General features: G+C 38.2%; 4 protein-coding genes across 5 annotated transcripts in view; 1 reads left to right on the forward strand and 3 right to left on the reverse strand.

The window, feature by feature from the left end:
• gja4 (gap junction protein alpha 4) overlaps nucleotides 1-7,227 on the forward strand; it is a 7,746-nt gene extending 519 nt beyond the window's left edge. The window contains exon 2 of the mRNA XM_036566370.1: nucleotides 5,403-7,227. Coding sequence (XP_036422263.1) covers nucleotides 5,412-6,476 — 1,065 coding nt within the window. The 5' untranslated portion in view covers nucleotides 5,403-5,411 and the 3' untranslated portion in view covers nucleotides 6,477-7,227. The remainder of the gene's footprint in view (nucleotides 1-5,402) is intronic.
• Nucleotides 7,228-22,812: 15,585 nt separating this feature from the next.
• Nucleotides 22,813-24,632, reverse strand: smim12 (small integral membrane protein 12). Of its 2 annotated transcripts, none has more exons than XM_036566373.1 (2): nucleotides 24,518-24,632; nucleotides 22,813-24,068 (listed from the first exon to the last, which is right to left on the reverse strand). In XM_036566373.1, exon 2 carries the CDS (start codon nucleotides 24,040-24,042, stop codon nucleotides 23,767-23,769), a length of 276 nt encoding a protein of 91 aa, XP_036422266.1. In that variant the 5' UTR covers nucleotides 24,043-24,068; nucleotides 24,518-24,632; the 3' UTR covers nucleotides 22,813-23,766. The 2 variants fall into 2 exon arrangements, with proteins under 2 accessions (XP_036422266.1, XP_036422265.1); XM_036566372.1 differs by having other exon boundaries at nucleotides 24,514-24,601.
• Nucleotides 24,633-25,609: 977 nt separating this feature from the next.
• Nucleotides 25,610-31,218, reverse strand: pef1 (penta-EF-hand domain containing 1). Its single transcript, XM_036566371.1, has 5 exons — nucleotides 31,160-31,218; nucleotides 29,580-29,910; nucleotides 28,437-28,592; nucleotides 28,099-28,242; nucleotides 25,610-26,622 (listed from the first exon to the last, which is right to left on the reverse strand). The coding sequence occupies exons 1-5, from the start codon at nucleotides 31,175-31,177 to the stop codon at nucleotides 26,393-26,395; spliced, it is 879 nt and encodes a 292-aa protein (XP_036422264.1). The 5' UTR covers nucleotides 31,178-31,218; the 3' UTR covers nucleotides 25,610-26,392.
• Nucleotides 31,219-33,278: 2,060 nt separating this feature from the next.
• gjb9b (gap junction protein beta 9b) lies at nucleotides 33,279-38,756 on the reverse strand. Its single transcript, XM_036565657.1, has 2 exons — nucleotides 38,624-38,756; nucleotides 33,279-34,356 (listed from the first exon to the last, which is right to left on the reverse strand). The coding sequence occupies exon 2, from the start codon at nucleotides 34,309-34,311 to the stop codon at nucleotides 33,511-33,513; it is 801 nt and encodes a 266-aa protein (XP_036421550.1). The 5' UTR covers nucleotides 34,312-34,356; nucleotides 38,624-38,756; the 3' UTR covers nucleotides 33,279-33,510.
• Between the last annotated feature and the right edge of the window lie 33,333 nt (nucleotides 38,757-72,089).

Here is a 72,089-nt window from a genome sequence, read left to right on the forward strand (position 1 = left end):
AATGGTTGTAACTGGCACTGTTCACTGCATCTCGTGTTGTTCCCCTATTTGGACATTTCTGTGTTCTCTCAGCCACTCAGTCAATCAAGATATATATATATGTATATATATATATATATATATATATATATATATATATATATTGTGAGAATAGTGAATTGTGAACCCATTACATTGTGAGTAAAATGTAAACCGAAAACTATATATATATATATATATATATATATATATATATATATATATATATATATATGTGTGTGTGTGTAATAGAATAAATACAAATAAGTACTGTGGTACTGAGGAAGTACATTATTTACAGCTACCATCCAATACATAGTTTATCTAATCAATCCTTTATTAAATTAAACCAGATGTGCTGTTGATCTAATTTAACAAATTCTTGCTACTGAACTTGTAACTGAAGTGCAGAAATCAGGAATCAAACCTGTTTTCCATCTGTATTCTTCTAACTGAGATATTAATAACTTTTATAAAAAAGAAAACCTTGTTATGTTTTACTGTATTCATGTTTGTTTGTGTATATTCGAATGTTATATAATGTTTTTACTGGCGAAAAAAGTTGCAGTCACACGCTGATGAGTAGATGACTGATGTAGTTTGCTTCAGAGTTGCGTGTGGTTTGCGTAAACAACATACTCCCTCCGGCCACAAAGAGGAAAAAAAAGCCCTCTCCATCCAGATAAGGGCAGAGGGGTAAGAACTCAGAGCAGAGGATGTTTACCCACATGTAGAGCAGTTTGTCATCCAGGGACTGCTCTAACAGAGAAGCACTTACAGTGCTGGAGATGCTACTAGCATTTATACATGTCTACAATGAATAGCTGTTAGATCAGCCAGTATTAGGCTAATAAAACTAGTTTATTTCTGTCTAATTGAGTCAACTCATAAGAACCACACCACAGCGGCCCAAATTTAGTAAAAACAGTGAACTGAACCTCTAATGTGCAGTGATCATGCAGTTTGATCAATAAAAGCTCATCATTGTTTGTTTCTTTGGGATCTAAACTTCAGTTATTTGTGGAAAATATCACGCTGCAGGTTTATGTTGCTGAAGAATTAGGGGGACAAGGCTCATAAAGCTGATACCTACTGTGACACGGTTGAAAAAACAAACAAACAAATAACCAGCTTGGGAATCATATCTAGACATCTGGAGAGTCTGAGCTGTGACAGAACTTCATCATAAAGACTCTTTCTCTTGATGTAGCAAGTGTCTGTGTGATTCAGCCACAGCTGTTGTACACATATTTTGTGGGCTATAGAAATGAGAAAGTGCACTGTTTATTTAAGTGGTTTCACCGAAATGTCAAAGTGTCACAGGCTTGACATTTGCCAGCTGTCTGTTTGTGCTGACGTGATTGTCGATTCCCATTTCCTGTGTCTGTTAATAAAGGGCTCCCCCGTATTTTCAGTTTGTGGCTTTGAAGCTGTCCCATGATTGTCCCATAAATATCAAACATCAAATTAGCAAACAGCAGAGGTAGAATTCTAGACATCAATTATGTTTAGATAGTAGAGGAATCTCTACTGATGACACAACAAGTTTTACCCTAAAAGTGGGTTGACTATGAAGGATTGAGAATCACCTCAAATGCAGACTAGATTTATTAGACTGGGTCTTCAAAGTTGTTATACATAGCATGATCAAAATGCTTCTGTGGAAGTTCAGTGATGTATTTGTTGTATTATTATATGTAAGAGTCATATTGTTTGTTAATCACTGGCACTTTCCGTGAATAGAGTTCTAGAATTCTCTTCAAAATTTTTACTTTTTTATTTGGCATTTTTGACAAAGTATTAATTAAAGTAAATGACTAACCTTCAGAAAATGTAATTTTGTAATTTTCCCACCTCAGGCTGTCAAATCAGAAACTATATGAGCTGTTTGAATTAATTATTTTCAGAAATAAATAAATAAATAAATAACTTGCTAGAAAATAATGAATTCAGTTCACACATAGTGCCATTTTTCTTGCATTAGTAATTTGAACTAATGATTCTCATTACCAAACTGACACTTCTGGTAACATAACATACTAAATTAAATGTTTTCTGACTATTTTCAAATGACTGAATAACATGGTTGAAACTTAGTGACAATGTTGAAGCGAGTAACAGCGTTGAACAGATAGATCATATTCCTCATCAGGCTGTGTTATTAATGAATATATGGAACATAGAGCAGAAGGAAAAATTGTTTTAATCAATTTTTTGTCATTAAAATATTTGTTTCAGGACATTTTCATTTATATATATATATATATAAATTAAGTTACAGGGTTGCAAGTACATGTTTGAATTTAGCTTAAAATAAGCAGATATCAGCAGTGTATGTTGCATGCTAATATATGAATAGTCATATTGTTTACATACATTTCAAAAAATATAAATATATATTCTTTTTTCTAACAATAATTTTGGTAACACGGTTGAACAGTTAAGCTTTACTCACACAGCTGAATCAATTTTTTGTGTGCAAATTAAGAAAATAGAATAAGAATACTCACTGATAGTCTGATAGTCAGTCTGCAGAAAACAACAAGATGATGCAAATTCCTGTATATATCATAATAAATGGAATGTTCCATTTTTGTACAAGGGGGAGCAGGTTTGGGCAACAGGGTTGTACATAAAATATGGAACACGGGTTAAAATGACTTGTTCTGTTAAATAAATTAATAAGGAAAACAATTCTTTTCACATTAAATTGCATGCTAATTAAATAATATTGTAATGATGATGTCACTGGAAGATTTAATGAATATACGTCATAGAGAAGTTTAATAACAGTGAGGTAGAACAGCCCAAAGTTACTATTTTAAAAGTAAATACAGACATTTTATGTGTTTTTGTGATCATTAAATGCTAATTTTAGTGATTTTATTTTAAGTATGGATCTCTTTACTTTGCACAGAAATAATAAACAACAACAACAACAACAAGGTAATGGGACATAAATTGAGCTCTATTCGTGAAAAATGCCATTAATGTCACTGTGGATGTTGGCTTTTGCAACATGCAAATGAGCCCATTAACTCATGTGTCATGTGTCATTGCACATGTTAATGTTTATTGAGTGTTTCTGTGAGAATCATAAATATGTTTCAAAGGATTTACATGACCATAAATTGCTAAATCATTTTTTTGTCAAACTAATGCAGACTGTTAACTTTGTTATATGGATGTGTTTTATTGTGTAATAGGGCAGTCAAAATTACTCACTTCAAACTGGATGTTTGATTTAAAAAAAGTGAATTGCAAATAAAATGTAGATGAAATAAAATTAAAGGCTTTCTGCTACAAATTCCTTATGAAGTAAAAGGTTTTGTTTAACTGGGTCTAGGCTGAATAGTTGAGCAGACAGCTAACACGCTCATCTGATAATATCCAAGATTATCAAAGGTTGTAAAACTGTAATACTACAGTGTACAAAGTAAATAATATGCAACTTAAGTGTATGTTACAAAGTTCAAATGCTGCAAGTGGGCTTAAATAAGCCTATTAAATGCAGTGGGAAGTGAATATATACCTCTGTTAGCATTGAACTTAACAATGAAATTCCTATAGAAGCATTAGTAGAAATTAGTGTTATTGTTTCAGTGGTAGTGGGGGTCATTGTAAAGTAAAAGTTTCTGCAATAAAGTCTGCTATATAATAATATGCACAGCCATGGGCTATTACAGTGCAAAGCCCTCAGCTAGTGGCCTAGTCAAACTCCGCAATCATGACGCAAGTCTCCAGCTAGGGGCCTAGTCAAACTCCGCTATCAAGATGTAAAATCCTTGGCTAGTGGCCTAGTCTATCACCACTATCACAATGCAAAGCCCTCGGTTAGTGGCCTTGTCAAACTCTCCTATCACAATGCAAAGCCCTCGGCTAGTGGTCTAAACTAGTCAGACTCTGCTATCAAGATGTAAAACCCTTGGCTGGTGGCCTAGTCAGACTCTGCTATCAAGATGCAAAAGCCTTGGCTAGTGACCTAGTCAGACTCTGCTATCAAGATGCAAAAGCCTTGGCTAGTGACCTAGTCAGACTCTGCTATCAAGATGCAAAAGCCTTGGCTCATGGCCTAGTCAGACTCTGCTATCAAGATGTAAAACCCTTGGCTCATGGCCTAGTCAGACTCTGCTATCAAGATGCAAAAGCCTTGGCTAGTGACCTAGTCAGACTCTGCTATCAAGATGCAAAAGCCTTGGCTAGTGACCTAGTCAGACTCTGCTATCAAGATGCAAAAGCCTTGGCTCATGGCCTAGTCAGACTCTGCTATCAAGATGCAAAAGCCTTGGCTAGTGACCTAGTCAGACTCTGCTATCAAGATGCAAAAGCCTTGGCTAGTGACCTAGTCAGACTCTGCTATCAAGATGCAAAAGCCTTGGCTAGTGACCTAGTCAGACTCCGCTATCAAGATGTAAAACTCTTGGCTAGCGGCCTAGTCAGACTCCGCTATCAAGATGTAAAACCCTTGGCTAGCGGCCTAGTCAGACTCCGCTATCAAGATGTAAAACCCTTGGCTAGCGGCCTAGTCAGACTCCGCTATCAAGATGTAAAACCCTTGGCTAGCGGCCTAGTCAGACTCCGCTATCAAGATGTAAAACCCCTGGCTAGTGACCTAGTCAGACTCCGCTATCAAGATGTAAAACCCGTGGCTAGCGGCCTAGTCAGACTCCGCTATCAAGATGTAAAACCCGTGGCTAGCGGCCTAGTCAGACTCCGCTATCAAGATGTAAAACCCGTGGCTAGCGGCCTAGTCAAACTGTGTTGTAATATAGAGGCGTCCCCAACTCATGGCCTAGTCAAACTCTGCTTTCAAGTTCTTGGCTCATGGCCTACTCAAGCTCCACTATTGCGTCGCAAAGTCCTCGACTTGTAACCTAGTCACACTCCACTGTCATAGTGCAAATTCCCCACTTCGAAGCTTAATCAAACTCCGCTATCTTGGTGCAAAGTCCTCGGCTTGTGTCCTAGCCAGACTCCGCTACTGTGATGAAATGTGATCCGACTTGTCAAACTCCACAATGAAAAATCTCTCAGCCAGTTCTCAGTTGACGGTGGAAAAAAATCTCCTGAGCCAGTGAGGTCATTAAAAACAAATCACAAACATGCCACGAACAATGCAAGACAAACAAAGAAGCAGCTCTGATGTAAAGCAGCATCCAAAAATCTGCACATCATTTTTATACTGGACTCATACAGGCATGGATGAGATTTTAAGACATTTTTATTGTTTGGCCTTTAAAAAACAATCATTTGATTATTTAATTGATAATGACAGCGCTATATTGCAAGGCATATGTAGCAATACAATCACAATATGATATTTTGTCCATATCATGCAGCCCTACTAAAAATATCCTTGTTCATATGTGTGTGTGTGTTTGCAGGTGCAGAGGATGTCCAGAGCTGACTGGGGTTTTCTGGAGCACCTGCTAGTGGAAGGTCAGGAGTACTCGACGAACGTGGGACGTGTGTGGCTCACTGTACTCTTTCTCTTTCGCTTGCTTGTCTTGGGCACGGCAGCCGAGTCCGCCTGGGATGACGAGCAGTCCGACTTTGTCTGCAACACCAAACAGCCCGGTTGCGAGGCCGTCTGTTATGATAAGGCTTTTCCTGTCTCCCACTTCCGCTACTTTGTTCTGCAGGTCATCTTCGTCTCCACGCCCACCATTTTTTATTTTGGCTATGTGGCTCTGAAGACACGTGAGGACCAGAAGCCAGCAGAGGAGATCGTAGAGGAGCAGCGTGGGCGGCAGAGGAATGGAAAAGCCAATCAGAGTAAGCTAGATGTAATAAAGGAAGAGGATGAGGAAGATGAGAAGCAGCTGGAAAAGAGGAAGAAAGAGGGAGAGCCTCCTAAGCTCAAAGGGAAGCTGTTAGGTGCCTACGCTGCTAGCATAGTACTAAAGGTTGTGCTCGAGGTGGGCTTCATTGTTGGTCTTTGGTTCCTCTACGGATTTGTAGTTGCAGCAAAGTATGAATGCAAGCGTGATCCCTGCCCTCACACTGTGGACTGCTTTGTCTCGCGGCCAACCGAGAAGACCATTTTTACTATCTACACTCAGGTCATTGCTGCAATTTCTGCATTCCTGAACATTCTGGAGTTGTTCCATCTCCTTAAGCTGGCCATCACCCATAGTCTGGAGAAGAGATACCAGTACCAGGAGCTTGGGAGGCAGATAGAGAGGACGCCTACGAAACTGGAGCTGGCAGAGGTTCATGCTCTTTCATACGAGGAGAAGGGACATCTTTTTCTCCCTGTAGACAACAACAGCTATACCCAGTCTAGCCTTGACTGGACTGAGAGGGAGCACCACCTAGCTGAGGACATGCTCCCTAGCTACTCAAACTGTGTTAGAAGCAGCAATCACAGGCATCACTCAAAAAAACACATCCACTCCAAAAAACACAGTAAAAGTGACCATAAAGAGAAGCGCTCCAAAGACAAACACTATGTATGAGGCCAAAATGGACAAATGAAACACATTAGCCGGGTCCAGTTTAATGGAACCTGTTTTGGAACATCAGAGTGAGGATGAAATTCCCTTGCTTTGGTCCCAGTGCGTAATTGTGAGGCAAAGGCCATTTCCCTTGTTTGGAATGTACTGTGCTCCAGGCTGAACTGCCTTCCTCCGAAAGCATTTAAAGGTGTTAACAGTTGAGGTAGCAGCCAGCCAAACCCATTAATGTCTGTACTTCAGCAATGCTGATGCTCAGCGCACAGAGGAATTATGGTTCTAGAGAGCCAGGTGACGGTGGACAGTGCAAAGCCAAAGTGGCAGTTTGAGATGAACTGCTCAGTGGTTAAGGTACAGCAAAAAGTAGCAATTAAATGAATGTTCCATTAAAAAAGATTTAAGGTTTTCACTCACGCCTCACGCCTATTAGTAAGCCAGTGTTTATGTTTTTGTCTATACTTTCTATATATAGAAAAGTGCTTTTAATAGTTTATCTCAGGAAGTTGAAGTCTGATGCAGCCAAACTCACAGCTACCTAAAAAGTGTATAACAAAAGTTGATAATCTGTTCAACTGTAACTTTTCTTTAGAGCAGATTATTTCTGTAACAGTTAGTAAAAAACACTGATCCAATGTACCAGCCAAATATGTGAATTAAGAACAATATATTTAACAATAGTTATTTTTTAATTTTATACTGAATTTTATATTTATTCTGTTTAGTTCTAATAAAGTTATTCTTTAGTTTTCATTCATGTGTTTGTCATATTTAAGGCTTTTTTGTCAGAAAAGGTAAGTGCCTATTCAATGTAACATTACTTGTGCTCGCCTTTTCTTTTCAAGCCTACATCATACGTAACCATGCATCACACTTGGTGACTTAATACTGATTGCCAGTACACATAAGGAGAGCACAACTTGAAGAATTGTGCAAAATTGAGCAAAAGTGGTTTAGGATATGAATGTCTAACAAGGCATTCAATTCAATCAATTTGTTAGCTTCTTATTCAAATTAACTGTTCCACCCTAAATGGTGCTGCAATTACAATTTAGTGCCTGATAGATGAATGTGGAATGTAGCTGCTGCAACATTTAGGGTGGAACGGAATTGAAAAAAGAAGCTGGCGAATGTCTAAGCTTACAATGTGAAAGCATGCACAAACTAAAGGTCTTCATGCGAAATAATTGCATGGCATTGCTTGGATTCACTGAAAGAAACTTGCTTTTCATTTGCATACCAAATAAGCATAAAGGGAATTTGAAGTGTACATTTTTGAATGAGAATGAAAATCTCGAAAATGTTGCCGAAAGTCATTTCAGTCTGAAAGCAGTTCAGCGTTAGAAGACGTTTTCCAGCTAAAACCTGTTCATCAAATGTTTGTTTGGAGTTGTTAGTTCTAATCCAAGACATGGAGACAATTTTCAGCAAACATTGCTTTGATAGTCTTTGGGCTGGTTTGAAATGGAATAAGCCTAGTCTAGGACTAAACTGCAGTGCCAATTGTGCATCACCCTTGGAGATTCTCTGTAGTCTAAGATTAGGCTTAATCTCAGTTCGTTAAACCAGCCTAACCATTGTATTTTTTGTAAATGCTTCAGAATTCTGTGATATAAAACATTGTAAATGACTGGTAATGCTCAGACACAGTGGTTGTTATACAATAATCAACATTCTTTCCCAAAGTAAACTGTTCTCATCATACATTCATATAGTGTACATGATTACTTCACTGGTTAATTTGACAGAGAGATTTTTATTAGACTGTGATGCATTTTATTAATGATAGCCAGAAGGCAATAAGTTCAAAATATGTCAGGTTGCATTAATTGCATTAATTGAGATAGTAATAAGCTAAATATATACAAAATCATCATTTATAGGGTTTTTTCTGTTGGAAGGTGGCTGTCCCAAACCCTAACCCCCAAATTTCAACTCATGAAAATATTACTTACATTACTTAGATCTTTTTTTATTTCTTTAAAGTTGAAAGATTTTGATTTTTCATGAGTTTAATTTTTAAATAAAAAACTTTTAAATATAAAAAACTCATAAATAATAATTCTCCATGTTTTCATATCACTGTTGAAACTCTAAGAGTTTTAGTCCATAGGTGGAGCTTTATTTTAGCCACACCTCTGCATTTTACAGCAGGAGATGAGACTTCATCCCTGTTCCTCATGGCCACATGGTGAGCAGTTAGATCGCATTGTTTTAAAGTAAATGTGTCACCAAAATCTAAAAAAATCAGTGTAGAACATTGAGAATTGTCACTAGAATTGTCATTGAAATTTATTTTCTGCAAATAAGAAAAACTTTTTGTGTTTTAATAAATAAAATTAGCTACAATTCTCATTATTAAACAGCTGGTGAAGTTTTAGTAGTGATGACTGTTTTTTTAGTAACAGAATTGAATGTTCTATCACTTGTTTAAAAAAAAACAGAATTAAGTCATATGGTCACTCAAAGCAAAGGGATTTTAGTCTAATGTCGATTCAAGTGAATTGAATCGACTTTAGACTAAAACTGAATTGAATTTGAAACAATTCAGTAGAATGATCCGTGTATGTTTGTAAACAGAAACAATGAAAATAGTGAATATAATCTAATATCCATATGCTTGCATGATGTGCATGCACACAAAGAGGAACTGAATTCTGTGGGGGAGTAAGAATTTGTCATAAAACCTGTCTAAAATGGCTGACCACAAAGCTACACAGGGACATTTTGCTCATTGTCATGGTTCACAGTAAGTCAGATTGTGTAGTAGGGGTGCGGGAAAAAATTGATTCTTAGATGCATCGCGATGCAGACGTGGACGATTCTGAATCGATTTTCTAAATATTTAATTTATAACGTAATGTTGACGGAACGCAAAAGGCGGAACTTGGAAGTGGGTAAGTGCAGCGCCTAGACAGTGTGTGACATAACAGTCACATAACAAAAACACTACTGGGTGAGTGAGAAATCCGACCAGCTCCCTCTGCATTAAAAGCCAGGTTAGATCAGGAGTCTTAATCACACCATTTTGTCCTTTCAACAAAAATTAAACCAGCTTGGGAGCCACAACATTTAATGTCCAGTATGTGATAATGTGCTAGTTTAGGCTAAAAAATCTAAACGAAAACGAGACTTACTTTGCTCTGCTTTAAGCTTTAGCTCAGCTACAGCCACTTTTCTTCCAAATCTGCCAGAAAACTTTTCCTCAAAAGTTGAATAGTTTCTTGTAAAATGTCTCTCAGCGTTCCGCTGTTTTACGAGACTGAAGTCGCTTCTCGCCGAATGTAAAAGTGGGACCATTTAAGGTGGAACGGGCAAATTAGAGAAGCGACTTCATCTTTGCAACTTTTTAGTTAGTGTGTGACAGTCTCTCGTTGCAGATTTAACGTACCAGAAAACCAACTGTGCTGCTTATAAATGCAAATAAGTCCGTTCGTCTCCAAATGTTCGTCTGTCTTTCTCTTTTCCTTTTTCTTACGCTACTAGCTTGGCGAAACCTCATTGCTAGGTGACCTGCAGTCTTATCACAGATGAGTGGCAGCAGCGCCTCCAAACAAGAGCAGTGAATGAGAGCCTTCCAGTTCACTTACCACATCATTTCCATTTGTTTTATTAATAAAAGATATTGGACGTAAATGCATTATGGATCATTACAAATACTTTGTTTTAAAACTACAAAGTCTTCAGACAGTAAGAGAATAGAAATCATGTATAGAAAAAAAAGATGCATCGAGATTATAATCGCATCGCAGCCCTCTGAATTGTAATCGAATCGAATCGTGAGGTGCCTAGAGATTCCCACCCCTACTGTGTAGTAAAACAAACTGACAAGTCTGTTTGACCTTGAAGACCTGGGTGCAGTTTGAGGGGTTTCAGGGAAGTTTTGGGACGTATTTATGGAAAAAATTATGCTAACTATTGATTTTGTGTTAGCAACATTAGCCTTTCGGGTCCAGCACTAAACGAAGGCACCAAAATTTGGACACCAAGTATGTCTTGGCTGATCAACAACATTTAGAATGAGTGTAAAATTGTGTAAATTAGGGTTTTTCCCTGAAACATTAGTAGACATGTAGTAAAATCTATTCTTTCATATGCCAACCAGCCATTACATTAAATTTTATTGTAATTAATTTTATTGTAATAAAGGAAGCTAACAAGGTACTAAATCTATTACGCTTAGCAAAATATAGAAAAATCACTTGTCAGAAATGTCAAGTATTTCAAACTGTCTGAAGAAAGCAGTTTGGGGGCTGGTATCTGTCCACTGTTTTCAACAAAACCCAGAGCTTTGCAGATCCCTCAAGTTTTGTTATGATGTTCCTTCCAGTGTAGTCATTTCCAGCAATTTACTGAACTGTCTCTGCAGTGATAAGCTGTTATCTTTAGCGGGAAAGGGAAATGATGGGTAATTTACTAGGTGGGACAGCTTCTTAGAAACCTTCAGTTTACAATGTGACCACCAGGATAAAATCAAAAGAATAATCAGCAAATAGAAAGGGGAGGGAAGAAAACAGAACATATTGACATCGTTCAGAAAGGTGCCCTTCAACAAAAGCAGGCTCTTCTGTTGAAAAGTATGAATTTTGCTGGCAAGCAGAATGTGTTTTATTAGGGGGTGTAGCCGGCATTGCTGGGTTCCTCTCTTTGAGAGATTAATGAGCTGTGTGCTGTGATGCTGCCAAACATAACCTGGAGTCTTTGCCCAGTGCATGGTGAATTCTGCAGCGGTTGTCCTCGATCTGAGTTTAGCGTGTCATCTGTGGCCAAAACAGAGCTTCAGAGGTGCCCTGCAAGATGTGCAGGTCAGCAAGCAGCTGGTGAAGGCCAAACCTTTTAGTTTCCCTATGCTGCCAAGCAAAGAGATGGACAGTGCCTGGGAGAGCTGCCTGCTGCTCCAATACCCAGCTCTCTGTTTCAGAGAAGTGCAGTATCAGCCTTTCTCTTTTGTTTTCATAAAACCAGCGATTAACCTTCCTGTACCAAATAGTGAAGCCGTTCCATTTGAGCTACAGAAAGCTAACCTAGTTTCTTTGCTTGCATATGTGCCAGAAATGTCAATGAACATCTTTTTCTTGCACTTGAACAGATTCTAACAAATGCTTGAATGAGATATTGTGTTGAAGGTTTTCAGACAAGTGCTGAAAAGCCTACAATCAGTTCAGTTCAGAACTCCTCAATGGCAAAAAAACGGTGTGTGAAATGTAAATAAAAAGATGGCAGTGATAAACAAATTCTGAATATGTATAATCAATTTTTGATGTTTTTCCTGGTATTTATTTTTTTTTTGTAATTTTACACAAATTCCAAACTTAATGCCTGCAGCATGTCCTAAAAATGTTGGTACAGGGGCATGTTTACCATTGTGTTACATCACCTTTCCTTTTAACATCATTTTCTAACTGAAGACACCAACTGAATTTTGAAAGCAGAAATGTTGTCATTCTTGTTGTACAGATGTATCTGTTAAATAAAATTCAAAGTGGATTAACAAATCATTTTATAAAATGATAAAATCTAAAATAATATTGCATAATTCATTTACACAAAGCCAATCTATGAAGAGAACCCATCATGGCCTCTTCCTCTCTTTCTGTAATTTGTATAGTCAATGCAGGAGAGTGAGCTACCCTTGTGTCATGTCATTTCCTGTATCCTGACTTTGTCCCACTCACTGATGATGCATTTCCTTCTTTACCTTTTAAATACACACTCATGTGCAGTGCCCTCCACAAATGTTGGCGCCCCTGGTAATCATGAGAAAAATGAGCCATAAAAAACATTCTTTATCACTTATCCTTTTGATTCTTCATTCAAAATATTAACAAAAAAATCTAGCCTTTGTTGAAGTACAATGGTTAAAAAACCTAAATCTTATCAGGAATGTTTTTTTTTCACAATTACTGGCACCCCTTCATTTAATTATTTGTGCAGCCCCCCCCCCTTTGCAAAGATAACAGCTCCAAGTCTCTTTTGAGTCTCCTATAATGCTTAATGAGACTGGATAACACATGGCCAAGGATCTGAGATCATTTTTCCATACAGAGCCTCTTCAGAACCTTCAGATTCCAAAGTCCAGTCTGTGGACTCTCTTCTTCAGCTCATTCCACAAGTTTTCTATAAGGTTTAGGTCAGGGGGCTGGGGAGGCTATGGCAAAACCTTAATTGAGTGGTCAGTAAACCATTTTTGTGTTGATTTTGAGGTGTGCTTTGGATCATTATCCCAAACTATGGCCCAGTTTAAACTTCTAGGCTGAAATAGTCAGGGTTTGATTTTACTTCTGCTCGTACTTGATGGAGTTTGTGATTTTGTGTTTCACAGATCCACAGCCATACTTCACAGTGGGGATGAGGTACTTTTCTGTATGGCTATCTTTGTGTCCACACCAAACTCACCTCTGTTTGTTGCCAAAAACCTTTATTTTGGTTTCAACTGACAGGAGAACATGGTTTCAACCACTGAAAGTTACAGTAATGTTTGGCAAATGTACGTGCTTGAGTTTGTTGGTCCTTGACAGCAAAAGCTTTCTTCTGGCAGCCCATCAAACAACTTGTGGTTATATAAGTGTTGTTAAATTGTAGTTTGGAAGACATTGTGATCCCAAGGCTTAACTAATGTCTGCACGTCCCCATCTGTGGTCCTTGGAGATTCTTTGTCCCCTCGAACCATCTTCCTCACTGTGTGTGGGGTCAGAAAAGACATCCTGTTCCCAGCAGATTCTTAACATCTCCAGTTGTTTGAAACTTCTTAATTACTGACCTGATAGTGTAAATAAACATTTTTGACTGTTTAGCTATTTTCTTGCCACTTCCTGATTCGTGCAGCTCAACAACCATTTGTGGCACATCATTGCTGGTTTATCTGGTCTTTCTTATAACGATGGATGACTAGGGACATTTGGCCTGTGTTTAATCTCTTTTATATACTCCCCAGTAAATCAGGAAGTCATGACTGACCATTTAAGTGTTTCTAATTGTTCAGGTGAACTTAAAATGTAAAATATGAATGCGAATACACTTGAATTAGATTTCACTCTTAAGAATTTCTAGGGGTGCCAGTAATTGTGGCACACATAAATGTAAGAAATCTTTTTTTTTTTTCATAACAAGATTTATTTTTTTCTTTCCATCATTACAACTTAAATCAAGGTTAGATTTTTGCTTGAATGAAAGATCAAAAGGAATAAGTAATAAAGAATATTTTTTACAGCTCATTTTGCTCATAATTACCAGGAGTGTCAGTATTGGTGGAGGGCACTGTAAGATTTAATGAAACCCTTACATTGTGTTGGTTCTTTAAACTTTTAAAAGGTTCTTCACACTCATCTCATTTACAGAAATGGTTCTTTCAAAGTCTTTTGGGAAATAAAAGTTTTTCTATGGCACCACTCCACAGAGCCCCAAATCTCTATTTTTAAGAGGGAAGCTGGCATTTGTGTCAAAGGTGGCAGTGTCCACTGGGCAGAACACTCAAACTTCCTGCCAGCTTATGTGATGAAAACATCTCCTTCCCCAGCTATAGCCATAACAAGGCACAGAACACACAATGCCATCACAGAGTCCTCTTTATTTTTGGCAGAAACCTAAAAATAGAGATGTTTGCTCTTAGCATGAACATTCTCTGATGTTTAATCAGTGAGACAGTGTTATCTGATCAGATGTTCCCCACTAATGGCAGCACACAGTCAATATGTATATAGGAAAGCAAAATCCAAGATGGGGTCTTTTTATCTCATATATCTTCCTATATTTTCTATATGAGATTTAGGACCTTTCCCATATCCCCCACATCTCCTGAGAAATGAGGAAAAAGGGGAACTCCACCAATTTTTCCATTCCAATGTTCCATTCTAGAGCAACGTACTGTATCAGAATTGTTCATATTGGTGGTGATAGGAACCAGATGACCTCTAAAAGCTCCATCACAGAAAGGCTAGTACACAACATTGTTAGAAATATGCTGTTTGACGGCCAAGACACTGTTTTGTGATAGTTGTTGACAAAGTTTTGGCCTAAAACATCTTGTTAATCCGTTTATTTTAATCCATTCATGGCGAAGGACTACATGCAGGACATTGTGAGGCAAAATAGTTCCCAAAGAAAACGTATTCTTTACAGAGTTTCTACTTATTTACTTATTATTCAGCATTACATATAAAAACTCAGAAGACACGTGAAGATTCACTGGCAGTTTGGGATAGTAAATACAGTGGCTAAATTTGTGTTGTTTCCCTTAAAAATGATAGATATTTTAAAAAATATATATATATGTCTCAAAAATATGCTCAATTCCCAAATGTTGCTAAAATGATCATCTCAGGTGTGACAAACACCTTTCAGAATTTAATCTCTTCTTCATCTCTTTATTGCTCCTAAAAAGCTCTTTGAGATATAAACAAGTCTTAAATGAACCCTGGATGATCCTAAAATGAAGCCCCTGTTGGGCTCATGAGATCAGAGAGATATTATATTGAGCACTAAATGTCTCCTAAGGGAAGGTTTCCTGACAAGCACGCAGATCACGAGTCAGTTACGCAGAACACAACAAAACTCTTATTCTTTGCTCAAGATGGCTGCAGTACATTAACTACAGCATCTATACCAAATATATGAGTTCTTAGTTCATGGGCCATTTCCATTTGTCTGTGACTGACAAAAGTACGTGGCCAAGTCCTTAATTTAGACAGCTAGGAGGAAATGGGTTTGTATCTGCTTCCTGATTCCACTGTTGCTATCTCCAGGGATTGGTCCAGAGGATTGTTCACCCTGACAATGGAGCAGTGGTGGGCATTGTTACATTGTTTATGGTGAAGTCCACCAAAGTGCTGCTCAAATGTCATGGCCACTTCATCAAAGAGGTTTGATGGATGAGGTGGCGAGAAAAGAGGAAAATACCTTGTAAATAAAATGCAATAAAGAAATATGCAAATTTAGCTCTCTAAAGTTGTTTTGCTTTGCATGATGTGATCCAATAAACTTGTTGCATGTTTGTAGAGCATCAGGGTCACATGCTTATTTCCAGTTAAAAGAGCAATTAGATACAAACTGTTCATTTTGTCAGGTGATATTTCTGATAAGATTACATATGATGCATTACCTGCATAAGAAAAGGAAAGTCAAAGGAAAATGGAGTTTCCAAAACTGGAATTCTAAAAATTATTAAAAGATATAGAGAGGATGGGGCTCCTAACAACCGTGAAAGACCAAAACTGTGAGCATCAGATAAACAGTACTTAAAACTTTTATCTTTGAGAGAGAGGAGAAAATCAAGCTCCACTATTGAGCCAGATTGGAAAAAGCCTCAGGAGTTTCTGTCCATCCTTCCACTGTGAGAAGACAGCTCAACGCTATGAGTCTGAAAGGATGTGTAGCTGTCAAGAAGCTCTTACTGAGAAATGAAAAAAGCAAATTTGCCAGTCATATGAATTTGCTAATATTTTCACAACAATAGTATGACCACCCCAGAGTCCAGACCTCAACATCATTGAATGTGCTTAAAAGGTAAGAAGCAGAAAAGGACTTCTAAGACTGAACTTTGGAGGTATAGAAAAATATCCCAGCAGATTTCTTTGAAAAACTAAAAGCAAGTTACCTGAAAAGAAGCCATAAAAGCTGGAGCAAAGGCAAAGTGTGGACACACTAGACACTGAAAAAAAAATATATGAAATTCCTGGAAATTACACAAATTAAGAATGGTCTCTGATGTTCACACAGTACTGTACAGTTTTATACAACATGCTGTCATAAATCTGTTTTTGGACTTCAACAGTAATTGACTCAATGTCTAAAACTTAACTCTAGTAAAGTGTAAGTGATCACATCAACAGTTTTCCAGTATGAAGGTGTCAAAAAGGGTTCTTTGGAGCGATGCTGCAGAAGAACCACTTTTGGTTCCCTGTACTCTCTCAGAAAAAAGTTATGAAACTGTGACTGGTGCAGTGCCCCTCTTGTCACTGGGGTGGTACCTTTAGTCAGGGAACATAATTGTACCATAATCCATTGAAATTATGTTTTCTAAGTTGTATTGACTCCACACACCCCGTCTCGTCTCCAGGCTTTTTATTTTCTTGTTCTGTTTTAAAACATTAGGTTATGAAAAAATATAAATATGAACTTTTCACTGAAAATGCTTATTTAAGGTACCCAACTGGACCTTAAAACCACTGTTGTACCTTTGAGGGAACTTTTACACTGTGTTCCTTGATGAATAAAAAATGTACCTGCACAGAACCTTTATTTCTAATAGTGTAGAAGCTTTTGGTGGATGATTCTTTTAAGAATCATTTTGTGAGATGTGTGAGTGTGAAGAACCATTAAAGAACCTCCACATAATGCCATAGTTCTATACCAACTGAACATAGTTTCTAGAACCATACATCCAATTTAGGAACCTTTAAGTTTGAGATTAAGTGTGTATTGACACTAACCAGACCTCTCTAAACTCTTCTTCAGCTCAGAATTCCCAATCCACAACTTAAGTGGGTCAAAGGGGGTTATCCTTAGAGAAATGGAAGACATGGAGTTCAAAGCAGGACAGTGAAAGCAAGTTGTGGGAACCGAACTGTGTGGTTCATGGGAAAGGGGAGGATTTCGAGCGTCGTTCCATTGTTTCTGCGACTGAAGGGAATTTAGCTAGTGAATACTCACGCCGGCATTGTGCAGTAGGTCTGTACACATCCTGGCTGAAGAGGCCAGAGGCGGCCAGTGGCGTCGCTCCCTCTTCCCATTGCTCAGGAACAATAGAGCTGCGTTCATGCCGGGACACAATCGCACCTTTCCAGTGCCAAGCTTCCTAATACCTGGTCTCTCTGTCTCATACACAAATACACCCTTCACTATCCCAGCCCATCCATTCAAATGCAGCTGCAGCTCAATGTACACAACTACAGCAACAACAGTGGCCACAAAACTCTCTGTATCGTCTACAAGCCAGCAACATTACAAGGGTCAAGCAGAGGTTGTTTTTTACCCATTACCATTTTACTGCACTTAATCCTCCTCATCACATAACTGGTGGAAAGAGCACTGTGTTTCCTCAAGTGGAAGTACTGTTACATCAGAGCCTTGCTGACTGGAAGTAAAAAATCCCCCCCCGCCCCCTTAAATATTATGTAGCTGCCCCCAAATGAATGTACATTATCAGTTCAAATCATCAACATTGATTCTTCATTATTCGGCTCTGCTATAGTGTCTCCACATTCACAATGTACATTTATATATGTGTACAATATACAATTGTGCTGCCGAATGTCACTATGACCCGGTCAGCTAGACTATTAAACATGTAAGCGCAACTACAGAATTAAATCACACTCTGTCTGTACTGAGACTGTATTGATCTGTGACAATGGACAGATTCAGTGTTCATCTGGTAAAAGACCTGTGCTTAATACACTATAAAAAAGCAGATCCATTGTGTTCCAGTTTTTTGTTTTTTTTTGATCAATTTTCTGCTTATTGTTACTTTAAAAGTTCATAGTGAATAGACATTTTGGGGAGCATGCCTTCAAACCCGCTTAGTAAAGGCTCAGCGCCCCCATCCATAAATCTCTACTGACGCCCCTGCCAAAGTTCTAATCAACCACTGGTAGTCTTGAAAAAAATCAGAACCAGAAGCCACAGAATAGTGTGGAAATCGTGAGAATATTGTTTTGAAACCCTTAATCAGGATGTTTTGAGAATCTATTCTACTTGGGGCTCTTGAAGTTTCTGCTAATTAGTTGAGAGCAGAAGTGAAGACATCTTTGATTTGAACACATTTCAGCAAGTTCCTTTGAGCTCCTTTTTTTATAAATGACCTGCTTTATTGTTATCTATAACCAGAGAAGGATGAAAAAGTTATAATGTTATGTACAAACCGGATTCCAAAAAAGCTGGGACACTAAACAAATTGTGAATAAAAACTGAATGCAATGATGTGGAGGTGCCAACATCTAATATTTTATTCAGAATAGAACACAAATCACAGATCAAAAGTTTAAACTGAGAGAATGTATCATTTTAAGGGAAAAATATGTTGTTTCTAAATTTCATGGCGTCAACAAATCCCAAAAAAGTTGGCACAAGGCCATTTTTACCACTGTGTGGCATCCCCCCTTCTTCTTACAACACTCAACAGACGTCTGGGGACAGAGGAGACCAGTTTCTCAAGTTTAGAAATAGGAATGCTCTCCCATTCATGTCTAATACAGGCCTCTAACTGCTCAATCGTCTTGGGCCTTCTTTGTCGCACCTTCCTCTTTATGATGCGCCAAATGTTCTCTATAGGTGAAAGATCTGGACTGCAGGCTGGCCATTTCAGTATCCGGATCCTTCTCCTACGTAGCCATGATGTTGTGATTGCTGCAGAATGTGGTCTGGCATTATCTTGTTGAAAAATGCAGGGTCTTCCCTGAAAGAGATGACGTCTAGATGGGAGCATATGTTGTTCTAGAACCTGAACATAGTTCTCTGCATTAATGGTGCCTTTCCAGACATGCAAGCTGCCCATGCCACAAGCACTCATGCAACCCCATACCATCAGTGATGCAGGCTTCTGAACGGAGCGTTGATAACAACTTGGGTTATCCTTGTCCTCTCTGGTCCGGATGACATTATTTCCTTGACAGTGGCATTCCTGTTTGAGGTGCAGTGACGTTTAAGGGCCCGGAGATCATGAGCATCCAGTAGAGTTTTACGGCCTTGACCCTTACGCACAGCGATTGTTCCAGATTCTTTGAATCTTTTGATGATGTTATGCACGGTTGATGATGATAACTTAAAAGTCTTTGCTATTTTACGCCGGGTAACACCATTCTGGTATTGCTGCACTATCTTTCTGCGCAACAATGGTGGAATTGGTGATCCTCTTACCATCTTGGCTTCAGAGAGACACTGACACTCTGAGAAGCTCTTTTTATACCCAATCATGTTGTCAATTGACCTAATTAGTGTTAATTGGTCTTCCAGCTGTTCGTTATATGCTCAATTTCCTTTTTCCAGCCACTTATTGCTACTTGTCCCAACTTTTTTGGGATTTGTTGACGCCATGAAATTTTGAAACAACATATTTTTCCCTTAAAATGATACATTCTCTCAGTTTAAACTTTTGATCTGTGATTTGTGTTCTATTCTGAATAAAATATTAGATGTTGGCACCTCCACATCATTGCATTCAGTTTTTATTCACAACTTGTTTAGTGTCCCAACTTTTTTGGAATCCGGTTTGTAATTTTGTTTTAAAGGGCCTATATCCTTAGAAAAAAAAGGTACGAAACTGTCACTGGGGTGGGACCCTCAAGGGTACATCTCAGTACCTTTAGACAGGGAACATAACTGTACCATAATCCATTAAAATTATATTTTCTAAGTTGTACTGACTCCACACAGCCCGTCTCATCTCCAGGCTTTTTATTTTATTTTATCTAAAAGCAGCCCGGGCTGAAACACTCTTCAGGTGAATGGGTGGGGCTAAACTGCTGTGGACTGAAAAAGTGGATATATACAAACGTGCTTGCTTTTGTGACATCACAAAAACAAAGACTTCAAAATGGGCTGTTTTCGTAGCTTGGTTTACACATATGGAGTTTATGGACTGGGGAGTAAATGGTAGATTTGGATACGTTAACAGTGTTAAATGCTACATTAAACTTATATTTCAAAAATACAGTGAAAATGACAGTGAAAAAACAGTGGGATTTAAAGCACTGTGGTGAAACTAAAACAAAAAGAGACACGACTACATATTTCTAGGAAGAAGTAAGAGTATTTCTAAGTGTACATAAGGAAGGCCATAAAACATTTGAGATTAAATCTGAGAACTTGGAAATCTTTTATAAAATCCAGCTTGAAGCCATTACCAATCTTTTCACTGATGTACTTGTTAGAGGGCAATGAGGAGAAAAGCAGATGGTGATGGATACCCGCATCAAGGCCCCAAAGTAAATCACAATACTTACAAACTGAAACTGGCTTGTTGGCATTAGTGAAGAAAAACACTGGCAAAAGGCAAAGTTTTCTGCCATTAAGTCCCTATTTAGGACTAGCAAATGATGCCTTTTCTGCTTCCTATTAATCAGGCTAGATGTTATAGCAATAAATACATGCTGAGACACACAAACAAACACTCCAGAACATGCACACAGAAAACTGCACTCAAAACCGTTATTACACCAAAAAAAGAATGTTTGCCATCACAAACACTGTAATATAAAACCTATATGTAGAGATGGTATAATACACTACTACCCCACAGAAAGAAATACACAGGAAACAACATCACATTATACAGTGCATAGTTATTCAAGATAGACTTGTTACAGAATTGATTCTTTTTCCTCCAATATCTAATCCAGCATTTTCTACTGATTTCAGCCCAGTACCCAGTGTCAGATCGATGCCTTCTCTACCCAATGGGCTTCGATTATCATAAAAATAATCAGCCATACATCTTAACACGCTAAACGTAAACTCGAGGGGTCTACGACACAGGGGCTGGATTCTCAAAGCACTTAAGGCAGTCATAATTCACTAGGACCACCATATCTTCCCAGCCTTACTCATAACTGCTGCTCCAGCGATTTTCGAAACATTTCAGGCACTATTTTGTCACATCACTGGTTTTATCTGTGGGTATGACCATAGTAAAGTTTATGACCACCTCAGATCAGTCCTAACATGATAAAAACCAGGAAACATTTATGATCTTTCAACAGCATTGTGAAGAGAACTTCTACTTAATGTAAACCACACTGAAATCAACTGTAAAGCCATTAAAACTCGAAGAGGACAATACTGAAATTTAGTCTACAATAACACATTACAATAACATTACAATTCCTAATAAAAGAAAGTTTCTTTTAGTATTTTTATGTATCACTTCATAAAGAGCACAGTTAATGAAAGTGATTAAAATAACAGATTACTGTTCAAAGAAATAGTTTTTTTTTCTTTTTCTCCCACATCATTTCAATGTTTTACACTGTGTGAAAACTGAATGATGAATGTATCAGTTAAAATGCTCCAATTTTTTTGGAATAAAACCTCTTTACATTAAGTTATGAATGTTTTGCCTTCTTCTGTAAACTTACTAATTCTGAGATACATGTTTTTTTTTTCCTTTGGAGAGCTTAAAACAATAAAATAAACATGTTCATTAGACTTGTTTGATCATTGTGAATGAACCGAACCCCACAGAAGTGCTCGTCAGTTTTTCTACTGTATTTGTTCAGTTGCACCAACCGCTGGAGTTTTTATTTGCTCGGTTTTGATCAGTTGGACCAGTGGCAGAAAAGGACTAAACTGTGAAAGACAGGGGATCATGGGTACTTGCCTACTGCCCAGAAGCTCTGGCCATAACATTTCATTTTATATTTTGGCCACTAAAAATGCAGAGCCTATGGCCTGAGTGGACACTTGCCTATTTCGTGTTCCTTTTCCCTTTTAACAAAGTCAGAATTTGTCAACCATAATGACCACAACAGTTAACGTGATGGCGTGGTGACACTGGTGGTCCCCCTGCCTAGACAGTCCATCTGGTCACTTTCACAGATACGGATTCATTTGATAACATCACTCTATGAAATAAGGTCTAAAAAAAATATTATGTTAAATAAGCTGGCATTAATCCAACAGGCTGTCAGTGTAACAGCTAAGCGCCACCTAATGACATAACCTTGACCAGATGACTTCAGGTTGGACCAAGTCAGCAAGGGGTGGGGGAACTACCACAGTCTCCACAACAGCAATTTTTTTTAATGAATGCAAAGTTTAAAATAAAGATTTTCTTTTTCAAATGAATACTTGACTCTTTGACACTGAAACATGCTTGTTAACTGTAAATACAATGCATATAGGATACATTTGTTTCCATTTTTGTTGCTACAAGAGTCACTGGAGTGGTCAGTGCAAATTTTTATATCTCTATCTCTATAGGGTTGGTTACCACTGAGCTGACGAAGTAAAGGTTTAAATCAATCTAAATGAATCAAAGAGAATAGATGCATACATAGAAAATACTGCACAGAATATTAATAAAAGTGCATCATTGTGTTCACCACTTGAAGTAATAGCAAACTCTTTTTAAACGACCTTCAGAGATTCTTCTTGTGAAGAATCTCTGAAGGTCGTGAAAAGCCTGTTACTGTAGTTCTTAAGTTGAATCTGGTAGAACTGCTGATTTTTCCCCCACAGAAAAGTTTAAGAAAGAAAACACCTGCCTTTGGACAACATGCCAAACAGCAGAACAAGAGGGAATATAAAACAACAAAATGTGAAATCTAGGAATTAATTGCTAACAGCTGTGCTTCTCCACAGTTCTACTGCATAAAAAAGTAAATAATTCCTGGAAACAATACCAACAGTATATAGTTTTTAAAGTCACTTCATTTATTATCCCGTAACATTCCAGAGCAGTAATGTAAATGTGGCAAATGTGTGTTTACATTAAACTTCCAAATCTAGATCAATTAAAAAGAAATGGCCCATACTACTAGAACTGGACACAAGAATAAGCCAAGCATTCTTGTCAAACAGACAGAGTGCAAATAAAATCTGTATTCAACATGAATAAACTTTGGCTTTAAAGATGCCTTTGAAATCCTGAAAACGATAAGAATGCAGTCTCTGCTATGTGAACAGAGTAGAATTAACTGACTGGTGATGCTGCATAAAACTCAGTCACAATGTGATAGAATGAAACAGTCAGTTATGTCCCAGCATGGGCAGAAGTGATGAACAACAAAGCAACATTTCATTTAATTTCATCTCTTATTCTCACTTTGTGTTCACAGCTACAGTCGTTCACAGAGGGGATTACAATGAGGACACTTTTGAAAGCATTCTGGATCTCTTTACCCACCCAAATCCCACAACCATTTTCTTAAATCCTTTTTTCTAATCCTTTTCATGTTGATGTTCTGTTTTGCTTCACACACATTCATCCAGTCACGTATTCAACAAAAGAGGCCTTTCTTCTAGACTCAAGTCTTGTGAGATTGTATGGGAAGGCAGACATACAGAAGCTATTGAAAGTTTTCTTCAAATTGGGCTAGTCATGTGCCTGTGCGCCTGGGGAACCGGGCTGAACATTAAGCCACAAAGAATTAACGTTTCAAACACTTTCACAAGACTCATGTGCCAGCAGCTGAAAGGGTGAATATTACAGCACAGGGTGTCTCCATCTAGTGGATGGAAGTGTAGAAGTGTAGGACCAGGGGCTTACGCCTTATATCCAATGATTTCCCCTTTGATATGCCCTTCTTTCGTACCAGCGGTCAGTAGGATGGGACAAGAGCCACAGTGAGAGTGATTCAGCCAGCTAGCTCTTTTCTGGTCGGTTCCTTTCCAGTGCTGCCTTGGGGGTGAACTCCAGTTTGTCCTTCAGACTGAGTACTTGTGTGCTGTCTCGGCCAACCAGTTCCTCCAATTTTCTGTCCTCTCGCAGCTCCGCTATGCCCTTCTCTTCTCCGGGTGAGTTGGGGGTTCCTCGGATAAACCACTCTAAGTGATAGCCCACTGCGCCCACCACGAAGGCCACAGGGAAGGTCACGTAGGGCGCATAGGTGCGCATGGCCGTCCACAACACCGGCCACATGGCTGCACACTCAACTCAAATTTGCCCTAAAAAAATTAAAAATAATATTAAAAAAAAACAAAAAACATGTGAAACAAGTGGGAGACCACACTGAAATTATACCATCGGCACTCACAAACACGTTAGCTAATCTAGCTAAGTGGCTTGTCCTCTAATAATGTGAGCTACAAATCAGGTGGTTATATTTACATTCACGGCGTCGTGACGTCTGTCTAATTTACATAATCGCATTGTCATGATGCATAAATGACTAACTTTCACTTGTAAAACAAGGAGCCTTCATTTGTTTTTAATAAGTTAGCTTGTGTATGAAGCTCCTCAGGTTTGAAGTTAGCACGCTGCTAGCCTGCCCCTTTAAACAGGAGAGCAGCGTCCACAAACGCAGACACACATTAGAAACACCGCGTAACACCAACACAAAGCCTGTTCTTTATACTGTTAAACATTCTATACGCTACACTCCCTCTTTACCTACTGTACTCAGAAGTTTATCATTCTCTCATCATCACGCTGATCTCAGACATTACACCCCAAAACTCTTCCTTCTTACATGTCCCACCCACTCTACACTGATTAGTGCAGCTGCGTGACGTCACCTTGACGTTTCGGCCTTCCGTTCGCCCAAAGAGCTGCCAGTTCAGCGCTTCAATGACGTTAACGACGACAAGTGTGCGATGCCAGAGCGGGTTAAGGAGAGTCCCCTTTTATTTCTCCCATTATGTCAAAAACAGGGCTGCAAAACGCCAGAGGGCGCCCGCGAGCGAGTTCTAAATGAATGGGGCTGAATGGAGCTAAACCGCTAAAAAATAAAAGTTAAAATAGTTTCTAGCCACTTGTTCAGGACCTTCCTTTAATTTTAGAAAGTAGAAGCATGTATTTCACTAAAAAGCAAAGAAAACGTACCTGTATGTTTCTTTTTTATCTACACCAAACGGGTTTTTTCAATGTAGGACGCTAACGTTACTGCTACTGAATGCTGATTGGTTGGTATTACAGCTACTGAGTGCTTATTGGTTGGTATTACAGCTACTGAGTGCTTATTGGTTGCTATTACGGCTACTGAGTGCTGACTGGCTGAGTGAAGGACTTCGCACTCACTGACGTCATGAATGTACACGAGGTGCCCTTATAAACTCATGTAACTGGAGTTTAAAAGCGCTCAAAAATATAAATAAAACTAACGATGTAAAAAAGTTTATGCTGTTCAGTATTCAAGAAATTAATGCATTCTTCTACATAAAAATGTTTAAGCATTTACAAACTATTATTTTGCTCAAATGCTCCATATTAACCCACTCTATTTGGACTCGCTCGGGAGCACCGTAAGTGTTTGACAAGCCTGTAGAACATTACAGAATAGCAATTTTCCTCTCTACAAATTCTCTGGCAATGCTGCAGAAGGCCACAGCGCCCACTCGAGTTACATGGTATGCTCAGACTATTCTGCTGTTGTCTTTTTATTTGACATAACAGACATAAGAACCTTATAACCATTTTCTATAGACCCTATACAGAAATTCATTAGTTTTTGTCGGAAATACCCAAGATTTAATGAACAACTCTTCGGTAAACCAACCAGTATTCACCTTTATTTGAAAAACAGGCGAATAAATATTTTGGCACAAAGCAGAAAAATAACATTGGTCCTTACACTACTGATGAAAGAGTCTGTTTTACATGACACTTGTTGATAAGATTAAAAAAAAAAACTGAAACACTGTCAAATTGCTCAAACACATCAACATTTGTCACAATTAGCTCAGGTTTAAGCTCATAAGCGTCCTGCCCATGGGTTATTAGGTTAATTGAGCGAGTGTTTTATATATAATTTAGAAGCTATGAATTTATTAAATGTAGCTAAAATATAGCATAATACAATTCATAAAAAGGTGCTCTACAAGATGCATGATGGCAACAGACAATATAATGCAACTTCACCCCATGAATGAACTACTTCACTTTTTGCATTTCAATCATAAGGCAGTTAAAAATAAAAAAGCAAGAGAGGCACCCTGCATGTACCACTTCTAGTACAAACAATCTATGGCACATTCCCAGTTTAAGCGGATAACTAAATGCTATTTGTTAGCATGTTTCTGCAACTTGTATTTTACATTAGAGCGATCATACAGATTAAGTAATAACTACGGACCTGTCCAAAGTAGGGCCAGCAGTAGGAGTGCAAATGTACAAGAAGTGGGGTGGGTGAGGTAAGTTGCAGTGGAAGGCACTGTTGCAGGGGTTACACAGTGGCAAATGGAATGCCAATTTGGTCTTTGGCATCAACAGCGAGTGGTCCTCTTCCACTGATGCAATCACTAACCATCTAATGAAATTCTCATGCAAATCTTCACATAAGTCGTGTAATAGCGCTGAACAGAAAGTCCTCGTAGCTCATGCGTATGTTGCCAGTCATGGCGGTGTCCTTCTCACGGAAGGCTTGGGTCATGCTTTGCAGCTGGGTGCACACCTGGATGAAGCGGTCAAGCTGGAGGGCATTATTCATGCCACGGACAGTGAAGCGACTCACCAAGGTCTGAATGAACTGGGGGCTCAGGTTATAACCCAACTGAGAGAGTGCTAAGGAAAGAAGACAGGTAGATAGATTTTGGTACACTGGTGGTCAAAAAGAATTGTAAACATAGGAAATAGATAACTAAGCATGTTTATCAGTATTTTGCAGGTCCTCCTCTAACATTCATGGCCATCTCACATTGCTTAATAGAGAGCTACCTATTCATGCATGTCATGTAGTGCCACTTTTGCAGACCCAGATTACACATAAGCCTAGTGTTGATTCACACTTGTTCTGCAATTTAGCTAAGAAATAAGAATAGTTATGAATTAAGAATTAAGACTAGGCGTAATTCTACTACTGACTTGCCCAGCTAACCTAAAATGGAATCTTAAATCACTAGTGAGCAAGCTTTGCGTTAGACCATTCTGTCATTTTTGGAGTTTTCCTCAACAGGAACAGAGGGAATAAACCTTTCAAAGACATTAAAAACAGCTGCTAAACAGGTAAACATATTCAGTAAGAACAATTATTAAGGCTAATATAGCCTCATACTAGCCTTACATGCCTTGCCTATCTAACAAATTCTAAAACCAGTAGAAAAGAAGCCTTTTGTTCTTGTACACAGAGTTACTTTCTTTGACTATCCACCAGAGCAGCCTCCACTGTGAAAGCTCATCATGAAGCATAGCAACTAATAAATAACAATACCAATTTGTCATACCATAATAACTTTTTTTTGATAACGCTTTATTTGGATGGTCCACTGTAGATGCTTTGTAAATGCTTAGTATATCTTTAAGTAACATTCAACTAAATATCCATTAAACGCAACTAAACTGCTAAGTTCACTGTGAAAGAGTGGCAAAAACCTACACCTACTCCTAACCCTAGCCCTAACCATAATGTTGTTAATGATCAACTGAACATCAACAGAAGGTTTGTTAATGATTTAATTATCTGTAGAGCATCTATAGGGGACCATCCAAATAAAGTGTGACCCTTTTTTTATCTATAGAAACTGTTTTCCACTCATTCTTTAAGGCTGTTCACAAGCCATCCATAGTGAATGGATATTTCTTCTCCACATATTTCCCCACATGTTCTTAGTCCCAAATGTTCTTAGAGGAATGTAAATCAAGCCATTCCAGCTGTGTCATTACTTGAATATCCTCCACCTCAAACCGCTTAAATCACTTGAAGAGCAGGGTGGCATCTAGCTTTGTTTTACAGTATTCAGTTGTTTTATGTGTTTTTTCCTCCTTTAAGTTAGCAGAGAGCATAACGCCCTTCAAAGACATTAAAGCAGTTGCTAAACTGCACAGGCTGAATCTATTCAGCACAGACTGAATCTATTCAAAACGAGCTGCTGCCAACACTTGAAACATGGCCTACTCCCTACTCAAATCTACCACACAACCTTGCAATAATGTGTGGTAATTACCAGTGACTGAAATCAGAGAAAATTGAGTTAAAGCATCTCTGTACCCTCCATTGTTTTTCTTAATTTTGCACCCATTTTATCCTTTATCACCTCTCACCTTGGTGCATCTCATTGCTGTTAATGGAACCTGAACGGTCACGGTCAAACTGGTTAAACAGTGCCCGCCACTGCTGCAAGAACATCCAGAGAGCTGAGAATCCAAATACATCCATGCGCCCAGATTTGGTCTTGTCAAACATATCTGGGAGAAAATAAATAAATAAATAAATAAATAAAAACACAATCCAATCTCTCAACTATTTTCACACATACAGAATCTGATGGTATTACTGCATTACTGGAAAGTTTGCAACCACCCAGTCAGCCTAAACTTAAGCTTATCTGCCCGTGAAAGCATCCATTCAGCAATGAAAACGAGAATTTGAGAGTACTGACTGAGCATCATCATGCAAGTCTCGTCATTGAAGGCTGAGTTGTTGGAGTTGACAAGGGCCTGCTTCAGCTCCTTAAGGTTGATGTAGCCGCTATGATCGGTGTCAACAGACTGAAACCACTGATAGGCCTCGGGGTTAACTCCTGGTGGGATGTTACCTGGAACACCAAAGCCAGTTAAAGAAAACTGTCACAACAAAAATCAATATGTCCTCAAATGAAACACTGAAGTCACCATCAAAAACAGCTCTATATAGTGTTATAGCTGAATCTGTTTTCAGTTTACTGAATAAGGAACAACAACAAGCCAAAAACAGGGTATAGCCGTCATCTGAGACCCCTGAGAAGAACACCTGGTTAGGCTAATAAGAGTATGTGGAGGTGCTAAAAAGAATTAAACACTCAGTTGTCAGTAAAATGATAGTCGGTGCCCCTGTCACATTCTGGCCTCAAGAGGGACACAGACGTGTCAGTTTGGGACAAACCCAGATGGGCTGTGTCCCCCTTGGGGAAGGATAATGATTCTGTTTAAGAGCCATCCTGTGACTAAAGCCCCACAGGGGACAATATTGCACACTCCACACTGTATAAAAACTTGCACTCTCTCTCACACAGTCACGCAGCATTATCATGCCCATCACTCTAATTCCGCTACAGGCATAACCTGTACCAGATCTGTATAAGCTGCAGCTGCCAGGTTCCTGAACACACGTCAGTCATCAGTCATTCAGTGAGGGGCAGATGACACAGCTGCAGTAAAGGGGGATGAAGGACCTTCATAAATTTCTGTTTTTTGTGTTTTGTGCACAGCCCTCAGCCACTCCAAACATGATGAAGAGGCTGCGGCTCTGAGTGTCATTTTGTGCCTATAACCTTGACACACAGACATCATCAGCCAGATCAGACCAGATCTGCTGCCTGCCATGCCGATGAACAAGTGAAAGAATTTGGAAGACAGATCAAGGACCAGAATAGAGTGATCGTAATGACAGAGTGAGCACATCTAACTTTATGTTGTGAAAAATAAACCATGACAAGTCAACAAACAACCTGCATACCTGATTTATAAATGAAATTTAGCTACACAACAACAAAGTCTAAACAGTTTTGAACGTGTTTGTTATTCCCCTCAACGGTTATTCTCACCTCCCGGAATCTGCTGGCCATATGGTCCTCCATGAGGCTGTCCATATCCTCCGTAGGGGGCACCTGGGGCTTGCCCCCCTCCATAAGGTGCTCCAGGTGCACCACCTGCAGGTCCAAACTGACCACTGGAACCAGGTGGGCCATAGCCTCCATAGGGTGCTCCAGGTGCAGCCCCTCCATATTGTCTACCTGGTGCACCACCGTATGCGGCACCTGCACGTGGAGCTGGACCCCCATAGGGTCCTCCAACAGGACCACCTGGCGGTACACCACCTCCATAGGGGGCACCTGGATGTTGCTGGGGAGGGTTACCCCCTGGTCCTGGATATCCCTGTCATTAAAAAAAGCAAAAAACCCATTTCAGTGTCTTGAACATGCAGCATCACCAATTAGTTACAACTTGTTTAGTCTAGTGAAATAGGAAGGCAAAGCAAGGCAAGTTTATTTATATTTCTACAATTTATTCACATAGAGTTAAATAAAAGTGAAGTGAAAACATAACTAAAATTAAAAATATAAACACATACTAAAATTAACAAATAATACAAATACACAAGCCTTTTCCAGGACCCTACATGAGGAAGATCACTGCCTATAATGTATTAATTATTCCATGGGATAAGAGCCTTAGCATTTAACCTCTAATAGAGGTGCATTAAACCTAGGATAACAATTATTCTCAAGTCATTTCCAGCACCCTAGTAGAGGAAGATCACAAAGTTACTGCCTTTCACTGGATGAATGGCAGGCAGCTAGAGTTGGGCAATATGACAATATTTATCATTATCGTGATAAGTACAACACAATGTCACAACATGCTTTTCTGAGCACACTGTGGATACTGTCAGTAAATAAAACACATCTCAACTGCATGGCTGATTATAAAGAGATCATAATTTGTCCTGTTTAATTAGATTAAGTGCAGTATACACACACACACCTACACACACACACACATACCCCTTCTAAGCCGCTTATCCTTCCGGGTACTAAGTGCAGTACAAAATCATCACTGTATTATAGTTGAAAGTAAACCAAAACCTCCCAGGCATTAACCAGTACTTGGGATAACAGTGCTAGCATTTAACCTCTAAAAGAGTTGATTAAACTACTCTTTTCTCAACAATGTATACATTGTTGTCTAATATACATTGTGTCTGAGTCTTGGCATTTCCACCTAGAAGAAAACAGTGACAGGGCAGGGTAGGCTAAGCTACTTTACTCACTGCTGCTGCGTGGACATTAGCTAATGCAGGATAATAAAAACGTAATCAAGCAGGCGAACGTTTGTTAGATAAATGACAAATGAAGATGTTTATACACTAATTTCTACACGTGATAAAAGGCTACATGAATGATATACATTTTCCGTTCATTTCAGGTTCTGTCCTGCCTTGCTACATTAGCACACATAGCTAGCTAGCTACTGTTTAGACTGCCTGGTTTAAGTGTTTAAGCTTAGTTTCGGTCTCCGCAGGGCTCTAACTCTGCTTTACGCAATAAAAGCCACTAAAAGTAGAGCGAACAAGAGGCGAAGAGATTAAAACACTGAAAATTTCCCAACCCGGAACCCCATATACCTGTCCGTAGTAACTCATTTCGCTGAGAGAACTTCGGTCAGCATACCAGCCAATGAGTTCTTAAGGCCCGCCCCTCGTCCCGGATTGGTCCTTTTTACTGTTTGTCATGAACTGAGCCGCACAGCTCCCTCTGTGATTGGTTAAAATCATGGAAACTTGCTGAAACTCCAAACCGTGAGTCAGCTCAGCAGACACGCCTTTATAGAGTAACTACAGTTCAGTACAGAATAAAATTGAACAGTATTAATAAGGTTATTCAAACAATTGATAATTTACCGGTTCTGTTTTTTTTTATTTGTTCTTATGATTTCTGAACTCTCTGAACTCTCACTGAACGAAGGAATTTTCAGGAATCATAGGAATGTTATCATGTTATCTCTTCTGACCTGCATATGTACAGGTGTTCACACATCTCTTTAGCTCCTTTCCCACTGGCTCTTTATTAGTCTTTATTATTCTTTATTCTATATTCTATATTTATTCTGCTTTTATTTTGTTTGTGTCTTGCTAAAATACTTGCTAATACTGTGTGTTTGGTCTGTTCATTATGTAAGGTCATACATGTGTGCGTTCATCAAGACACATTTCTTGTATGTGTAACATACTTGGCAAAATGAAGTGCTTCTGATTCTGAATGTATGAAGGGTAAGAAATAATGATTTTTAGTAGTTGACACAATCGACACAAAAAAAACAAAAAAAAACATAATTTTTTTATTTCATAAGGCCTTTAAAATAATGTATACACATATATACATACAGAAAAGTGACATGTAAACCATAAACCACATTATCTGTTTATTAGGTAATGTGTCTATGTGAAATAGATAAAAGGTAGGCTGCAGCCATCACTTTATCATGATGATGAAATTTCACATGACCATCAAAAGGAGATTTCCATTCAAATCTCAAGCTTGTTCACTGCATCTTTGAAGGGATTCAGCATTCTGTGGCTGTTTCTCGAGCAACTGGGCATTCTCCAGATATGATACTGAAACAAATGGTTTTCCTCATGTGGGTGTACACCAGGGGGCAGTAGGTTCCTTTAGTAAGAAACAGGAGCTTACATCTTAAACTCTTCCATTCCAAGGTAGCCTACATGGAAGCTCGAAACAAAGAAATGACCAAGCTTTTTTCATGTATAAAATACATTTGCATAACACAACAGTGCAGACTACTATGGAGGTCCCAGGCATCATGAGGTCATCCCTTAATCACAGAAGTCCTTTGGCTTTCTAAGGACACTCTAATGGACAGAGAGGCAGTGACACAAAAACAGTCATGTAAAATGTTTTCCTTAAAGGGGAATTACACAAATTTTTAAAAAGATGTAAACAAAATCATTTAAATGTAAACAAAGTCATTTAGAGTAGTTGATGTGAAATGTGCAATTTTAGAGAAACTAGAGATAGATAGATAGATAGATAGATAGTAGCTATAGGAACCAGACGTCTGAAGCATATTACAAGAAATGGTTATATATGCTACCTATTGCGTGAGACATTGTTTTACAATAGGTTTGCGCTAAGATTTTGGCCTTAAATGCTTATTTTAAAATCCATTTATGAAAAAGACGTAAGACTACATGCAGGGCATTCTAAGGCAAAATAGTACCCAAAGAAAACTTTTTCATCAACATTATACATAAAAACTCAGGATACAGGTGTAGGTTCTCTGATTGTTTTGGATAGAAAATAAAAGGCCACATTTGTACTATAGACATTGCAACCTTTGGTTCCTGTCACCACCACCGAGTTTCTCTACAATGCACCATTTCACATCAAACCACTCTAAATGACTTTGTTTACATGTCAACAATTGAATTATGCAGACATTTTGAACAATCAATGGAATTCTCCTTTAAGGCAAAACCTATAATTAGGCTTTCTTTGCATGATCGTGTAGGGGTGCTTTCCAGTTCACTTGACTGGAAAGCATTATCTTGCCTTGAATTTGAACCCTGTAAGTTGCATATTAAATTTACGGTATACAGTTAGAAATAAAGATACTGTGCAGGTACATTTTTTGTTCATCAAGGTACAGACAATGAAAATGTACCCTTAAAGGTATGACAGTGCATTTAAGGTCTAATTGTGCACCTTAAATAAGTTTTTCCCAGGTAAAAAGTACATATTTGTGCCTTTTTATAACCTAATGTTTTAAAACAGAACAATAAAATAAAATGCCTGGAGACGAGGCAGGATATGTAGAGTCAATACAACATGGATATAATTTCAATGAATTATGGTACAATCATGTTCCCTGATTAAAGGTACTGAGGGTACCGCTCCAGTGACAAGAGTCCTAATCGTATAAAAAAAATTCAATTCCAGACAAAGTTAGTGCATTAACTCATCTCAGAAGTGGCGCCCCCTTCTTGACGTTGCTGAGGCTCTGAGTGGAAGAGGCAGTGGGGTCCACTCTAGTGTATTTATCCCTAGATTGAGACAGAACTTGCAGCTCAAGTCCTTCAACAGACTGCATGTGCTCTTGGTCCAGACGCTTACGGAGCAACTTGTGACAACGTTTGCACGCCAGGTAGATTATCTCAATGATGCACATGAGGATGCACAAAGCAGAGGTGACCACCATGAATATAATGAAGATCCTCTTTTCAGTTGGACGGGAGATGAAGCAGTCCACCATATTGGGGCAAGGATTTAGGCTGCACTTTGACAGACTGGGCAAGCCATACCCATCGTTGATATAGTACAGGATGTAGAGGAAGGCACCATCAATGGCTGCTTTGAATATGAGACTGATCAGGTAGGTGTACCACAGGCCCCCACGCTTCCTGCCTGGATTGGCATACAGATATTCGCCATTGTGTAATCGAGTGTACTTCTGATTCTTCTGTTCTCTAAACTTGACGTGAGCCACCACCAGGAGAGACGGGCAGGTTACCATGATGAGCTGCAGGGCCCACAAACGCGCGTGAGAGATGGGGAAAATGTGGTCATAGCACACATTGATGCAGCCTGGTTGGGCTGTGTTGCACACAAAATCTTTGGTCTCATCTCCCCATACTGGCTGCGCAGCCACCACGAACACCAAAACACGGAAGATGAAGACCACGGAGAGCCAGACGCGGCCAAAAACGGTGGAATATTTGTTCACGCCACCGAGCAGGACCTCCAGGCCTGCCCAGTTCATCTTTGCAGCGGGAGGAAAGCAGCTCACTTAGAGTTGAGGTAACTCCTACACAAGACAAGATCATAGATAACTTAGATTATTTGTTTAAAGTGACACTACAGACAAAATAAAAAATGAAACCATCACTACATCTGTTGTAATCATACCTACTTGTCTCTTACAGCAATGCTGCAGAAGTTTCTAAAGTGAGATTTCCAGGTTTAAAGACTAGGAAACCCCCCTTCTGATGATGTATCTTGACGGTAGAAGTACATTTTGAAAGACTATAAGTGCTTAGGGAAAGCTGTTTGAATTGTTTTTTTAATTGTTCAATTGTTGACAAATAAAAGTTAGTGCTAAACCAACACTAGCTAGCAGATGAGCTTATTAGCCTCTGAATCAGTGGTTACAATTTGTTGAGCACCTTTGAGATTCCCAGTAGCTTTGTGATGTATTTGAATATTGCTTGCTGGTTATTGTAGTAAGGGGGAACCCTGATGAATGGAAACAAGTTTTGAAATCATGAATTCTGTCCAACCAATAAGCTGAGGGACAAAATGCTGCGCTACAGAGTACTATATAACCTGATAAATAGCATATTAACTGCTAGTAGGCTGGAATGACCCTTGTGCTGTGTACTGTTTAATATTAAAGTACTAAGGCATTTCTGTGAATTAGGCTTGTTCTATGATATAGGCATAGAATGAAACTATAATGAAATTATTATGTGTTTCTTCCCCTGTGATGTTCGAATTCAGAAGGGGAATACAAAATTAACCAGTTATTGAATTTAGATGTAGGTGATGTCATACCACAGTAACCACCATCATTTTCAGTTAACTCTGGATTCATTAAGAGGTCCACATCCAACATTTTTCTCTTCTTTAATGTTTAACTCTGGAAGTCCACTTATGGTGTTTGTTTGGCTTTATATATCAAAACAAATTCTTTTTACCCATATAATTAAACAGGCTCTTTTTTTCTATACTTTTAAGACTGAAACAAGTAAAGGACCTCTGTTTTGATTGGCTGTTCTGTGTTGTGCCTCATTCTAGTAGTGGCCAGTATACCGATTTACTGGTTGAAAGTTCTGCCATAACTGTTATACTGGTAAATAATCACAAAGAACACAGTGCACAAACAATTAAAACATGCAGACATTAACCTATGTAGCTGAATGGCAAAAATCAGTCACATTTCAATCAATCAATTTATCAACCTTTATTTAAACTCAGGGATCCACTGAGAGTGACGCTCATTTGCAATGTAGCTGAGCACAGAAATGAAAAACGCAGCAGACCCTCAATCACCTCCTGCTGTCTTGTCTGTTGTATTTGAAGTTGTCCACTTTGTTTTTGAGGCAGTGGACATAAAGGAATGGCGGTCTTTTTGGTTTAGCTGTTGCCTAACATTGACACCAGACTGATTGCTGTACTTATTTCCTCTGAGAAACTGGCTGACTTGATCAGCTGCATCAGACAAGGCAGCGGGCAGGCGCCTGTACAGACGGAACTCTTATTAAAAATGAATGGATATTCCGGAATAAAAGGCCACTGTTAATCTACAGAAATAGGTATACAGCATACATACAGCATGTAGCATCTAAAATGATTTTATTTGAAGAAAAGTATGTACTGTGATATATTTCACCACTGTCAGAGATTTTCATTATATTGTGAGATACATTTCTGGCCATACTGCACACTACTATCTCGTTTAAAAAGCAGTCTGGGCTGAAACACTCCTTATAACTTCAGTGTGAATTAAACTACTGTAGGCTGAGTGGGTGGATATATAGAAATGTGCTGGTTCTGTGACATTAGAAAAAAAAATCAAAACAGGTTGTTTTGCAGCTTGGTTTCTATACATGGACTGTATGAACTGTGAACAGCACATTTCTAAACTTTAACAGTGTTTACATGATACAATGCTACACCAATCTTTTAAAAAACTGCGGTGTAAGTCATTTAACAAAATGCAGGAACATAATGAATGTAATTCAAGCAGTATTTTAGTACTGACAGTGGAGGAAGGCTGTTCATGATGCCAAATGATCTCTGTATCTCATTAGATCTTTCTTCAGTTGTGACACTAAACAAATAAATAAAAGAATGCGAACAGCCCAGGGGAATCACAGTTGCTTGGAAATCCACTAGCTTCTATGGGAACAATTAGCACTTAAGTGAAAGCCAAACTAATGAAGGTTCTTTCTACATGACTAATGAGGTAAAATGGTAAAGCTTTGATTTCTTATGAAGTGTAGTTTGGTACTTAGCTATGTTTACTTTTTGGTTACATCATCTAACCTGTGATGGTCTTTTCTTTATTCAAATATTTTATTTGTAGTGTTGATTCCAAAACTGCTTTGTGAAATTCTAAATGCTACAAAGCTGGTCTATTTATTGTGGCTAAAACAGTTACAATTCATTTGAAGCAGTTTTTTTTTTTTTAAGAAAGCAGTTTAAAAGATCTGAGAAATGAGATGCAAACTGTTCATGCTGGATCCCAGTAGGATGTATCAAAGCTTTGTAGCCCACAGGGCTCTCCACCGCATGATCTATTGCTGATTTCACACACACTTGTGCGTAAAGAGACCTGTACACTGGATCAGTCCGTAATCACCAACCAGCATATGAAGAATTCTATTTAAGATTTATCATTGTTTACTGAAAACATAAGAACAATTGCATTGATTGCATATTTCAATTCATCAGACTTTGTTTTATTCTCCTCCACAAATTTCTACCCTTATTAACTCTTTAAACTACAAGGCCACATATGGGCCACATTTCTATTCCCCACTCTCAAAGCTACATATGCATACACAACTACACAGCTATATATTCAATATTATAGTTGTTTTACAGTAGTTACCAAATAATTAACAGCAGCTACTGAATATTACATCTTATGCAAATAATCCAACAATTTTCAATATAAACTGCTATATCTGTATTATTCTGTTTACCATGGACTGTAATTTTGACTTGCTTTCTTGAACTTAAAAAAGAGTAGAAGACTCAAAACTCACTTACAACAAATGCCACTGGGCAGCATGTTTACATTCTTATGTATAGCTTGTAAGAGGATTGTATGTTATAGTCACAGTCACATCAAAACAGCAAAATATAATCATCTCTTTGTTTTGCACTGTGAGCTCCTGTAACCAAAACCAAATTCCTTGTATGTGTAAGCATACCTGGTCAATAAAGCTTTGATTCTGATTCTATGAAGATAGATATAAATATAAATAAGGTGTGAAAAGATCTGAGCTGAGCACAGTGTCATTAACTCCCAGCAAAGGGTTTCCACAGTCAGTAAGAAGCTTGTTGTTTACTTAATGTCATGTGATTGTGTGCCTAAAATGGGGCAGTAAAAGCAGCGCTTAAGGCCCTCTCCGCCTTTCTCCTTTTTAAAATTGCTAGAGTTATTTTTTTATTTTTATTTTGTTTTATTTATTTTATTTTTTATGACACACATCAAGGATACGGGATCCAATTAAAATTTTTCTCAAAGCCGAAGTGGGATGCATCTCAAGTTCTGAATCTTCTTGCTTTCTGTTCTGCTGTCTCTGCCTTGCATTGTCAGATGATTTCCCAGCGGCTGGGCTGGAACTGGCTCTGCTTTACCAGAAAGGATGGATGGAGGGCGGATCTGTTTCTCCTTGTTTGTGCCTTGTTTTCACTTGACAACAAGTCTACACTCAGTATTCGCAATGGTAACTCTGTATCCATCCTAGCGTCTGCTGGCGTGCTGCAGGACATTATGTGCAATTTAAGAGGTAACTTTGCATAACTATTTTTTCCTTACTGTGCCTAAAAGCTTTTGGAGAAAGCGTCTCCTTAGAACGGTGACAGAGACAAGTTTGGTATTCTGTGTGAAGCACAAATGCAAGTCTGGACTTGCCAGCTGAAAGACTTTGTTCTGATGTTCTGGCACTGTTTCAAACTTTACAAAAGGCAACCTTCATGAATGTTTTCTTAATGATGCTATCATTTAATCTCCGTTGCCAACACCGAGCTAAGGCTCCACCTATTCTGACCAACATACAGCACTCTCAGTCACATCATTAAAAAAGAAAACAAGAATAAGAACTTCACGAAGGCCTATTAATGGTCAAGTTTCTGTTCTCATTGTCTAACAGAACCTGCTTCTCGATACCACCTCACAATGATTCCCAAGCTGGAGGCAAAAGGGTGTAAATAATCCATTTTCTGCTCTCAGACGCAAGACACCACAATATAGCAACAGCTCCACAATCTAACAAAACACACTAAAAAGCAAAAGATTCATCATTTGCTAATTTTCCAAATCTTGAATATGTAAATCCTACCTTTCTGAGTTGTCCGTGTTTGCAACAGAAATAGAAAAGAAAGCAGGATCATGAGGCTCCACTGTTTGTTAGTGATCCAGACTAACTAGATGGATATCAAAGCTTGAGAAAGACATTCCACCCTGTAACCACAGGACAGGTGGGTGGAAGCTTCAACAGCCTGTTCGACAACCTGGGAAGAGCACGATAACGTTTACTTACGTCACAGACTAGATCTGAGTCAAACTGAAAACCAACTGTACTTGAATAAAAGTGTACTTGTCATTTTCAGAAACTCTTTTCAACAATTATACCTTGAAATTGAGCTTCATTTGGTTAAAAAATAACCTTTCTTTATATTTACTGTTGTACTCAGTACCTTATGTTCACTCTCTTAGTAAAGACAATGATTCTGTTTAGAACAATGAGTTCTATATAGAATCATTTCATGCTTAAATGATTCTTTCCATGGTGAAATGGTGCTTCAGATGGTTCTATATAGAACCCTTTTTGAAAATGGTTCTATATAGCACCAAACAGAGATCCTATATTGCTATGATGTCAGACCTGTAAAGAAAACCATTCCCTTTACTAAAGAACCCTTGAAGAACCATCTTTTTGGAGTGTTGGCTATTGAAAAAATCTAAAGAGCTGTTATACTAACATCATACCATTACTGCTCCATCCACCACATTGTCTGCAGAAGCAAAAGCAAAAGCAACCATAAGGAAAAAATAGCACCAAATGGTTTCATTGTTTCTTGTTGGTCAACCTAATACCTCTTTTCATACTGTAAGGAATGCTTTTGTTCTCTGAAAGAAACTTTGCTCTCTTGTGTATGATATTCGCCTCAGTCAGGCATGTTTTTCTTACAGGTAAAATGTGAACTGGGGCGGTTAAGGGATTTAATTGTAGTTAATTGCATTATTTTATGTGGTTAATCGTGATTAATCACATTAATCTTATTTGCTCAAATTTGACCTTAAAGACAGATTGTGTCCATTTAAAAAGCAGTGTATTTTGTTACAGCTACAGTATGGTGCAAAAGTCAGAGATGAGATTTATTTCATTTCCAGTCAAAATTTTTGCCTTTACTACATTCTTTTCAGAAGACTTGCTTTCATTTTTTCAAAGGAATCTGCAGGCACAATTTCCACACCTCTAAAGTTCAGTCTTAGAAGTTGGTTGCATTTTCTGCTTCTTACAATCCAATAATTCCAAACACATCCAATGATGTTGAGGTATGGACTCTGGGTTGGTCAGTCTATTGTTATGAGAACACCAGCAGCTTCTTTGTTTGATTTGCAAATTTTCCTCTTTTAATCTATTTCTTTTTCTCAGTAAGGGCTTTCTGACAGCTACATATACTTTCAGACTCATAGTGTTGAGTTGTCTTCCTACAGTAAGAGGATGAACAGAAACACCTGTGGATTTTTTCAGATATGAAATAAGAGTGGAGCTTCACTTCTCCTTTCTCTCAAAAATGAAAGCTTTAATTACTGTTTATCTGATGATGACAGTTTTGGTTGTCTATCAGGTCTTACCCAGTTGTTAGGAGTCATATTTCATCTGGATCTTTTAATCATTTTTTGAAATCTAGTTTCCCCTTTCTTATGCAAGTGGATTGTCATATATCTAGTGTCCACAGAAATATCTGCTGGAAAACTAATCACTTTGGCTATTTAATTGGAAATTGAATAAATGAAGGTTGGTCTCTTTGCACAGTTCTGTATATGAGTGGACAAAACAAGCTTCATAAGCCTATATGTATTACTTTAAGCAATTCAATAACATTATTTCCATCATGTGAATGCATAGTTCACATGAATCTGAGTATGAAACTCACATGATTTATACTGGGTGTACAGTTTTTATCAGCTTTCAGTGAGAGTTACAGCAGCTGTTTATTCCAACCAACATATCATAAATTGAAAGGGAAGACTTGAAAATGTGTTAAAGGTGTAAAAAAAATGTGTCATTAATAATTTATAGTGTTAACCTTGACAGCCTTGTGAACACAAAACACTGAAAGACCAGTTTGAGAAGTAGGTTTACATGATGCAGTCAGGTAGGTTGGTATTAGTCAGACTATACAAATCTGAAAGAGATGCAAAACAGTAGATTTGAATGCAGGTGTGTGTGGGGGGGGTGGGGTTTGTATTTTATTTTGTACAATGTTATGAACTCTGTGAGAAAGAGAGAGAGAGAGAGAGAGAGAGAGAGAGAGAGAGAGAGAGAATATGTCCTTTAGAACTTTATTTCGTAGAGTCTGGATGATCTTTGAAACAAAAGTGACTGGAAACAGTTTGAGATCGAGACCGGGGGTGAAACCTGAACCTTGGCATTTGTTTTTGTGTAAACATTCCCGCAAGCCGGCTGCAGAAATAAATAAGACTGTAAGAGAAAGATAAAAAAGAGAGTGAGAAAGAGATAGAGAAAGAGAGAGAAACAGAGTGAGAGACATGACTCAGACTTCAGAGACTACTAAGCACAATATCACTGGAGGCCACAAGGGTAAAGACATAGCAGGTGAGAGGACAGCGCATGTTGTGTTTGCACTGCATCACTTTCTACCTCAGGCTGGTGGTGCTATGTTTACAGTGCTGTGTGCTGTTAGTGTATATGTAGGGATTATTATCAGACTGGTCTAGCCAGTCTTTTGGGGAGTAATTAGGTGTATTTTACATTTTCACCTCACTGTCACAAGGAGCAGCTCTTTTAAAGTTTAATGCCCCCCAATGTCATACTTTGTACCAATCCATGTGACAATGCATGTGTGTCTATATAAGCAATGCATATATATATATATATATATATATGTATATATATATATATATATATATATATATACAACTCTACCCTTCGTGTGACTGGGGGAGGTGAGAGATTTGTTGAAGAATTGTTCTGCTGATAGCAAAAACAGCTCTCCCCTTAACCCCATTAAAAGGCCAGGGTCTGCCAGCAGGCCCAACGTTTTATTGTACACTTTTATAACCTAAGAATAGCAAAACCGGTTTGCATTGGAGTCCCTGTAGTGACTGTATAATAAGCCTTAGTATGCAAAAAGCCAGGAATTTTAAGGGGTTAAAAGCACAAACACCGGCCCCACATGGCAATGATGTGGGAGAAATTTTGGTTTGGCATCTGGGGTGGCCAATCAGATTTTAAGGGGGGGCACACCTTTAAAACCATGCATGGATGTGTAGCTGTCAAGAGGTCCTTACTGAGAAAAGGAAATTTGTAAATCAAACAAAGAAGCTACTGTTGTTCAGAACAATGGACTGACCATCCCAGAGTCCAGATCTCAACATCATTAAATGTGTTTGGAATCACTTGGACTGTGAGAAGCAGAAAATGCACTTCTAAGACTTAATTTTTTCGAGGTGTGGAAAAATATCCCTTCAGATTTCTTTGATCTTCTGAAAAGAATGTAAATGCTATTGTATTTAGTTATTGAGGCATCTGTTTTCTGCTTTTGTTTTCTGGATGCTGAAAATAATTAAGTTGTACTTATTGCTGTTTTGACTGGAAATCATATGTGTGAAGGGTGGTTTCTGACTTTTGCATAGTACTGTATACATTATTATTATTACACATATAATATAACATATAAAGAATATTTGTTTTATTAATTTTATATTTTAAGTCTACCTCAAGTTACTTAAAACTTCCTGATGTCCTAAATGTGGAAACACAACTTAATACGCATTACTGAATTTTACATCGCTTAGATCATTATTAGCATGGGTAATATTTTTCTCTCCTGCCTTTCTGCTGATCAGTGGAGCACAGCTCAGTGGCTTCATGTAGCTGCACTGTCTTCTCTTCTCTTAGTCTGTCTTTTATTCTTTTGGCCTCAAAAGTTTAACCAAAAAAAAAAAAGTGCCATTAGAATTAAGATTCTGAAGGGCATATCGCTATTAAACATGCCTTCAACTGTGTCATTATGAGGGATGATAGCGTCTGAGCAGAGAAACTAAGAAAAATCCAATCACACGTCTTGGTTCATGTCACTAGGGCACCACTAGAGAGGGCTGGAGCTCCACTCAGTTCCCTTTGGTGTTGCCTCTGAAGAGAACCGGCCACTGCTGCAGCTGTGACCGATGGAAACTGCAGTGTAACGTCAATCTGAAAGAGGAGGCTTCTCCGGGGGGTAAAACTCCTCTGCTGAATAACTCTAACACTCAGTCACTCAGTAAGCAAGCTGTGGTGAGGTAGTGCATTCCATAATGCTTCCTTTTAGGAGGCACAATCGATTCTCCCTTGAAAGACATCATTCCCTGAGGTCAGCATTACCAACCTGCAGCACCTGAGCCGAGTGGAGAAGGAGGGAAAAAAACATCTCATGCAAAATGAATGAAACAGAGCCAGCACCGGGCCAAGCTGGGGAGCCAGATGGAGACGCCTGTTTTCGGAACAGTGAGTGAGAGTGAGTGATGGGGATTTAGCGTCTCCAGAAAACTTGCTCTGGTCTGGGGAGTCTAACCAAAAGGCTGAGGGAAAGACTTAGCAGTCAAGGCTTGTGCTCCTCAATGCCAGGGGAAGGTTCAGGCTGTATCAAGGGACAAAGAAAAGGAGAGTTGTCAGCTAGCGGATCTGCCTGGCTGCTTGGGAGTGCAGATGTGTCCTGCGTGGTGGATGAGTCAGAAGCCAGAGTTGAGTTCCAGATGTCATACCCAGCAACCGAATGTCAGCAACAGTGAGGGTCCCAAATTCTTCTGACAAAGTCTTTACTTTTCTCATGTGGCAGGCTGTGTCTTCTCCATCAGAATAAATTACTTGTGTGTGTGTGTGTGTGTGTGTGTGTGTGTGGGTGTGGGTGTGTGTGTGCTTGCTCTGCGACACTTGTATTGAATAAAGGAACAGAGAACAATAGTCTAGACTCTGCTGCTGTTGTTGGATAATGGATCTGCTGTGTGGATGACCTACAACAAAGTTGTTCTGAGCTCCATTCTGACTTTCTAAGTATACTTGCAAGTCAAATTCCTTTGCTAAACACATATATAACTACACCTGAGTTACACAGTGCCCTCCAGAATTCTTGGCATGCATTGCAGAGATTAGCAAATAGGCTCTGAAAAAATGTTTTGTTGTTTATCAGGTTGATCTTCCACTGAAAATACAGGAGAAAGCCAAAGAACCAACTTTTCACTAAGGTAAAATGATTCAAAGAGAAAAATAAAATCTGCATATTGTCGCTGTTAAAAAGAAAATCATTTCTTTCAGTTTTATTGTTCTACATTATTTGAATACAGCAACTGTAAAAAAAAATTGTTATGATGAATAGACCAATAGAAACACTCCAAAATCACTTGGAATAAAATGTTTACATTAACTTTTAATAAATAACATTAACATTAACTTATATAAAACATTAGGGCATTTTGCCTTCTCCTGTAAAGTGACCAAACAATATGCAATTTTATTATTACATGTCACAGTTATTGCGCCTCTAATAAATCTGATGAACAAAACATAATTAACATGTACACCCAATCACATTCACAGATACTTGTTCATTCAAAATTTAATATAGATATAGAAGATCTATGTGCTACTGAAAAAAAACACAACTGAAAATATAATCTGGGTAATAATGAAGACTTGCCCCACAAGAGGACATCAGAGGAGCCAGAATCAACCTACAGCAGACAAAACAAGTGTATTTTGCCTCCACAGGTCGATCACATGATGGTTCAAGAGCAAAATGTTCTCCATTTGGACCATTACAGGAACATCAGAGTTTGGACTGAGTGAGTTTGGCAGAAAAGAATGTAATCCACACTGTGAGGGAAATGTGGTGGATCTGTCAGTTTGTTTTTTTTTCCAAAGGCCCTGGAAATCTTGTTAGGATAGAAGACATTCTGAATGCTAAATACCAGGAGATTCTACTGGGTCATGCGCTCTTAATAAAAGGTGCCACAAAGGGTTCTTTAAGTAATGACATAGAAGAACCACTTTTGGATCCCTAAAGAAATTTGTAGGGGTGAAGAACCTTTTAAACATTTAATGAACATCACATAATGTAATGGTTCTGTACGAATATAAGGGTTATTTCTAGAACATTTATCTTATGTGGATATGCTTTAGATCATAAAAAGGTTCTTCAGTCACACATCTCACCAAAGGTGTTTTTTGTCTCGAACAAAGAACCTTTTCTGGCACCTTCACTTTTAAGAGTGTGGTTAGATCTTTCAGCAGGTCAATGATCCAAAGCTTGCCTCCAGATCTACACAAAAATGGTTCAGTGACCACAGAATCAAGCTGTTGCAGTGGCCATTCCAGTCTCCTGATCTAAACTTCACTCTAAACCTGTGAGGTGAATTGAAGAGAATTCACAAGTGGACCAAGAAGAACCAGTCAAGTACTACAAATGATCTGAAGGGGTTTTCTATGGACAAATTTGCTCAGATCTTTCATGTGTTCAACCACATTAACCTGCATTATAAAAAAAGACTAGTTTCAGTGTTGTTACCTTGACGAAGAAATGGTGCACAAAGTGCTAAATACAGGGGTGCCAATGATTGTGACTTTTAATTTTTTTTCCTTTAATCATTTTTCACTAAAATCATTCACTAAAATGTTCACTGTAAGCACAAGCTGTTCAATAATAGACATTTTCTGAAAACCTTTTTGCTCATCTTGCTCATAAGTGTGAGTGTCGGTACTATGAAGGGCACTGTATATATGTATCTCTACAAAAGCCCTTTGATAAACCCACCATATACTGTATCTATTGAAACTATTACAGACGTAGAGAAGGGAGCATCTAGTCTGCAGGGTTATTGAATGTGTGTAACAATTCTCATGTTTGGTTTAAATGCAGTATTTGGTCTTTGGTTGTAAATGCCATTTTTCTTCTTTTAATTTCTAATCATATGACTGGTGTGGGAAATATCTGAGGTGTGTGAGCCAGCAGCCGGAGGGCTACTGGCATTACTGAGTTGTTTTCCTGCTGTTGCGTTTTGTTTGAAACCCAGATTGCTCCAGGGGTTCATATGGAGTTTCACCCTGCACACTCAGACGCCAAATTCTCTCTCAGTGTTTCAATGTGTGTCTTGGGTGTGAATCAACAATTGGTGGTTAAACGGAAATTTGGTTGTGTACGCAAAACAAATTCCCAGCATAATAGGTCATTTTCTTATGTATTGTAACATTTACAGACAAAACATGTGTCATGTCATTACAGTATTTGCCAGGATTTAGTATTTTCCTGCATACATTCAACAAAATGTACAAAATGAGTTTTTACCTGATTTGCATTAATTAACTGGCAGAGAAAGACCCTCTTTATTTGTTGACAAGAAAGGCAATGTGATAACTTCAATTAAAGCCAGTGCAAAATCTTCAGTACTTCACTGCAGGTTATATCTTGTCAGGTACTTTTGCATGTGATTAATTTTAGAAAGCAATACTTGCTTCTCATCCAAGAATCAAAATTAATCACACAGCAACAGAGGATTATACTGGAAGTTCTGCCTCTGCTCATGGTACGAAATTAGCTTTTTTCACTTGAAACAGCTTGAACATATTTCTGAATTGTGCATGCTACTTTTCTGAGTATAAGAGAGTAGGACACAGTCTAACACATTTTGGTTTTTGACTAATAGTTTTAAAATATTTGAGCAAGATTGACTTTTTTTGTACTCAGCCAAAAGTGGCATGAGTGCAAACATTACAGGTAACTCTATAGGTGGGGTTAACTGACTGACAGACTGAAGGGGCTATGTTGTAACAGTCAGTCATGTCAGACGTAGGAAGTTTATTTTTGACCGCAAAGTAGAAAAGTAAATTTCAGCACAGCAAAACTGAAATAAGTGTTATTTATCTGATATCAATACTATACTTTTTGTTGAATCTGTGGATAGCCAACAAAAAAAACGGTTTTGAATTTACGGGGGGTGGGTATGGATTTCTCTTATTGTTTACTTTGGGAGGCTTCATTGTATAACTGCTTTAACCATGTGGAGGCTGGGCTTTAACTTGGCTAGATCTCACTGTGAGTTGTTATTTGCAAAATGGTGCTACATTATAGCCACAAGGAAAGTGATTAAAATAATATAGATGTGAATTCTGTGACACATACGTACAACAATGATGGAAAAAGTTACTTTTATGGTACAAAAGCAGTCGGATTGCTGTCAGAATTTGCAGGTGATGTTACTATGGGAATATGAGAATGTGACTTACAGCACGTTTTCAATTTGAACCTGTTTAACTACTAATTAATAAATTGCCATTTTATTTTATACTCCACATTAGCTCACCTATGTGTGCAAGTGGTTTTTATAGGATTAATGCATGACTGTGATTTTTACCCATTCTTTTCTGTAAAGATTGCATCAGCTTCTAATCAATGACTTCTAATCAACATCTCAAACTCAACAGTTTTTAATAAAATGTGATAAAATGAATGTTTTCTTTTTTTAGTAATCTTATTGTTGTTTGAAATGTTATGTTGTTGCATTATTAAACTGTCTTGTGACAGTGATTCCTTACTGGATGTTTATGTGATGATTCTTTAAACTGGATTTCTGCACATTGTTTAGTCAAATAATGCATTTTTTAATCATTCAATCACTCTCTCAGTAAATACCTAACCATATCACATATTAGCTATGCATCATCACTTGTGATAAGCACAAAATACAAGACTACAGAGCACAGGAACATAAAGGCAGGAAGGATATTCCTCTTTCTGCAATTCACAAAGCAAATTGAGGGTCTGCTGGCTACTCAGTCCATGCAGTACTTCGGCAAAACCCCCATAATCCAGTTCATTTCAAATGGCAGTATGATTCAGTGTGCCATTCCAAAAGGACAAAACTGTATTATATTCCTGGGAATTGCAAGACCAAGTGTGCTGTCAGAGTGCAATGCTAGACAGTGTCTGAAAAAGATGAGTAGATGTAATCTATTCAGAGTCAATGCACTAAAATAGGTTCAAAGGTCTGGTGGAGACCTCAGTCTACATCAAAAGGCAATGAGAACATGCATAACAAGCATGGTAATATAGAGACATTACATACATTATCTGTATCTGTGTTATTATTCCAATCCATATTCAACAAACCACAATTGCATATATGTGATTCATTATTTTGTTCCCCTGCTTTATTTTATTAAAGCAGGGGAACAGCAGCCAATTGTAGGGTTTCACAAAGACTCCTGATTGTTTTAAATGAATTAGAGGGGTTGATTGGATAAGATGTTGTAAGTGCCAACATAATAACCCGTAAAGCATCAGGCCTGTGATTTGGAAAGTGCAATGCATGCACATGCACTCACACACATTCACCCACACACACACACACACACAAAACACAGAGGTCCATTAACCCCCGATAATTAAGCTATGCAGTCAATCTCACCCATCAGAGAGCAGTGCAGATGTTTATGATTAGCTGCATTAAGACAATAACAAGGGCCAATTCTAAGCCTCTCCCACTTTCAAAAGCCTAAGTGGGTTGTATAAACTGATGGGTCAAACTTTTCAACATTATCTTGCCACTATTTTTCTCCAAGTTCCTGATGGGTAAGATTAAAATGCAGTACACTCTTAAAAACGAAGGGCTCTTTGGAGCAATGCCTGCACTGAAGAACCACTTTTTGGATGCCCAAAGATGTTTTCAATGGAAACGATCTTTGTTGTAATTGAGAAAGAATCTCCAAATGTTCAATGCCAATCAATGTCTTTTTTCTTCCTAGAAGTGTACTACCAAGCCAAGAATCATTTAGGCACTCTTATTTTAAAGAGTGTTGTCTGCATTATTTCAAATCTGATCAGAGGAGGGTACTTTTATCCAGTCCTTACGCAAGACCTGATGCTCTCCAGCAAATAGATTACCAGCATTTAGGGAATAAGTAGACTCTGTAGGTTGCCAGGCAACTGTGTCTTTGTTGCTTTAGACAGGGATCTTGTATTAGCCAGTTTCAGGGTCAAGAGTTTTTACCAGGTGAGCTGGAATAGTGGATTTTTTTTTTCAGTGCAGAAACCTGCATACCTACATAAACATATGGGTTCATATTAAAACAGATGCAAAAAATCATATATGTAGAGTTAATGTGGCCCACTAGGGGGCAGTCCCACAGTGTGATGCAAAAGGCAAATGGGAGAAGGAGAAAATGGTGGTGAAGCTTGAATGTTACATTGGTTTCAATAAATTTTTGACCCAATTCGCATCACGTTTTTAGCTGCCACACATAGAGGACAGGGTTTTGAAGGAGTGGAGTCATGCATAACCTGCTTTAGCTTTTATATTATTGAGTGGTTCAGTTTTGAAGAAGCACAACTATGAGCAGTCATTATCAGTTCTTCTCGCACCAGGTTGCACCAGGTCATCATGAGAACTGATATGAGAACTGTGAAATAAGGGCAATGTCAGCTGCAAAAGAAATACAGTGCTGTTTTCCATCCCCAGTGAGGTTTTGTGAGTTCTTTTAAGGGACACAGCCTGTCTAGTGCCAATTACCAGCAAATTTAATTCATAGACCTCTTGCACATGTTAATTTAGCTCTCCCTTGGGTCTACCTCTCTGAAAGGAAAATACCATCTAACAACCCAGGGTAGGGTAGCATGAGGAAGGTGGCGGTGACACACTTAATGAAATAAAAGAGAGAAGAAAAAGAAGCATACCTTTTTCTCTTCTCTTGTAACCCCTCACATTCAGTACTCTTTAATTAGGGCCAGTAGGGGTGGAGGGGAGGGAGGGAAGCTGGAGTATTGTGGCCTGAGGAAGCTTGTGATAGCATGTTGGCCTTTGGACTTGCTGGCCTAGCTCCAAGGAGATGAACCCAGCTCATTCCTAGCCATTGGCCTGACATGAGAACAAAGGCATGGCTGTGTTTGATTCAATATTTGTGCTAATGTTATTAGACTCAGGATGTCTGCCCTCAGGATGTTTACCCCATTGTAATTCCATGACTATTGACAGCCTCACCCACAGGTTGGCAGAATTCACAGCAAAACATCAACATCCACAGCCTAGACTGATGGTTTTCAATCCTGGTCTTGGAGGACTAGAGCTCTAACACACATGATTAAATTTATAGTAAATAACAAGGCTTCCTTGAGTTGAACTGGATGTGTGAGAGCAGAGATAATACTAGACTACTGTGGGTTTTCATATACCTTTTTTTGTGGATTTTAAAAATGCACATAAAAAAACTGGATGGAAAAGGCAGAAATTCAAAATAATGCCTAAATCTTCCAAAAATACACACATTTTCTAAACTGCTTATCCTTCTGGGTCGTGGAGGTGCTGGAGCCTATCCCAGTGGTCACTGGGCAGAAGGCAGGATACTCCAGGGACAGGTTGCCAGTCCAACACAGGGCAGACCCACATGTACATTCACATGCACACTCATACCTAGGGACAATTTAGCATGTCCAATTGACCTGATTGCATGTCTTTGGACTGTGGGAGGAAACTGGAGCACCCGGAAGAAACCCACACAGACACGGGAAACTCCACATAAAAAGGACCCTGGTCACCCGGCCGGCAATCGAACCCAGTCGCTTCTTACTGTGAGGCCCACTCTATATTTACCCACTGCCTAAATATAGCAAAAATAGTTTTTACAAAATATTTTTTCAAAAAGTTGGTTTAGTTATAAAGGAGAAATGTGAGAAACAGATGTAGAAACATATTTTTTAAAATAAGTATTGCCGTTGCCTGCAAAATTCCTGAACACTTGATGACCTTTCTTTTTTTATTCCACTAAATTCAGTGGACGGTTAGCTTTCTTCACAATACAAGTCTAAAGTAGACAGATGTCAGTTCAGCTAAAGAACCTAATCTTCTCAGTTATCATGCTGCAGTGCTGCCTAGTGCCTAAATGTGCCTCTAATGGTGCATCTTTCCCCCCCCAAAAAATGTCCCTACATCAAGAGCAATCTGAGCCAATCAAACCAATTCTTTATATGCAAATAATTTGATTTATGAAGCAGTTTAAACTTCATAAGAAATGCTAACATGTGAAAATGCTTGAATTCCGGGGCATTTTCTGTCCAGGGATGGAATAATTTCTTCCTGGGCAAACAAACAATCAACATCCAGGATGATCCAGGAAATTCCAGGATAGGTGGCAACCGTAAGTGCTAACATAGCAGAAACAAAAGTCACCTGTTTGGCAGTATGTCCTCTCAGAACTGTTTTCCCAGGTGAAATTTGCAAATAACTAATACTAGTGGACTCTTTTACTGGAAACATAAGACTATATGCTACCTTCTTATATTAGTTATAGCTAGCTGTAATGGAGTAGATCATTTTACTCCTGCATACAAAAAATGGGATGTTGCTCATGGTCTCCATATGTTTGGAAATGGCCCTGCTGCAAATAAACCATATTTTTCATCAATCTATGAGTTGTCAGTGTTTTTTAGAAGTTCTTAAGTAAATCTCTGCAGTCAGAACTGTTCTGTTATGTAGTCTAACCACTGCATAGAGCAAAATCAGTAGCACCCGACTTGAACTGAATGTTTTTAATTATTCATGTGGTCTGCTATAAGGACTGAGAGAAAGCACTGTAGATGATTAATGGAGAATGACTTTGTGCTGTCACTGTATATGCAAGTAAATCTGCTGACAAAAGCTGACACTGGAGCTTATGTTCACCTGTGTCTGAGTTTTTCTGTAGTAAAATGTTTAAATACCCATGCTGCCATCTGTCATTAACTGTCAGCTATGTTTCTGCTCTGTTTAGCCTCCAGAGATGTAGAAACAGCAGATACCGGGAATATTTTATATTTTCAAAGGCCTGATGCAGTTCAATTATTTATTCAACTGTGAACATCTGAGTCTGTCTCTCATTTCAAAACAACAAGTATCAAAATACAATAAGCGCTACCGATGATTTTGACAGTTCCCTGGTGAGAAGGCAATAACCAGCTATTATCAGTCTGCATTAGACATAACTTTAAAAACTAATGGCTGGCTGTCCATCTGAGAATACTGACATATCCATTAAATGTGTGAGATTCATTTCTGTTTGTGTTGAATGCCAAGCCAAAGCAGGCAAATCATCTTTTATTATGCTAGCACATGTTCTGTTGGCAGCTTATTAGATTGTATGATGCAGCTACTGTTCTGCAAACATGTATTTTCGAATTAGGCAGGTGAGGTCGCCTTGTTCCACTCATTGGTCTCCCAGCCTCTTTGATAGTGTTGTTTCCCTTGTGCTTGACTACTGGCCTCTGAACCATTCTCCCTCCGGCACTGCAGACCTTTATTAGAAACGTACTCTATCAATGCTTTTAATGTGAAAATGCAATAAAGTCATTTCACGCCATGTTGAGCAACCTCCACTCGTTATTGCACTGCTTGTGTGACTTACAGAGGGGAATGGCCTCTTCTCCCCACCCACTGATAGCAGCAGTAGCCTTTAAGTCGCTTAATGGGTAAGTTTGCACATCAGTACACTGCAAGACATTAACAGATTCTTACTTATTAACTTTGATGGCAATATTGCAATCTTGTTTGTGTTCCTGTAGAATGGAGACCTGCATTTTACTTAATAAAACAACCACATTTACTTACAGTATATCAGCAAACTGTGACTATTGGAGCTAGGCCTTTAGTTTGGGCCATAATTGTTAAAATAAAAATGTGAAAATAATCCTTATTGCTGCTAGCGTCCAGATGGGTAGTATATCAGCACTGAACTGACACTGGTGCATGTGAATATTTTTTGGCAGTTCTTGATTAAACACAGACACTTGAGGCTTATAAAAGCCATTACATGTTTTATATGAAGCTTGTAAAAGACATATTAACATATACAGTATTTTACCTTCTAAGCATCAGTTTTCAGTTTGGCCTTCGTGAGGAATTGATTTGGTTTAGAAATTTTAGTCTCAGTCTGGTCCCACTCATCTACGTTCCTATCCATGTTCCCACCTAGTCTAAATTTTTTCATGGTTATCCCCTGACGTTCTCATTATGCAATCACATCTGGGCTTGCAAGACTATCTAAATACCAGGGAAAAACCGTCAGGACCCCCATAGGACCAACAGAACAGGTTTTTATTTGGGTGGTGAATCATTCTCAGTACTGCAGTGACACTGGTGGTGGTGTGTTAGTGTGTGTTGCTGCTGGACTGAGAATAGTCAACGAACCAAAAGTATCCAGATAAGAAAGTCCTGTGGGCAGCGTCCTGTGACCACTGATAAAGGTTTAGAGGATGACCAACACAAACTGCAACAACAGAGGAGAAATTTTCTCTAACTTCATATCCACAAGGTGGACCAACAAAGTAGGTGTGTCTAATAGAGTGGACTCCAGCAGCATTGTATGCATATATATATATGCATACAACAACCAATAATCTCATTTTTACACATTACATTTTTTTGTTTGACTGACAGTAAGCACCCCCTTCCGATATTCTGCATTGCCTAAGAGTTATCATTTTGAAACTGTATAGAAAATGTCCTATTTCTTCTTATTCTTCTTTTTTTTATTTCTCAATCCAATCTTTCACTTCTCATAACATAAGACTGACAATGATCAGCCTAATATAATGTGAAAAAAAAAACAATGATAACAACAAAAATATGTAACCACTATAACCAAAGCATGGCTGCTTTCATTGCTAATGAAAAACAAAATAATAAAAATGATTTATTTTCAAAACAAACACATCTGCCACACCTGAACGGAAGGAAAAATAATAAAGTAAAGGCAGAAAGGCAGAAAAAAAAGTTGAGGTGCTGAATGTTCCTGGAGTGAGAGTGTGCTCTATTCAATAGGCATTGTATCATGGCAACAGAGGCAGATGGAGAAGAGAGGCAAGCTTTTAGGTGTCAAGGAAAGGCCACATTTTCTACAGCACCTTTAAAAACAGAACGCACACATGCCGGGATTTATTCATAATCTTTTAATCAGATTTTCATATCAGTGTTAAAATGAAGTGACCTCAACCCAAACCCAAGCCCCAGCAAGTGAGGTTGCGGTTCTTTATCCGCAAACTGCAATGACTAATTCATCTTAGCTTAGAAAGCTCTGGCCACAGCTGCCTGATGGACACATGCTGTTAGAGTTGCTCTCCTCCCAGCTGCACATTGTTTCCCAGAACTCACTCCATTAGCAGAGTATTTGCCCCAGTCACTCTGATAAGCAGATTCACAGGCAAGGCACAGATTCAAGATGACACTCTGGCATCTCCTTTTAAGAGCAAGGCCTAAACACCCCAGCACCTTCCCAAGGGTGCACCCAGGGCTCTTCTCTGTTGGCCAGCAATGGCCTTTCACAGCACTGGACACTGAACATTGAGGGAAGCTGACATGTTTCCACTGGCCAGTAAAACACCACACTGTCTTGAATCTTCAAAGCTTGGTGCTCTTACTGATCTCTTGTTTTTGTGTACGTTCTTACAGTGTCACAATTTATGTGTCTATGTACTAACTGATGGTTTGTGCCTTGAGTGCCTTGATGCAATACCAGACTCAATATGTGATCTGTTCCACATCTCTTGTTGTTTTCCTGTGTATTTGTAAACTTTTCTTAAGAGAAGCATATAAATACACATTGTATGTGAGTCTGCCTCTGTTACAGTCTTGGTCCGAGACTGTTAGCTCTTTCTGGAGCCGTGTTCACTGAATTATGATCTAGGTCTCCACTCCTACTCTCTCTGAAGAGGCGTGAATCAGTAAGAGTAAAGCGCTGAATTGCACTGCCAGACCTCTGAGCTTTCAATATCTAAACTCACCAAAAAACCCCTCTCCCTTTCTCTCAAAAAAAAAGAAAGAAAAAACAGTGAATGGTTATTTGCCTCCTGAAAGGAAGCTGATGTATGTTTTATACTATGAATGCCCCAAAAAGGGAATTGCAGGCTGATGCTGATATTCAATATATATACATATTTTGTGATCAACTTGTTATTGCATATTACAACAGGAGGGGGGAAGGAAGGGGTGGGGAAGACAGAACAGTGACATACAATATTAGGTGTACACAGGTCAAAGACAGGACAAAGACAATATGGATCATATGGATTCTCCCAGTTACCAATTTTTTATTGCTTTGCTTTGTTAAGAGTAGCTGTAAGATATCCCATTCAATCTGTATTATAAAAGCTAGATATCCAGAACTTCATAGATGAAAATTGTGGGGCAATCCAAAGTTGTAAGATAGGGTAGCTGTAAAACCTTCCATTAGCATCCTTCACTTAGGCAAAGAAAACTGTAGGGTTGAGTCATAAATGCGGTAACACTGTAAATACTGAGATCAAGTCATTTACATAGCATATCTACTGTAGATGTCCATAGATCTGCTACTTTATGTGCATAAATGCAGCAGGTGTGGAGTTGATATTCGATAATCAATGATATTCAATATTTTCATGTGCATATCTGCCAGTTCATCACTATGTTTATAAAACCTAGAAATCAGGACTACATCTACCTTGATTAGCTTTAAGGAGAAATAAAACTTTTTGGTTAATAAAATGCAGATATTTTAGCACAGTATCCCTGTGTCGCCTAAACATTCTGTATATTCAAATACAAAAAAAAATGTCACAAAATATTGGTTTAAAATATGGCTTAAATCTAAACATCTGACAAATGCTGATAATTATGTGTGTTTTTAAATGGTTTAATTTTAAACTCCTCTTTGATAGCTTAGTGTGATCATATAGGTTTGTATTTAGGTCGATATATGTGTTCATGCAAAGTTTGCATTTTTCCATTAACAACACGTGCTGTTCATAAAACAAACATGGTGCGCTATGCAGCAGCTTAGTTTTTTAGTGTTCTACATTTAGCAATTCTTGCTCAATTTGTGGTTCATCGTTTATTGGATGATAAACTGAAATTCCTGAAATTAGTTTATTAAATAAATTATTAATGTTACAGTGGGAATGTTTGTTTCTCAAAATAAAGGGCTTGCCAAAGATAATGCTACGTTCATGACCATGACAGAACTGGGAGGTTTCTGACGTTCAAGTGGGACAAATCCATTTGAAGGGCTCTTCGACTTGTAATTCCCACTCGGACAGCCCACGTCAGCATTTCTCAAGAACTCTGACTGCCATTCTGTGATGTCTCTTCAACAGAGCAGTGTCCATACACACGAAGTAATAATGTGTTTTTAGTGTTTTTAAGCTGACTGTTGAGTTTCTGTTTAAATAATATGTTGTTTAATATTTCTAAAAACATGATGCTTGGATAACTGAAAGTTGGTCTGTGCAAGACTTTTTCATCAAACTGCTATAAACCTGCTATCACGTCAATTTTGGCCCTACATTTAACAGGTGCATGTACTTGTAAAAAATTCCAACTATTTGAATCACAACACATTATATATATATATATATATATATATATATATATATATATATATATATATACATATATATATATATATATATATATATATATTATATATATACACACACATATATATATATATATATATATATAATATATATATATTTTACAAAAACTGCTCATTTATGTTGTTAATTATAGATGTCTATAGGCCGGCTGAGCTGCTTCTTTAAGATAACTCTTTAGGGAGAACTATGCACAAGGAGCACAGCTGTACTTCTGCAACCACAATAATTTAAAATATTATTTGTAAAAATGTGTGCTTATGCATTAAAAATACAATGAAATCTTTCTAATTGTTCAACCTTTTAGGCACCCACTATAGAGAAAAACATGCTGAATGACATGAATATGAATGTCAGTGGCAGAAGGAGTAAAATAAAAAATAAATAAATAAATAACTGCATAATGATGTAGAATTAAACTGGCAATCATAATCTTCTATATTTGGGCATTTATGTGGGTTAATCTAAACAATCATATTATACATTATTTTGAACTATGATTAAAACCATGTTGAACACATTTAAATGTACTATTTTTGAATACATCAATATTAAATGAAGACTGATCTAATAAAGCACATGGTTTGTAACTAATCATAGATATGATTATCCTCACATGGCAGGGAAGAGCTTGTTCCTAACATCCAATGAACTGCAGAAAGTACGGCATAACTGTAGGCTAATTACATTTTACATACCTCTTGTATGTTTTAACAAGGCTCATGGATATTTATAGGAGAATAATGGTGATGTTTTATCTTTATCATTGGAAGAAAGGCATGTCACAACAAGGTGTGCATGTTATTTTCTTACTGACCTGTGAAATTTTGCCTAAATGACAATACAGATGCCCCCTTAGAGATATATGTTGGTTAAGGAACACACTGCAACTACATGAAAAGATATGTGCAGTCGGAGATGGATTTGTGATCCCCTGTGCTTCAAATTACACTGTGGAATGTATGTAAAGGTACAGCCTCTTAAAAAAGTTAAGGGCGAATTGCCATAGCCTACATTCATGTTGAAAATAAACTAGCCTACATTGAAAATAAGGACTAACAAAACTGCTCTTTAATTCCAGTGTAAAAGCTTTTAAAGTACCTTTTATAGCCAAAGGAAGACTAGTTTCTTCAAACAACAGAGGTGGCGTAAATGCTTTGAGGCAGGAAGTAGGAAGCTTCGAGCTGGAAATTCTGAGTTCTCAGTTGAAGGCAGCATAAAAGCATGCAGAGTGGTGGGAAATGGGTGGGTTTTGGAAACAGAGGGGCAATGTGCATATTCATGAATCTTCACATTCTTAATGAAGGCTAACATTTAGGGACACTCCTGTGCCAATTTTAGTAGTTTCTTTGGCATAATAATCATACGTAAAATTATTCGACACTTATTTTTCTACATAGAACTTTCTATAGTTTCAGTTATGATTTCAGGGGTACTTTCAGCAACTACCTGCCAATCCTGAATTGATTCCGATGTCATGATGCATTCATAATTTATAAGATTTAGCCAATGCATTAGTGGCTAAATTTTACTAGTCTGTATCAACTGTAATTTTATCCCCCTTTTGTAACACCCCATGCCACACTTAAAATTGAATCATGTCTCGTGGAGTAAATTAAAAAATGGGACATCATTTATATCATAATAGAAGCCATTTCCCCGCCACATAATTAACAGGGCCGTCCTTAAAAGGCTAGATGATTAATTCGTTTTGGGAAACGGCGTGAAGCTAATTAAAACAATGACACTTTTACCCCAGTGCACTTCCAGGGATTTTACTTGGATGTTGGTTGAAGGATGGAACAGCGGAGGTGAAGCTGGCTTGTTCGATACTGTTCTTCACATTCATTATAATCTTACACTCGTTTAATTTAGCTGCCGAATATTTATTGCACATGAACATCTCTAATTGAGCATTCTTACCTTGAAGTCAGAGCCAAAAGTCATTTGCAGTCATCATTTTCTAAATGTTATTTCAAACTCTCTGTCTTTCATTCTTTTCTGTGTGAAATGGGGTTCATACAAAGGCTTCGGTTCCTTTGAAGGAAACCTTTACAGTGGTCTGACTGAAACGGTGCATAACAGAAAGGAAATCTCATATCCAGTCCCAACAGAATGCTTAGTTTCATATTTGTCATATTTCAAAATGACAACATTTAAACAACATCACCCTGTTTTACTGCTTTATAAGATTTCTAAGATGACTGATGATTGTAAAGATCAGTAAAAGTTTCAGCGGAGTCAGAGTAGGGGCGTAGTTATAGATTTGTGGGGAGTGCCAATTAAGATGGAGGAAAGACAGGAGGAGGGAATGGAAGGAATCCCAATAAGACCCTACTGCTGTGCAATTACATGCTCCCTGCCTCTTATCGAGTCGACCCACTGCTCTTGGGGCACTGTGAATTTATGGACGTCCGGAATGGTGTTGGGGGCACTTAGAGGTGAAGTGTCAGTGCTGCTTAACAGCTGTGACCATATTTATCCAAGCAATATTTATGGCAATGGGCCCCTGACCCTAGAGAAGTGAGATGAAGAGGAAGGAAGACAGGCTGTGGGATGAAATGAGTCTGATAGCGCTGATAGCACTTGTCAGTATAATAGTATAATCCCATTGACTGCAGATAGGACAGAGTGTATTAGGTGTTATAGTTATGAGTGGGGTGTCACACTATAGAACACCCTATAGAGGTAGTGGTGCACCTAGAATCATATGGGCCCATAGTGCAAAATATAATAGTGATTAAAGTTTGTTATTAAAAATGCTTAGAAGCTAAAGCCTGTATTTTGTGGTGAACAACTGGTGAACAGTTTAACTTACAGACACACATACCATAACAATCAGTTTTGCTGATGAGAGGCAAAGATTCAGCAACTAATCTGCCTCCAAAATGATTCAAAATCCACTCCTTATCCTGTAATTGTGTCTCTATTTTTATTCTCCATAAACATTGCATACTGCCTCTGTTTTTGTCCAGAACTTCGCATGTGGTCCAGTGAGTAAGACTGGGTCCATTTCAGTTCAATGTCTGTAACTCAGAGTGAAACTGATCAGATAGATAAATGAACGAATCAACAAATAAATAAATAAATAAATAAATAAAATTTACTTTCAATTTACATTTATTTCAAGTATTCTAAACAGCTCATAGTAAATATCCATGTCAACCTGATTAATAAAAGTATTGCAAAAGTACTTAGCTTTGAGGAAAACATTCCAAGGCCTGTCTTATAGGCAGTTAGAGTTGTATCACTAAATTATAAATTCAAGATGAGAGAAAATCAATAAAAAATGGCTGCCTTTTGCTTATAAAGATTTTTTTCATGGTAATTAACCACAGAATTAACTGCCATCAAAATTCTTGCATTTTCAGCCCATGTAGTCTCACAACATTTTAAAAAATTCAAAAATTTAAGAGGCGCCCAGTAACTTTTTTTATCCACAAATGGACAAAATCATAGCGATATCAAAATTCTGTTAGCATTTACATCTTAAATAATGAGGCCTTCTAAAAATAACAATATATGGTATGTGTGACTTCCCATTGAAATACTTTGTAATTGTAAAAATCTTCTAAAGATTAAGTTATTGTAGTTAAGGGATCATTTTATGGGCCAGTGTTTGCTTCCCCCGCCTGACCGTGTACTGGTATTTTCTCCACTGTGCAGAAGCACATCAGAGTCATTGAATCCAGGAATTTGTTTAGCTGGCTATGCTCATACACAATAGCACAGTACATACAACAACACATGCAAACAAAGAAGTGTAAGGTTGCCGTAGGACAAAGATGATACTGCAGGATGTTTTTTTCATAAGCGATCTGCTCCGGGATGTCCTAGTTGAGCGCTGCTGGTTTTCCACTGGTACAGATGATGCAGATTCTGAAGCAAACGAGAAAGCAGAAGAACATCTTCCCAAAGGTTCTCATCCTTCATGCTCCTGACAGCAGCATTCACAAAGCTGGAGAGGGCCAGAGGGAACTGTACAGAAAGAAAGAAAGGAGAAATGGGAACACTTTGGCTTTCGAGATAGTAGGAGAGGGATGGGGAGAAAAAGAAAGGCAAAGACCCAATAAGCTTTTGTGAAACATGAAATTTGCAGAGGGTAGAGATATGGTGTTAAAGGTAGTAAAATTGAGAAGAAGAGAGAGAGGTGGCGTGGCACAGCAGATGAGAAAGAGGGGCAAGATCTTGCACAGAAGAGAAGAAGAGGAGGAGAGAGTGAGCGAATCTTTTCTATTACAATAACGCTCTCGCTGAATCTCAGTGGGTGAAACTTCTGCATTCTTGACACTGGCTTATCTCATCTTGAGCCCAGAATAAAACCCATTTTCAGGCACTGAAACAATATATCGAAAGGTTACAGAGCCCAACACCCGTGACACCCCCATTTAGAGTGATGCCAAGGTGGAGCGTAAAAAAGCACACTGCTATGCCCTGCTGAGATTCAGTGTGTGGGGGACAAAAAAGTGGCAGGGAGGCTTGTGCCATGTCAAAGTAACCTGAAGCTAACTACATCTGAGAAAATCTGGCATTTCCATACCCTGAAAAAAGCGATCCATTGAAGTTGTTTGTTTCAGTGTCTACATCGTCAAATAAAGTATATTACACAAATATAGTTAATGCCAAAAATAGGTAAACTGAATGATGAAGTGTTCTGATATACTTCACTCTGGAAATTATGCACATATTAAAATCAAGTACAATTTAATGCAGTATTTTTTGTCAGAATACCATTTGATTTCCTTGAACATGGTCAACTGAGCTATTCTTTGACATGAACATTAAAAAAAAAAGATTTGTTGTTTTAACTAATAAATAGTGAGATACCTGGTTGCCATACAATTGTAAGTTCATTGAACATAGCAAGTTAAAGGGGCATTTTGGCCTAAAGCTAGACTGTATTTGTCTCATTGGTTTGACAACATTAATGATTTTGTATTATTTTCATGCTTTCATTTATCAGTGTTCTCTCCGTACAATACCCAGCATGCAGTATGCAAATGTATAATACAACCAGTGGAATCTCTGTGGTCAGCAAACCCTGACTGCTAGCCTATAGTCATTGATCTATAGGCTAATATATACAATTAGAATTAGCTAGCATTACTCTTACCTGCTCAAACAAAATTATGAAAAAAAACAGTGATTTTTTCTTTATTTGGCACAGATATAGAAGATAGACAGATTTTATGTTGCTATTAAAAAAGGTTTTATTTTGCTCTTTCAGTCTGAAAAAAAGAAGCCTGTCACGCATTCAGCTAGTCAACCAATGAACTACAATTCCCAGAATCCTCCGCCTGCTCACATGACTCCGGACTTCACTTCCCAGAATCCTCCGCCTGCTCACATGACTCCGGACTTCACTTCCCAGATTCCTCCGCATACTCACGTGACTCCGGAATGGTCATCAGCGGCCTATAACCGCTCAAGTTCGGCTGAGTATTAATGATGTTCACCTGTGGGTTTATGTCATATGACTTACCTAGCTAGTATATTAGCCCGGGCTATAGTTAGGTTCGTTGTGAGGTATTGCTTTCCATTTGTGAAACTACTGAGTGGTCTTCCTGTTGTGATTTATCGTGTATGACCGTTTGCTTACCCTTTTTCTCGTTGACTCTGTTTTTGGATTTGCCCTTCTGTACTGTTGCCTGGTTTCTTGGATTTTTCGGTTTTGACTATTCGCATGTATTTTGGACTTAGCTCTGTTTTTTCCCTTGTCGGTTATGGTTGCCTTGTGTCTTCTGTTGTTTCCTTTGGAACTGACCCATGCCTGGTTTTTGACCACGTTATACTTGCCAGAATCCCCAAGTAAAACTTCTTTTGTGTTTTATATCCGCGAGGGTCTGCTTGCTGGTCAAACATTACAAAGCCAAGGTGAGGTTAGAATATTTCTAGACAGGTAGTCAAGGGGCAAAATACAGGGGGTCCTAGAGGGTCCAGAACCCCCTAATTAACCTCTTGGACCCCCTGTCCATGTCTTAAAATCGAAATTCTGTGGGTGGTCTCTGAAAATAAATTTACTATGACATTATGCTGTTCGTCAGCGAAAAATAGACACTCAAATGCAAATACATTGTTTGGCCTGCTTCACCCTTAATCAACGAGCTTGTCTTTGGTTTCTTAACTAACTAGAGATGCAGCACGGGTCTGCCTCAGGGTGGCGCTGTAGCAATTTGGCTAACCCAGGTAGTCCTTTATAGCCTAGCAACTGTAACTATGCCTGAGATACCTCTGAAAAACTTTAGTGTGCTGTGGCGTATTTCTAAGTCTGAAAACTTGCTCAAGTTCCCAAGACTTTGGTGGAAAAAGTGAATTGTTACTCTTTACTCAAACCAGAGACAAAAGAAGAGATGTGTAAGATATGGTTAAAGAATGGTTAAACCCAACACTTTGTTGCAATGGAAGCTAGCACCAGCACTGCTATGGCGAGTGAGTTAGCAGCCAGCCAATGCTGGAGTAGCCAGTCAACATGGGCTCCTCAAAGACCACAGGGTATTTCGCACACTGCACGTAGCTATCTCGCTAACTGTATGTTTTACCTTGTTATCTTTCTACTCTGATGAGTCAATTCTGTCATGTAAGTAATCAATTCTCTCCATTGTATTTATGATTGGCTGCAAAAAGGTCTCCAGCTTCTTAGCAATAATTTTAGTGCGAATTTCCATCTGTTTTCACCAGATACTGAAAAACAAAAACAAAGAAAAAACTTTTCAAACAGTCTGCCCCCAAAACTGTACCCTAAAGCAGTTTTGTTTTTCAAATGTTCCTCCCACCTTCAAGATACATCATCAGAAGTGAGTTTTCCTGGTTTTTAAACCAAACTCACTCTATAGACCACTGTGGCACTGCTGTAGGAGGCAAGTAAACATGTTTACAACAGATAAAACAAGGGTTTATTTTTTTATTTTGGAGTGTCCCTTTAACAGAATAACAATCCATGTATTACATTCTGTCCACTTATTATTAATTTAATAAAATCCAAATTTCAAGGCAGCTAGGTTACTTACTTGGAGCTAAACATTAAACTGCATTTAGTGCTGCAACAGAATGAAGAGACTGGGCCTCAGAGCAGATGAGTCACATACAGTTATGGTGGGAGTCAATATATTTGTGATGCCAGATACCCTGTCATGTTAAATGCCTTCTCTGTCCTCATCGTGGTAACTCCCTTAGCCCTGAAGGAGATGTTGAGGGAGAGAGATAAAGAAGAAATTGAAAGAGTGTGACTGTGGCCAAAAGCTTTTGGACTGTTCCTCCTCTCAAAGAGAATTAGTGGGAAGAATGTGCTGCGTGGTACTAATACCCTATCACGGCGGCTAACAGCGCTAACTCTGCCCTGCAGGAACACCCCCCCATATCCTCTCTGTCTACAAACACAAGCCAACATTGAGCAACATCACCCCTGCCTGAAAGCAGTCCTGAGTTTGCCACTACTCTAATTAGACCAATTAATCAAAGAGACGGGCTATACTTACAAGCATTTGCTGGAGTTCACATTCCATTACTGTACTGCCAATACAAAATAGCTATTAATTATAATTCTGCATCCAATTCTGGAGGTGCACCTTACTTGGATTTGAAGTAGGATAACAGAACATTGACTTTTAGTATTTACATATGAAATTACATTCACACACAGCAGATTTTACTGTAAAAAAGTGTGACATTTTTAATAGTGTTGATTTTAGAGCTGATTTTATGCCAAGTCTAAAAATAAAACTCAGACCCCAGTGTTTTAGTGGAGTGTTAACACTGTACTTTTGCAAGGAACTGAAAACAAAAGTGAATGTAGAAGTAGATCATATTGATCATATTGAGCACTGGGGGTGGACCATATTGACCATATTGAACACTGGGGGTGGAGCTTCCCAGCATTCCTGTTTCTGTTAATAGGCCCCTTTCACATTTCCAGGTCGACACTTCAGCTGGTCTATGAAAGCAGGTATGCAATTATCTGGTTTAACCAAATCAAATGGTGCAGTCAACCATTAAGGCATGTTTTGTGTCCCTCAGTGCCATAACTCCAAATACAAACCTCTGTATATGGGACTTACTCAACTCCTGATTGAGCTCACATGAATTGAGGCAATTTGGAAAATTCAAGGATATTTAAAAAAAAAAAAATAGTGGTTTCTTTAAATTAAAATCAAATTTTGTTGCTGTTGCTTGAATAGGTTTATTAAATGAAATGGAATATTACAGAAATATAAATATTAAGTCTTACATGGTAATATTAATGAATGAATTGAACTCATTTAACTCGTTAAACAAGGAACACAGTCATATGTGAATGATGATCGTGTTACAGCTTCAACTAGTGCAGATGTTCCCTTTCCAAGTCCTGGGCACCCCATAGTTTTCACATTTCTGTGTTTTCCTTACCCTAACAAGTTGTATCAGGTGTACCAAAATAGACAAAATACAAAAATATGCATAGTGTGGGGTCACCGGGACTGGGATTGGGAACCCTTGACCTAGAGACAGCTGCAAATGTGAACATGGCAATTTACTTTAAAAAGAAGGATCCTGTGCTCTTCAAATCGCCTGGATTAATTTTCAATGTAATGTGTGTTTGGTTGGAAATCAGTGAAATACCACTGATGGCATGGCTGAATTTGTTTGGAGTGGCACTGAGGGCAACAGTAGCAAAAAGCCTTAAAGGTACATGCTTAGTAGGTAGGTTAGCACATGGGACAACATTTGAAAAGTTTATTTATTTTTCATATATTCTGCCTTGGGCATAAAAAAGCCAAGAGATCTTTTAAAATACTGTGAGTTAAATCGGTGTGTTTGTGTCTGATTGGTAGTAGGCATTAGAGAGGGAGGGGTGTGGCTTTTAAATGAGCTACAGCTAAATCTAGCAGCTCTAACGCTACATGGTAAAAAAGTACTTGTTTTCTTGTATACAAGATCTTTTCTCCTCAGTCGGGCCAGAAACATAATCAATCAGTATGGAGCTGATGGAATTGGCATGGTGTAAATGTGAAAAGGGCCTGTTAGATTTGATTTCTCCACCTACATAATGTTTAGTATGTTATATTATTCTTACTTAAGAATGTGTTTTACATTTTTTGTTATTTCAACCAACATTAAGTTTTATGTTTTAAGTTTGTGTACATTTTTATTGGCAATTATTGTCAACACTACAGTCTTTATAAAAACTGGCATAAGAGCATACTAGAGGTCTACATGGGCATGAGTTTGAAACCCTAACTCAATTTGTACCCACTAACAGTATTTATCATAAATATATGTTTGTGGAATTGCTGATCATACCTGGCAGGGAACAGCATCCACTCTCCTTTGATCGACTGTCAGCCATGCTGCAAGTTCCTCTCACACCTCTGCTTCTGCAGAAATGCTTGACACACTTCAGGTGAGATAACAAGCATGGAGAAATATTTGCTTTGACCTTTAACCTGCCCAACACAACCTTCTCATCATCCACGATATGACTGCAACTGATGTACTGTTGAATTCCAACCCTTCATTCAGGGGCATATTCACCCACTGCTCAAACTCTACAGCTATTCTGAACACAGCGGTAGACTACAGCGGTAGAGAGAGAGAGAGAGAGAGAGTAAGAATGAAAATGTGTGAGAGAGCACAAAATTTACATAGTCACAATGTTTCAAATAAAATATATCTACCAAATAAATAATCACTTATTAAAAAACAAAAAAACCTGAACAAAGTGTTGTATGTGGAAAATCAATCTGACCTGAAACCCAATATTTTGTCAACCCTCATTAAGCTCAAGTAGCTCTAGTAACGACCGAAAGCACAACTGATACATCATTACAATATTAACATTATTGTTCAACAACAATACATTATGTACAACATTACATCATTGTTCGAAAGTTTGGGATTATTGTACAAAAGTTTACAATCAATGGGCCTCATTCACCAGGCCTTCTCAAGGTGACATTGCTTATTAAAACCCACTTACAAATTTTTTAGAAGATTCTGACATTCACCAGTGTTTTCTTATTTGGGATTTGTTCTTAGGTTCGAACAGAATCTACACACACTCAAGAACACAAAGGTGTGAACAATTCTGCAGTGTAAGATCATGTCATAAATCTGACATAGACTTTTTCTTAGGACCTTTCTCAAAAACAAATTTAAGAAAAACTTAGGAAGATATTGGTGAATGAGGCCCAATATTTCCAACAATACAAAACCAATTTGTTTTCAGATAAATCATAGCTTTCAAATACTTAGGAAGCTAGAGATAATAAACAGAGCCTGAGATGATTCCAGAATGACTGGACAAGCTAAAAAAATAATTAGAAAGAAGTTATAATGAAATTTATCCAGAATGCCTCATATTTAAAAAGTGGTACTTATATTGAATAGACATTTTGTTGTATAGAATTTACAGTATATAATAACTTAAAATCCTGAAAATATTGAATCTACATTGTTTAAGTTACTATTGTGTATAAAATAACATTAATTATTAATATAATAACTGATTGCAAACTTTTGAATTTTTGTATTCTAGGGCGCAGAGAACCAGTAACAGTTCAGTGAACAGCTAAGTGCAGTGGCAAATTAACACACATGCTTTGAACAGTATAGTTTGTTGGATGACATGCAGCTCTTGAGTAGCCAAATAACACTGACAGTGTTAAATACTTTACCACTGAAGGACGTCTAAGGTGCCAGACATTTCTGAAAGAGTAAATTTAACTCAAATTAATGTGGACCTACATGCACACAGTGAAAATGTTCTTAAGTGATTGCATTATGCTTCCTTTCCTGGAGTAGAAAGAAAGCCTATGCAGCTGTAGCTGTACCCTCATTAACCCTTCATTGTGGATGCAGAAAGGTTAGGTGGAGCATAAGGAGTGAGACAGATAGTGGAACAGTGAAATATTGATGCATGTCTGTGGTTTGAATTAAATGTAAGACATTTGGTGACTGGTGGCCTTTTGTGTCATTCCATTTTTCTGCATTATAGCTTTGACCTCCGACTGATTTGAAAGGACAAACAGTTGGAAAAGCTGGAGAGAAAGTTTAGCATTTATATAAGTGTACTTTATAAAAAGTGCATCATCAGTCTGCTTGTTTTGTGCAGTGCAGAGTTTGCTTGTTTTTCAGGGCTGCTAGCCCGTGCTAAAAGAACAGTCTCTACTAAAACACCCTCACACATTCTCCCTGATTCCAGCAGCTTTGAGGATGTGCCACTTTCACTCTTCTGTTTCTTCGTCCCTCCAGCCATGGAGAAGATGCCTTACCAGGCAAACCACAGGCTCCTGTCTAAGCCAATTCATCCACATCGCCATCCACACCAGCCTACTCAGCCTTTTTACTCTGGCCTCTTTCTCATCTATAGCTATTAACTTCAGAACAGAGTATAAACAGCATGTTGCCATATATTAGTCTTGTTTGAAAGACTGGCCTGTTTTTTAGAGTGCTGCAGTAACATTCAGCAACTTAGCTCAACAATATGTAAAGATAATTATACAGTAACTCTAATAAACACTAAAAATTCTTATTTGTAAAAGACACTATGGAATAAGTGTATTAAATCTGAAAAATTTAATCATACAGCACTGTGAAAAGGTCACAGACACTCTTAATTTACATAATTTACAGTCAAAACAGCCTTTAAATACAAGTTATTAATTTTTCAAAAGATATTTCTGAGATTAGATAGAGTTCTCTTGCATACAGAAGGTGAAAGTCAAAGGAAAATAAGTGAAAAACAGAAGCTTCTACAACTGGAGTTCAAAAATGATTAAATAATATAGAGAAAATGGGAGTCCTAACAACAGTGCAATATAGTGCAATGTCATGCAAATACAAATAAAATTCAAGAAGAATAAATAAATGAATGAATGAATGAATAAATAAATAAATAAATAAATAAACAAACAAGCATGCTTACAGTATATTGTTATATAGTATACTGTCATTTAGGTATACTTAAACTTGAAATATTGAAAAAAAAATAATAAAATACCTTCTGCATCCTATGATATAATGTTTCAGCCTACACTGTATAAGTTAATGTGCATTGTGTAACTTATGTAAGTTATGTGTTGAATAAAATAAGAACAATTTTAAATATACGAAGTGATTCCAAATCTTTAATCTATAAGGTATGTGAAAACAAACTGGAGAGAAAGTACATGCACAATGTTGAAAACATTTAGGGATAATTTTTAGTGATACATTTTTTCCTATTTTTCTATTTCATATTTTTCTTAATTAATTAATTTTTAATGAAGAGGGAGATGGGGAGGAGGGGAAGATCCATGGCTTAGCTTAGGTCCCATCCTTTGCTTTTCATGCGATTCTTTTGGTAGGAGCCAGAAATCCCCTTTATCAGATAGTGGTAGCACAGGTGGGATCGATAGCACCTTGGCCTGCGACTGTGAGACAGTTCCTGGATCACAGCCTGCTCTCATCTTCTGTTCTATTGATCTTCATTACCTCCACAGGACCGGGGCTGCCCAGCTCTGAGCCTGGCCAGGCAAGACTCCGTCCAGCACCAGCATGGCTGTTGCTCTTATCTTTTATTAGAGTTCACTCAAAGTGCTCATTACAACGGTGGGCATTTCTCTCGATTCAACTGACGGGACCAAAAAAAGGGTCTTCAAGTGTTTTTCAGGCAACAGTTATCTGTAGAACTGTTACAACTCAAAGAACCATTTGAATGCATCAATGTTTCTTCCTTATGATGGAAAACCTTGTATGGTTCTTTGATGAACATGTTTAAGGGCACATATCATGGAAAACAAAATTTTGAAATTAAAGAGTTTGATGTATTTGTCAGTATGTAGTATGTAAACATTGTTAAAGTTTCAAAATGTATCATTCACTCTCCAGCCCCTACAGTCCATATATGAAATTAAGCTGTAAATACAGCCTGTTTTGAATTAATTGTTTCTCTGACATAATGAAAATGCTAATAGTTTACATGTATACTCATATTCAGCCTATAGAAGTTTAGCCCTGCCCAGTTAAGCTGAAGTTATAAGGAGTGTTTCAGCCTGGACTGTGTTAAACATGTACATTTAACTGTACCAGTTAAACACGCAGAGAACCATGCAGACATTCAGTGATCAAGTTTCTTTTTTACACATGGCTCTATTTAGTACCAAAACCTTGATCCTGCAAACACATTTTGAAAGAGTACAAATGATACATTTCTCAGACATGATTCTGTCTTTGTTTTCATCTTTCCACTTCTCAAGCAAAATTTCTATTTCCTTTTCTGTGCTGTTCTCTGGCAAGGTGACTTTCAAAACAAGAATAAAAACATATTCATACTCATGCATCTTGCTTAGTGCTAGATGCCTGTGCAGATTACTACACTCATTCTTTCTTTCAGCACTTCTTTAGCACGCTACACCCCTAGCAACTAGACCTTGCCGTAAAGGCTCAAGCCAAGACATGATGTATTACCAGAGGAGCAACAGAATATGATTTTCCCAGAAGTCTCCCTGAAAGCTCTCATGGACTGGAATTCCATGATAAAGTGATACAGGCCTCAAGTCAGCTGACTGAAATGATCAAATGACTTCTATCTAATAATGATGAACAAAATCCACCGTATTCTTAAACTAGTCTGTAATGCAGGCAACCTTTTCCTCTGCTGTCATCCACAGTTCTCACTCTTCCTTTCTCCTCCGTCAGGCTCAGAGAGGAAACACAGAGGTGAATGTAAGAATGAGAGATAAGGAGAGGAGTAAATTAGGGCGCTTTATTGAATAGCAAAGCTCCGTGGTGCTACTCTTCTTCACTGAGTAAGACTAATTCAATTCCCTCCCCACCTCTGTCCCATCAAAAGCTGCTTTAGAAGAGGTCACATCAAAGCCAATCCGGAAAACACGCAATGATTGTGACTCAGTTGTTGCTGGCGCTGTCATTGACTGTAGGGGCAGGACGCATTTTGCGGAGAGACAAAACAGTTTGTCTCCTCATTCATGCCTTAATAATCACCTGACAGAGGCTTTGAGACTGTGATTTCTTTAGTACTGCAAATTCTGCTAGAGTGAGTTATCAAACTACTACTACACCAAAAACCTGAATTATATAGGTGAATATACACACACATCCAGTTTCAGACATACCTTCAACAAAAAAGCAAAAATATGAGAAGAGATTATGTTATTGTTGGGGAGAGAACTTGTTCTTCATTGAAGGAAAGAATCCAAAACAAATCAAACTTACATTACTCTCCACTTACCCCAGTTGTAGTCGATCAGGCAAGACAACTTAAAGCTATGAGGCAAACATTGCTAGCAAACACTAGAAGTCAATAGTCACCTAAATCTTTTCTGTAAATACATCTCCAAACTTTTCTCAACCTGCTCAAACCGTTTTTTAAAAATGAAGAAATGAATTAAACGTCATCATTTAGCTGACTGTCTATTTGTTTGTGCCTATAGGTCATTGGTCCATGCAACTGGTGAGAGTGGCTTTTTTGTTTATTTTGAGAAATAAGCTGCCTGACCTCAATCAAAAACGGGTGGGGAATTGCCCCAATGTCATAAAAAGTGCTGGATCACCCTCATTGTTCTGCCATCCACAGGTAACAATATGTGATATAAATGTGACAACAATTCCAAATGCTCAAACTGTTAATCTGGTGAAACTTTTCAGCTGTGTTAGGGTTAGGGGTCGAATTAGGACCAGTACTAGGGCCAGGGTTTGGTTTAGGTTTAAGGTTAGGATTAGAACAGAGTGAGTATTAGGTATAAGGTTAGAGAGATGTGAAGCTGAATGTAATAGCTATGTAGTTCAATTATGATAAAAGATGAGACAAACGTCTACAAAGCATCAATGGACCATCAAAACCCTGATACAAGAACTGATCATCAAAACGAGAATTTTCTTGACAAGATATCATCTGGAATTCCAACTAGACTGAATGTCAGCATCCATTTTTTTTCACAGACTGATGGTTAAGAGTCAGGTAAATTAGTTAGCCCCTCAGCTCTGTCTTCTGTCACTTTAATCTAGCTGCCTTAGGTTTTGCAGTACTTGAGAATCCGATTAATTGTGTGTTTGTATCAATCGATATAACCACATCTTCAGGGAGGATCTTCCTGCAAGCATTCATTAGAATGTCTTGTATGTTATTAGTAAAGTATTGAGGCCAGGCACATGGTTAAGGACAACCAGAACATCAGTGTAGAGAGGGCCCGGTGTGATAACCCCCTGCCAGTGAAAGGGCAGAAAGTGGTGGAGAATATGGGTAGTCCAATGCCTGTTCAGCACTCTACATTGAGATGCACAAGCACGAGTGAGGGCAGTTATATGCTGAAGGGCAATGCTAGTAGAGGAAGCTACTCCAGAAGTAGCTCAAATCTGGCTATGGACATCTGAGCTATCTGTAAAAGTGCTCATAAAGTTCTATGTGAAAATGAGAAATACTGTGGGTTCAGTGCAGAATAAGACATGAGAAACATTGTGCTTTAAAGGCGAATGCTCTTGTATTGAACAGGCAGAACCACCGCTCAGCGCTTACTGACACATCCGGGAAGCAGGCAGGTCACCTCTAGCCATGCACTTTCTCCTGACAGTGGGTGCTAAAACTACCCCACAGCTCAGCACAGAATAGCACAAACAACATATGTGCACATCATTAAGCAAACAACAACAACCTATATACAATAAAGTCTCTCCTACTATATATATCTAAGTGTGGGGCCTAACAAAAGCCCTTGCTCCCAAGTCAACATGAGCTGGTAGTGGGATGATACAATATCGTTGAAAAAATGTGAAAGAAACACTTCAGAATATTTCATAATTTGTATTATTTATTCATGTCTGGTTTGATTTGTAATGGCCTTTACACTAATAATAGTGTGTCTTAGCTCTTTTTAATGTACAACGTCATTGCATTACAGTACCTCTCCACATCATACATCTACAATACACCTACTCTACACTGATGCACATTTTTGGCATCATTAGTTTAGTGACTGTAAAGGTTTGTGCAGTCGTCAGGTATGCAGTCCTACCAACTGCGTCAACTGTCAGCTTTAATATGTGTACATAAAAAGGTTTATACTTATATATATCTCATTTGCACAGCCCATGTACACTCTATATTCGTGTATTTGTAGAATCCTGATTATATGTTTATCTCCACTTTATTTGTATTTCTTTTTCTTTTCATTCTTATTT

The sequence above is a fragment of the Colossoma macropomum genome, unplaced genomic scaffold, assembly GCF_904425465.1.
Source record: "Colossoma macropomum unplaced genomic scaffold, Colossoma_macropomum, whole genome shotgun sequence".
NCBI lineage: Eukaryota > Metazoa > Chordata > Actinopteri > Characiformes > Serrasalmidae > Colossoma > Colossoma macropomum.

What these genes read in the sequence shown, in the direction of transcription:
- smim12 (XM_036566373.1), bottom strand. Translation starts at nt 24,042, where the DNA reads ATGTGGCCGGTGTTGTGGACGGCCATGCGCACCTATGCGCCCTACGTG.
- pef1 (XM_036566371.1), bottom strand. An exon ending in TGGCCAGCAGATTCCGGGAG is followed by an intron (nt 28,593 to 29,579) that starts GTGAGAATAACC and finishes TTGGTGTTCCAG; the next exon opens with GTAACATCCCACCAGGAGTT. An exon ending in CAGCAATGAGATGCACCAAG is followed by an intron (nt 26,623 to 28,098) that starts GTGAGAGGTGAT and finishes TTCTTTCCTTAG; the next exon opens with CACTCTCTCAGTTGGGTTAT.
- gjb9b (XM_036565657.1), bottom strand. Translation starts at nt 34,311, where the DNA reads ATGAACTGGGCAGGCCTGGAGGTCCTGCTCGGTGGCGTGAACAAATAT.